Source organism: Enhydra lutris, unplaced genomic scaffold (genome assembly GCF_002288905.1).
Source record: "Enhydra lutris kenyoni isolate GAN:26980312 unplaced genomic scaffold, ASM228890v2 scaffoldscaffold2, whole genome shotgun sequence".
NCBI classification, from domain to species: Eukaryota; Metazoa; Chordata; class Mammalia; order Carnivora; family Mustelidae; genus Enhydra; species Enhydra lutris.
This window is the reverse complement of record NW_019154086.1, coordinates 5,314,904-5,372,339: the sequence shown is the minus strand read 5'-3', so window position 1 is coordinate 5,372,339 and position 57,436 is coordinate 5,314,904. Positions and strand designations below refer to the sequence as shown.

Here is a 57,436-nt window from a genome sequence, read left to right as displayed (position 1 = left end):
CTCCTCACCTTGGTGCACACCTCATCCCCTCCATGTTCCAAGACTTTGAAGCATCTCCACAACCACTCCCCTTCCGCCTGCCCCCAGCAGCATTGACTTTGGCAGATTTCTGGGGTACCAGTGATGTCCTAACCTGTTTGTTTTTCCAAAGCTGATGTTTGCAGGGGTTTACTTGGAACCAGAACAGAAATCATCCCACGTCCTTATGCAACTCCTCCAGCAGGCTCCGACAGATAAATAAAGCCCTCAGTGCTCCCCCGGCCTACTTTTTGGAGCAGAGCACCTAGGTTGGTTCCCGGAGCTTCGAGTCATCTGGCCAGCTGTTAGGGCCTCTCCAGAGCAGCCATGAGGACCCTCACCCTGCTCCTTTGCCTTGCTCAGCTCTGGGGCTGCCACTCTGTCCCCGCTGGGACAGCTCTGGCTTACAGAGAACCCGACTGTGATGACCCAGAAACAGAGCAAGCAGCCCTGGCAGCTGTGGACTATATCAACAACCGCGTGGTTCGAGGCTATAAGCACACCTTGAACCAGATTGACAAAGTCAGAGTGTGGCAACGGGTAAGTGACCATGTGTGGAGCTCTGCTGGGTACCTCCAAGGTCCCATCTCCCAGCACAAGGAGCCCGCAGAGGGGCAAACTCTCTGGTTTCTTCCCAGGAGTGAAGAAGGGAGCAAGGGGCTGGGGGAACAGAGAGGAGGCCTTCTGGGCTACAGTCATGGGTCTCAGGACGGTGCTAGACAGGGGTGAGGAGATGTGTGAGACAAGAAAAGGCTTCGAATGATATTTTGAACATCACAGGTAGAAAGCATGTCTTGACAGAAAAACCGTATGCACAAGATACAGGGTTCTAGCTGACAGGAACTCACTTCTCTTTCTTTGCTTCTGTTTCTCTGGATGAAGACTGAGAGGGAATGGAACTAACATTTGACAATCAACTGCTCCGTGCCAGGACCCTCCACACACACCATCTCCTGGACCCCTCCCATTCCCCAGTCCTGTATTGTATGCACCGTCCTTGTCTGACATGAGAGGAAACTGAGCCTCTGACATACTAGGGCATTTTGTTGTTGTTCTAGATCTATAATTTGGAGACATTGGGTTGGGATTTGATTCTAGATCCATGTTTCTTCCTCTACACAAGTTACCTCCCAAAGAAAGAGACCTTCATCCCAGAAAGAAATGTCAGCAGGAATGGGGTTTACCTCTTCACACACTACACAAGTAACCACTGCAATCTGAAGCCAATGATGATAAAGATTGAGCTGGAAAATATGCCTTGGAGGTCAGTTGAGAGATCTGGAGCAGTGAAGAAAAGGTGGATGTCTTCTGCCTGTTTTGAGATTCAATTTTATATCCCATGAGGGGTAACTCTTTCAGCAAACATTGGTTACAAGCCTTCCATGGGTAAGAACTGTGGCAGGTGCCATGAGAAATATTAAGCGGAACCATATGAAATTACTATTTTTGTGTATTCAAAGCAGTCAAATATTGCCATTTTAATGGTTCAACCTAATACAAAAGAGAGAAAGACATAGCACCCACAAGAAATTTACAATCCAGAGGGGAGAATCAGGTAAACATCGGGATGTCTAGACTAACACCTGATCTCACAATGGGACAAAATATTTGAAATCAGGATGGATTTTAGAAGTGCTGTAACCATACTGTTGGGCAGGGGGGTTTGGAGGAAACACCTATTAATTCAGTGGGGGAGGGGCACACAACATGCATATTCGAGGGAGAGTCATGAACGGACATTACAATTTTCACTCATGACAGAGCTTGAAAGGTACATTTCTTGAGAATCCCAGGAGTACCTGGCTCCTAGTCACTGCAGCTGTGTGTGTTTTCAGGGTTTAACTTGGGCACTTATGTGCAGACATCATAAAACACAGCTTCCTCCCGGAGAGGAGGTTCAGGTACTAGTGACACAGGCAGAACCTAAATGAAGGGCAAGCAGAGCTGAACTAAAAGGGAAAGGAAAAAAAACAAAAAAAGCATACTTGTACCTTCTGCATTTTCCAGGCTTTGGAGAAAGGATACAGAAACAGATGAACCGGCAAAAACACCTCCAAGGATTTACCAAACTCCCCTATCTCTGCCTTCCTGCTACTCCTTACCAACTAGTGACTTCAGTTTCAGCTCCGTCTCCGAGGGAGGCTCGCTCTGCCCACTCCTCCCCAGCAGGGGGCAGTAGAGAGCAGCAACTTTGCATCCAGGCATCTACAAGCCCAAAGACAAAAAGCCAAGGACAACTTTTCCCATAGGAAGGAAAAGAGAATGGGGAAGGAGGGAAAGTAGATGATGAGAAGGAAGACAGAAAAAGTAGAGGAAGGAGGAAGAAGAAGAGATACTAAGATATTATCCTATGGCACCCTACTTTGCCACTTGAATGAAAAAAAAAAAAAATCCAAAGCTGATTTTTGCAAAGCATTACTTGAAGGGTGAAATCTTAAAAATTAAGTGAGTATCAACACTCATTTTTAGCTTCCAAATAGAGCTCAGAGTGATGACCTGCCCAAGACCATGGCCCTTTCTTCCTTGCAAACAACCATCAAAAAGCTTGCCCAGCAAACAGGAAAAGACGAGAAAAGCCCTGGCTATCGCCCTGTCCATGGGCCAGGGCAGAGCTGGGGAGGTGCCCACTAACAGGAATGACTTTCCCTTCACCTTTCCAACAGGGCTAACTTCAAGCCCAAGGGCTCACACTTTGGCCCACTCTGCGGATCCGAGGAATAGGCTGCTCACTGCTTCATTCTGTGTCTCCACAGAGGCCAATGGGAGAGGTGTTTGAGCTTGAAATAGACACGCTGGAAACCACCTGCCACGTCCTGGACCCCACCCCCCTGGCCAACTGCACCGTGAGGCAGCCGATGCAGCACGTGAGTGCCCCTCCTCGGATGACCACAGGTGGTGCCGCCGGTTCCCTGCTGGTTCAGCAAAACGCAGGCCCATTTCACCCAGCTTGCCGGTCTCCCTTCATGGCTAGCTGGTGCGCAGTGGCTAAAATTGCCATTGGATGCTGCCTTTCCTGGGGCGGATTTTTACAACAGTTCAACTTTCTTATAGCCCTTTCTGAAACCAGAGAGCATCACGTTTCAATATCACTCGGGTGAAGGTGATTTCATGAGGCTCATCTCTGACAATATGCGTGAGGGACCACCCCACCCCCCACCCCCGGACTCCCCGTGATAAATGAAAGGCCAGTCCCCCCTGCCCCACCCCCACCCCACCCCCAGCCCTCACTGTGGGTTTATTTCACCAGGCCGTGGAAGGGGACTGTGATTTACGGGTGCTGAAACAGGATGGCCAGTTTTCCGTGTTGTTTGCAAAATGCGATTCCAGTCCAGGTAGAGATGATTATTATGATTCTTACTTTTCCCTTGCGGAGAGAGTGAGGAAGGGACCTGAATTGTTTTTCAGTGTAAACGGTTTTAGCCGCTTTGTTGGTGAGGAAAAGAAGGAGCCCAATTTCCTGGGACGCGCAACTGTAAAACGGTTTTTTTAAGGAGCTGTCCTCCTCGGAGGTGAAATTCCCCTTGATGAGAGGGGGTCCTTTAGAAATGTCGGCAGGACCGGAGCAGAGAAAGCAGCTGAAGCCACCTGGGGCATGTCCTAGGCCTTTCAAAATAAGCAGGACCAGGGTGAAGGCCGCGGAGAATTACAGCCCACCCTCGTTTCTTCCCGGCTCTCAGACTCCGCCGAGGACGTGCTCAGGCTGTGCCCAGACTGCCCCCTGCTGGCCCCGCTTAACGACACCAAGGTAGTGCACGCCGTGGACGTCGCGCTGACCGCCTTCAACGCTCAGAGTAATGGCTCCTATTTTCAGCTTGTGGAAATCTCCCGGGCTCAATTTGTGGTAAGACTGAGACCCCTGGACAGACCTTTGGGCAGTTTGGTGGCACTGCAGGAATGTAGGTGGTAGGACAGCTGTGGGGGACAGAGCAGGTGCAGGGGCAGCGACAGGAAGGCAGGGCGGGTGGTGGGAGAAAAAGGAAAGATAGGGTCCTTAGGGGTATGAGCGGTATGAGGACACCGAGTGTCCCAAAGATCCAGAGAGAGCCCTCAGCACCTCACCCATGCGGAGTCACCCTAACATAAAACAGCCAGCCGCTGCCTGTCCCAGGGTCCTCAACTCTAGGTACCACGGGGGCTTGCTGTGCCGCACGTGGGAGTTCCAGCATTATCCAGAAGCACGCGCTGTGAACTCACGGGTTTGCACGAGGTTGTCCCGCATCACCACTGACTGTGAGCACTTTCAAAATTGGTAATTATGAAGGTGTGAGCCTGCTTACACAGATGGGCGTGTGGTTGCAGGATCCGAAAGTGCCTTTTGAACCACTGGGCAAAAAATCCAGTTGTAGAGTGGATTACTTAGCACATTGATTGCAACAGAATTCTGGTATTTAAGAGAACGGGTCTCCTGGATACTAGCCACGGCATGCTTGGAAATGCATGCCAGATTGTAAGTGAGGATTCTGATGAACCAGAATGCGTGATTCTCAGAAACCCCCACCCCAGACGACGCCAAATAACAGATATTTTATTGTTGTAAGCATTCGGATACTATAAGAAAGGAAAGCACAAGCTTCTTCTCTACTTTTCTTTAGATTTTTTGTTTGATCCCGCTGTCTGTGATAGGATAGGTGGGAGAGGTATTAATCTCTTCACTTGCCCACCGCCATCTTGGAGTAACCTGAACCTTAGGACTCAAACTGCAGCCCCAAGAGGGAAGGCCATGAATCACTAGATTGTACACCTGAAATTAATATTACACTGTATGTTAAATAGAAGAAATTTTTAAAAAAATTTTTTTAAAAGTGGAAAGTTCAGGGGAGGGAGGGCCCTGGGTTCCCACTCAGGTCAGTTAAGGTGGGCACTCTCGAAACTCATCTCTGTCCTGAATGATGGGCAGTGATACCTTTACCTCCTTCCCTTCTGTATACAAGCACTTCAGAACACAGAGCCCCAATGACTGACCTGTGGCGGCCACTGGCACCATGTTTCCTGGCCCCTTGGTGTGTTCTAAGAGAATGGGGCTCCCCAGAGTGAGCAACCCCAGTGCCTTTGCTCCTCCCCTCCAGCCTCTCCTTCCCTGCCTTTCCAGATGAAGTCATGTTGCATCATGAGCATTTTCCTTTATCCTCCTCAGCCTCTTCCACAGTCTACGTATGTGGAGTTTGCTGTGGCTGCCACGGACTGTGCTGCTAAAGACGTCATGGATCCAGCAAAGTGTAACCTGCTGGCAGAGAAGGTGAGTAGGCCAGGCCGTGGGGACGGCAAAACTGGCCATAGAACAGAGCGCCCTTACGGCAAGTTAGTATTCTGGGGCTTCAGAGGAGAGAGAACAGTGAAAAATACCACTCCCCGTGGGGCTGGGTTATGCCAGACCTTCCTCTGTGGTGTCACCTCCACACTTAAGAGCTGTCACCAAGTCATCTCCCCACTGGAGGCCCTTGGAGTTCGGAGAAAGACAGAGGCTATTTCCTAATTAGTCCAAGTCATACATGGTTGCCAGGAGTGTGTTGTAGATTTTCTAGACACACTTCTAAGATGAAATCTTTGAAATCCTTGATACCTTAATGTCTACTTCTAGGAATCTAGTCTAAAGAGATAATCAGAGATGTTTGACAGAAATATATCTAATGAGATGATTTATCATGAAATCAAAATGACCCAAAAGAGAGGCCATTGAACTAAAATATGTACATCAATAAACAGAAAATCATACAGACCCTAAAAATTATGTTTTGAAAGAATAATGAGTGATATAAGAAAATGTTATAATATTATAGTGAGTGAAAAACACAGGGTATGAAATGGTATAGTCACAATGATCCCAATTTTTAAAATAATTTGTAATATGTTTAAAAATAAAAAAAATACATGTTAACAAGTTTTCCTGGATCACCACAATTTCTGGGATGAATGACAATCTTTTTTAATTAATTAATTTATTTTTTCAATCTGTCTCTTTTTTTAAAAAGATTTATTTATTTATTTTTAGAGAGAGGGAGAGAGCATGAACAGGAAGGGCAGGGGGAAGGAAAGAGAGAGAATCTCAAGCAGACTCTGCACTCAGCTTGGAGCCCAATGAGGGGCTCGATCCCATGACTCTGAGATCACAACCTGAGCCAAAACCAGGAGTCGGCCACTTACCCAACTGCGCTACCCAACACCCCTTATAGGTGATCTCTTACAGTCTCAAAGCATACCTGTAATTTCTGCCTTCTATTGAGAATTACATATTGTATATCTTCTATAAGCAGAAACTAGAAACTGTAGGAGAAAATTTTTTTAAGGAAATAAGAATTGAAGTTTTTCCCCTTGGACGTGGAGTATCAGTGAAACTGGGGGAGAAAATCCACTCTTTCAACCAGTTCAGATAACTCTTCTCTTTCTGTGGGCAGCAATATGGGTTCTGTAAGGCGACACTCACGGAGAAGGTTGGTGGGGAAGATGTGGCTGTGACCTGCACCATGTTCCAAACCCAGGTAAGAGCATGGTGGTTATACTTGCCCTCATCCTCAGAACACAGTAATCCTTGAACATGGACGCGGTGTTCGTAAGGACAGGGCATTTGTGCCCTGTCCTCCTGAGACCCATAGCCTAAATAGCTCTGGGCATATGGGATCATCAACAAATGAAAGGTTACTTCTGCCATGCCTTCCCCTCCCACGAACTAGTGGCTGCTGGACAGAGCCAATGCTCGTGTGAGGCCGACAAGTCCATCTTTCTATGCGCAAGGGTGGGGGGTGGGATTCTGAGTTGCATAGGTGGCCAGATCTGCCCAGCAGTCCCCCTGTGGCTATAGTAGAAGCTGTAAGGCAGGGTGCTTTTTCTTGTGGGATATATGTATAAGTCCACTGATCCCAAGACAGTTGGTGAGAAAGGGGCTACCACAGGGCAGTCCTGCTTCTGATGACAATCCTTTGCACCCAGGTAGTTCTTTTTTGCCAGATTTCTTGCTAGTAGAAATTATTACTGGAAGAGAATTTGGTGGGATTCCACCCAGAAGCATGAGTGACCTTGCTGGTGAGGAGAAAGGTAGCTAACCTGGACATGATCCTCTCTCCAGCCTTTGCCCCCACAGCCCCAACCAGGCGATGCAGTGGCAGACCCAGCCGTGCCTGCGCCTTCCCCGGCCAACCTGCCAGCAGACCCCCTGCTGGTGGGACCCGTGGTGGTGGCACTTCCTGAGGCACCCCTGCCAGGGCACCGGGCACACTACGACCTGCGGCATGCCTTCGCCGGTGTGGCCTCCGTGGAGTCCGCCTCAGGAGAAGCATTCCATGTGGAGAAAGCGCCCAAGGTGGTGCAGCCCAGCATTGCTGCTGCTGCTGGTCCGTTGGTCCGTCCTTGCCCGGGGAGAATCAGACACTTCAAGGTCTAGATGTAGGTCAGAGATGAAAGGGTTTGGCCCAGGAACAAAGAGCTGCCATTTTATCCAAGTCTGGGTATGGGGAGGGGGTTGTTTGCTATCAAAGCAGGTGCTACACCGGTCCAGATTGATATCAAGTCTTCAGTCCCAACTTTTTGTTCTTCGGGGATAGAAGCAGAGAGGCAATGTTAGGTCTCCCTGAAGGTACAAGGTTGGCAACTTGATGGTCATTGTTTTGATGCTAAGTCACCACCATTGTGCTCTCTGCCTTCTTTGACCCCACAAAAACACCTGGAATGGGACTTTGAAAGGTGCTCTTGCCAACATCATATATTCTGGTTAATAAAAGTGACTGAAGGACCTTCCTTAATAAAGAAGGTTCTAAGCTGAAATGTGGTTATGATTGTTGCTTCTTCCCTCCAAGCTCACATGTGATCTACCTTCAAAATAACCATATCACAAATATTCCTAAGCAAAATCTAAGTGAAAATAGAAATAAAATGGAACAAAAATCAGCTTGTATTGTTATGCACAGGAAAAAATGAGACCAGGATCTTCTCACAAGCCATGGAATGAGCTCATTTCTTTATGAGAAAATCATTCTTTTCATTTCATGAGAGTCAGAAAATACTGCTAAAGGAGGACACAGTGCCTGAACTTTGTATAAACCAACCATTGGTTTTCCCCAATATCCAGGTAAAGGGGCGTGGGGCTTGGTAATTAACACAGGAGCCTCACTTTAATGATATCTATTCATTACTTCTGTTTAAAATAACTGTTGATTGTACTGTATACATTTCCTCTCATGATAGAGGATTGGTCTTTCCACCCAATCCATTTTAACACCTCAAAGCTCTGGTTTTCTACTATGAATAGAGGAGGGATACTCGGATAGTTAAATCCAGTGGACATTTGTATGTACTATCCAAGTGCTCAGATAGCATGAAGGAATAAACAGTTCCTAGGATAGAATGATGTCCAGACAATTTCATTCCCTTGCCTCCTAGCATTAAGTTGTTCTGAGTAATCTAAAGGATAGGCCCTTTCAGACAGAATTTTGAAGAGGTGGGACTAACAACCAGTTGAGTGGGTTTGCTTGAACCAAGGAGACCAGATCAAGTGTTGATACTTTATTACTGTCACCTAGAGATTTTGCCAATATTCCAGTAACCAGAAGGAATGGCCAGGAAGGTAGGAAAACCACTAGGCATCTCAGAAGCCAGGGAAGACGAGGAAGGCATGGTCGGGTGGCCTAAATGCTGCAGAAGGAGCAAAGAGAAAGAGGAAAAATCCACAGGTTAGTTGACTGGTTTGGAGGTCATGGCAGATGCAGTTTCGCTGGGAGCATGAGTATAAAAGCTACTTGCAGGGGGTTAACTGGTGGTGGGTAATGAGGAAATGGAGGGGCTCATGTGTTCTCCTCTTTCAAGCAGTTTGATGTTGAGGAGTGGGAGAGATAGGATGTAATCCAAAAGGAAAACTGGGTCCAGGGAAGATTTCCTTTTCCAGAAAGAGGATTTTTAAGCATATTTAGGGCAAAAGATGGGAAGAGACGGAATAAGAAAGAGATGATGGGGCAGGATGCTGAGAGAGATCATTTAGTTGAGAGCTGGGAACGGGAGGGTTTGAGCACCTCTTGTCCTTCCTTAAGGAAGCTCGAAAGAGGATCCTGAAAAGGCAACTTTCACCTAGTACTGAAAGAGACCCTTTCCACCTTTGCTACATACATACAGGTGTTTCCATGAACACACGGAGTATCAGTCTGAGTGTTTTCGAGGGCGGGCGGTTAGATACCCAACCCAACATAAGTAAAAAGGGAATGTTACTGCTTTGTGTACTGGGAAGTCAAATGGATGAGTCCTACCTAAAGCACAGCTGGATCCAGGAGTTCAAAAGATATCGTCTCACACCCATCTCCATCTCTCAGCAAGGCCTGCCTTCAGTCTTAGCCAGGATGGCCACTGGCAACCTCATACCTATATCAGCATAGTGCCTAAGCCTGAAGAAGGAGAGAAGGGCCAATCCAGAAGAGCGAAAGGAGGAGCTATTCCAGGGGACCAGCAGGCACAAAGCCTGGAGACATGAGGTAGGTTGATGTGGCCAAGGATGAGAAAGGAAGCTGGGCCAAAGCAGGTAAGAGGAGAAGAAGGAGGGTTCTAGAAGATGAGGTTGAAGCAGTACATGGGGCCAGGTCATGAACAGCTTTGCAGTCCCCAGAAATAATTGGGGTGTTATTCTCAGTGAAATGGGAAACCACTAAAGGTTGTAAGCAGGTTGGTGACATAAGCTGATTTATGTTAAAAGATCAGCTTCTGTGGATCTCAACCTAGGAATGAGTGAGGTGGGGCTGAGCAGTATCACCTTTCCCCCAGAGGGACATTGGAAAGTCAGCAGAGGTGCTAACTTGGGGGACTACTGGACAGAGGCCAAGGATGCCACAAACTCTGAAATGGACAGGTCAGCCTCATAAGGAAACTCCAACAATTAATAATGATTAGCTAATGCCACAAATAGCATTCATCTGTTGTTTGTTGTAGGGAAAATGGGTGAAAGCTGGGATAGGAAGAAGAAAGAGCTTTCTAGGGGAGAGAGAAGGGTAAGGTGGTGGGCAGGAGACATGGTGAAGCCAGGATATAATTTTCAGGTGGAAATCCTAGGAGCTCCTGATGGGTTCGACGTGGAGGTGAAAAAGAAGGAAGTGAAAGTTAACTCCTGGATTTATGGTTTTGCAGATTGGGTAGATAGTGGTGCCATTCACGGAGGCAGAGGGCCTTGGTTCATTTCATTTGAGTTACCTCACCCTCCCTCCTCTCTGTCTTCAAATTGTGCATTTGATTTTTCTTTTCTTTTCTTTAAAGATTGATTTATTTATTTTAGAGAGAGAGAGATGGGCACGAGCGGGGGAGGGGTAGAAAGAGAGGAGAGAGAGAATCTCAAGCAGACTCCTCACTGAGCGTGGAACCTGACGTGGGACTCCATCCCAGGACACTGAGGCCATGACCTGAGGTGAAATCAAGAGTTGGCTGCTTAACTGACTGAGCCCCCCTAGGCACCCATGCAGTTGATTTTTCCGTCAGCCTTACCCATGCCTTGATCTCATGCCTCTCAAGTAAACAGTGAATCTGACAGACCTGAGTGACCTGGGCCAAGCTGCTTCACCTCTCACTTCTCGCTGCCCTCATTCTACAACCAGGCGCAGGGAGCAGTCTGGCAGGGCGACTGCAAGGATTCGATGAGATGCTAGAAATATAGGCTTGGAAACTTCTGGACACAGGTTCTGTAGGTTCTAGGTTCTCAGTAAGTGTCCTCCCTCTCTGCTTCCTGTCCTCCGACTTTGGTGGCTTCAGAGGATTGTATTCCTGACCTTCTCTTGAATGTGTACTTTCTCCTTAGCAGGTCTCATGATTTAAACTCTCAGTCTTGCACGAATAACATCCAACTTTACACCTCCAGTTTGGGCCCCTTTTTTGCATTCCAACATCGCATTTCCAAATGTCTCCAGGATTTCCTCACTTGAATTTATGTAGAACAATCTCCTATGTGATTTATTTTATCTAAGAGAGGCATACCTGAAGCCTCAGCATTGTTCAAAATGTGCATATTCTAGAAAAATGCCTTCACAAGAATAAACATAAATTAGAGAGGATGAGTTGTGGAGCTGTTAGGTCTCCTGCTCTTATAACACATTTTTTTTTTTTGCATTAATGCTGCTCTGTATTTTCTCAGCATATTCTTTTTTTTTTTTTTTTTTTTTTATTTATTTGACAGACAGAGATCACAAGTAGGCAGAGAGACAGGCAGAGAGAGAGGGAAGCAGGCTCCCTGCCGAGCAAAGAGCCCGATGTGGGGCTCGATCCCAGAACTCTGGGATCATGACCTGAGCCGAAGGCAGAGGCTTTAACCCACTGAGCCACCCAGGTGCCCCTTCTCAGCATATTCTTTAAAATTTTGCAGAATGCTTTCTCCTAAATTAATAGCATTGCAAGTGTCTCACTTACTTGCCTTCTTAGTGACTTTTTAATCACATCTAACTCATGTTCCAAGGTTGTTGAATTTCAGGTGTATTTTTTAGTACTTGTACCACCACCACAAATTAACAATGTTTGGTGACTCTTAGGGTGATTCTAGTATTTGCAACTATGATAACATTGAACATTAGAATAATTGAATAGCAGGGTCATAAAAATCAATCATCAGAATTTTGCTGCTCATGCAAAAAAGTGTGGTTCTCACGATATTGACAAAGGATTCTGGGTATTTCTCTTCCACGGGACAATCATGTGACAATGTCATAAGTAAGGCTTACAAAGTACTCACTTAAAAAATACTCAATCTTTGGCTATATTTTTTTAATCTTAAAAAAAATTTTTTTTGAGATAGAGTGTGTACATGTGTGAGCCAGGATGGGAGGGTAGAGAGGTGGCCAGAGGAAGAGGGAGAGACAGAATTTTAAGCAGGCTCCATGACAGCGCAGAGCCTGATGTGATGCTTGATTTCATGACCCTGAGATCATCACCTGAGCTAAAATCCAGACAATTAACAGACTGAGCCACACAGGTGTCCCAATCTTTGGCTAATTTTTAACATTTGTAGAATTCAAGTAGCTTCTGATTTTGTGTGTAGGGTGAGACTTTATTGCTATTTTAATATCCAACAATTTAAAATTTGCATCATGCAAAATCATGCCATGTCACTATCATAAGTTATAACTATCTGGTATGTGCAAACCACCTATGTTGTCTGTGCAACCACATATCTGGTATGTGCAAACTGACCCCCATCCTTGCATCTTTCCCATTTTGGTTCCTAATACCCAGTTGCCCAACAATTAACATTTTATTCATCACAAGGTAAATTCTATTCCTTTAGTCTTTAAGATTTAAAGCAAGAATATGTAACCTATATAATGTAGCACTCTTACAGGCGCCTGGGTGGCTCAGTCTTTAAGCGTCTGCCTTCGACTCAGGTCATGATCCTGGGGTCCTGGGATGGAGCCCCACATCGGGCTCCCTGATTGGCGGGAAGCCTGCTTCTCCCTCTTCCACTCCCCCTGCTTGTGTTTCCTCTCTCGTTGTGCCTTTCTCTGTCAAATAAATAAAATTTTTTTTTAAGATTTTATTTATTTATTTGACAGACAGAGATCACAAGTAGGCAGAGAGGCAGGCAGAGAGGGAGGAAGGGAAGCAGGCTCCCTGCCAAGCAGAGAGCCCGATGCGGGGCTCGATCCCAGGACCCTGGGATCATGACCTGAGCTGAAGGCAGAGGCTTTAACCCACTGAGCCACCCAGGTGCCCCTCAAATAAATAAAATTTTTTTAAAAAAATAGCACTCTTAACATTGTTTCCCAGTTAATTGCTTTCATAAAATATTGCTGGTGCTAACATATACTGCTCCTCCTGCCTCCAGCCCTTTTCCTACCCCCCCACCAAGGCCCTCACCACCCCAAGGATCACTAGGAATATGTGAAATACCATGTTGACTTACTAGCATTCTTCTCACTATGTATATATTTATATATGTTTTTATATATATGTATGTTTTTATATGTATATGTGTGTGCATATATATATATATATAGAGAGAGAGAGAGAAAGAGAGAGAGAGAGAGAAAACACAAGATGTCCATTCAGTATGTGGTCACTCTAACCCTCCTCTCTTTGGTCTTCTAGAGCTTCTAGAGCTGAGACTGTTCACAGTGTTTATTACAGCATTATTTAAAAGACCAAAAATTGTAAACATCATAAATTTCTGTAATGATGACTGACTAAATTTTGTTACATCTATTCCATTGAGACCACTACACAGAAATTTAAAATCATGTTACAAAAACATAACAATTCATATAGGAAAATATTCATATATTTCAAAATCACAAGGCAGGTTTTAGAATTATGATCCTAATTTTGTATATAGGCATACTCATATTGACACACACTCAGGCATGAAAACTGCAAGATAACAGAGAGAAAAAACACTAAAATATTAATAGTGATTATATCAAAGTTACGGAATAATGAGTTGTTTTTCTTTATTCTTTTCTGTGTTTTCTAAACTTTCTATAATGCTTGTGTACAATTTTATAAAAAGATTTTTATTTTTCTGCTTAGAATGGGGGTTAACAAACTTCTTCTATCAAGGGCCAGGTAGTAATATTTTAGGTTTCGTGGGCCATATGGTGTCTGTCTGTCTCAGCTACTTGACTCTTCTGTTGTAGAAATAGCCATCGAGGGGCGCCTGGGTTGCTCAGTGGATTAAAGCCTCTGCCTTCGGCTCGGGTCATGATCCCAGGGTCTTGGGATCGAGCCCCGCATCGGGCTCTCTGCTTGGCAGGGAGCCTGCTTCCTCCTCTCTCTCTCTCTGCCTGCCTCTCTGCCTACTTGTGATCTCTATCTGTCAAATAAAATAAATAAAATCTTAAAAAAAAAAAAGAAAAAAAAAGAAATAGCCATCGACAATACAGAAACATAGGGGCATGGCTACTCCCAATAAAACTTTATTTACACAGTTAACAGTGAGCTGCATCTGGCCGTCAGGTCGCAGTGTCCTAGAAAAGTAGAAATAGAGAGAAATGGAACTGGGAGGAAAATAGTGTTCCTAGAGCAGGGTGATTCCATGCGAAGTTGGGTGCTAGTCTCTAGAGTCAGAGTGGTCAAGTAGGAAAAAGCTAGACTGTTGCCAGGGGGATGATGAATTTATCTGAACAATAGCAGGATGAGGGTGGAAGGCAGCAGGATAAGCCAGGAGCTAAAGGCTTTACAGCAGAGAGGAAGTGACCAGAAGGTCAGAAGATGCCAGTGACCCGAAGCAGGAGGCTCATGCGGCCATGTGACGTGACTCTCAAAGAAACAGGGTTTACGCAAGCATAGAGGCTTAACCATCCTGGAAATAGCACTGGAAATGGGGAGGGTGCCAATGTTACCAGATGTCAGCCTCTATGCCACAGTGTTTATGGAGCAACTGTGCCTTCAGTTGAGCCCAGGAAGTGACGAGGTTAATGACATAGGTAGCTTTATTTACTAAGGAAAGGGAATTTCAGAACGCACAGTGGAAAGAAAGCTCTAGGCAGAAGAGGGGGGCCTGATGGCTTACCCGTTTGCAGGGGAGGACCCAGAGAGCACAAAGAAGATGACATTGCCCAGAGAGGACAGACAGCAAAAGGAGGCATGTGGGCCTCTCGAGGATTCGTGTTGGGAATGAGTAGGCAGTAATTTGGTGTTGCAGGAGCAGGCCATGAGATGAGTTCGTTTCCAGGCCTTGAATACAGGAAACAGCAGCAACTTCCGGAGGAGGTGAGGCCTTTCCCTCACTGGGTTACCTCTATGCCCTCCTCCCCTAGTCTCACCTTACCCAAAGTCCATTCATGACTCTTTGGCCTTTGGTCCCCACTGAGGCAAGCCCCAATGTAACTGGACTGGGCAATGATGTGCTCGTCATCTCTATCACTTCCTCCATTGTATCCCTCTTTATTTACTTCACCGCCTCTTTGGGCATTGCCTAGAGGAAGAACTCAATGAGTAAGTAAAAAAAGATCGACCTCCTAATGGATCTTGCCAGCTCCAGCCCGCCTCCTTCAGTGGTCTGATACTGGGCTTCCAGAAGCTCATGCACAAGGCTCTGGCACTACCCTGCAAAGGGAGGATTTGTATGATTGCAGGTTTCCAAAGTAAGGGGTGCAAACCCCCGGGAATGCACAAGATAAATCACTGGCTTGTGGGGGGTTTGTTTGTTTGTTTGTTTTTACTACTTTACTATATCTATTGGCTGTGTACATTAGGTCATATGAGAGTGACTTTTCCTTTTCAACAGTCTTTATTATTTGGAGCAGTTTTAGGGTCACAGCAAAATTGAGTAGAAAGTGCAGAGAATGCCCACATGCCCCTGTCCCCACACGGCCACAGCCTTCTCCACTCTCAACATCCCTGACTAGTGTTACATTTGTTGTCATCTATGAACCTATGTCAACATGTTATTTTCACAAGTCCCCAGTTCATATTAGGGTTGACTCTTGATGTCGCACATTCCATAGGCTTGGACGTGAGCATAATGGCCTGTGTCTACCATTATGGTACCACACATACATTTCACTGCCCTGAAAGTCCTCTCTCCCCTCCATCGTCCGGCAACCACTGATCTTTTTACTGTCTCTGCAGTTTCACACTTTCTGGAATGTCGTATAGTTGGAAAAATGGGTAGCCTTTTCATATTGGCTTTTTTAACTTAACAAGATGCATGTACAGTTCCTCCATGTGTTTTCATGGTTTGATGGCCCATTTCCTTTTAGCACTGAGTAATATTCCATTGCCTGGATGGACCAGAGTTAATCTGTGGAAGGACATGTTGGTTGCTTCCAAGTGTTAGAAATTAAGAATAAAGCTGCTGTAAACACCCATGTGCAGGTCTTTGTGTGGACGTGGTTTTTGTTTCATCTGGGTCAGTACCAAGGAACATGGCTGCTGGATTGTTTGTATGGTGAGAGTAGATTAGTGTTGTAAGAAACCACCAAACTGTCTTCCAAAGTGGCTGTACCACTTTGCATTCCCACCAGCAATGATGAGCATTCCTGTTGCTGCATACCCTCACCGGTATTTGGTGTGGTCAGTATTTTGGATTCTGGCATTCTAGAAGGTGTGTTGTGGTATCTCATGGTTGTGTTAGTTTGCATTCCCGGTTGACATCTGATGTGAAGCATCTTTTTATATGCTTATTTGCCATCTGTGTATCTTCTTTGTTGAGATTCATTTCTTTTGCCCTTTTTTATTCTTATTCATTTTTTTGATGATTTATTTATTTGAGAGAGAGAGAGAGAGGGTGCACATGTATACATGAGCAGGATGGGGAGGGGCAGGAGGAGAGGGAGAGAAGCAGACTCCCTGCTGAGCATGGGGCCGGATGCTGGGTGCTGCGATGCGAGGCTATATCTCACAGCCGAAATCAAGAGTCTGATCCTTGATGGACCAAGCCACCCAAGTACCCCTGCCATTGTTAAATCAGGTTGTTTATTTTACTGTTGAGTTTTAAGAGTTCTTTGAATGTTTTGGATAAAGACCTTTACTAGATTTATCTTTTGTAAATTATTTTCTCCCAGTCTGAGACTTGCTTTCTCATTCTCTTAAAGGAATCTGTTTTTACTTGTTTTAACTTACAAATAAAGAAATTAAGCTTTGCTAATATTTAATATATTAATTTTTGATGTAAACACATATAATAAATAGACATACATATATCAGGGATGCATATTCTAACATTCTATTACTAACAGGGTGCATGATTAAAAAAATTTAGAAACCCCAAATGTGTGGAATGAAGTCTAGATTCCTTACCTGGGCAATGAAGTCCTTACAAAATCGGCTCTTTCACCTTCTGTATCCTATTTCCTGTATATGCTGTGTTGTAACCAAATTCAGCTACTAGATCTCATCTGAACAGACCCTGTAGATGGTAGAGTTCCTCTACCATCTCATGCTGCTCCCTGTCTTCTCCCCAACGCCCCCAAACCATATGTCTGAGTGCTATTCCAAGACCCATCTCCAATACCCTCTTCTTCAAAAAGCCTTCCCTAAACCCCAGCTGAAAAACCACATCCCTTTCTGGACCCATCTTATGGCACAGAGCACTTTCTAGTCTATTTTGTGGCTATTTGTTTGCATGTCTCAGATTGCCTGGTGCATTTTAATTCACCCTCTTGTTCTTCAGCCTGCCTAGAACACTGCCTTGTCCTGAGAAAGGCTCAAATAAAATCTTTGTTGAGACGACACATGGTAAATGACACCACTTCCCTCCCACATCTTGACCCTCAACAGATTAAGATTCCTAGTTTCCAAATAAAATAATGTTCCCCAGTGAAAAATCCCTCCACTTCCCTCCAGTACATCTCCATGTCACCCGTTCTTACCTCTTGCTCAAAACAGATGCCTTTCCCAGCTCTCAAGCTACTCTCCCAACCCACAACCACAACCTCCCGCACCCCATCCCTGATTACTGTGTCCTTCCTGGTGTCTTTTCTCTCCTAAATCAGACTCACCCTTCCCTTGACCACAAATCCTTTCAGATAATCCCCATTCTAAAAACCCACTCCCCTCTCTCAAGCCACTCCCCATCCCTCCCTTTCCCTTTCCCACCAAACCTCTTTTTAAAAAAATGCTTACTTTGGTTTTTTTTAAGTGTTACATGTTCACTAAGGAAAATTCGGAACATACTGAAAACTGAAAGACTAAAAATAGGGATCTCCTATATATAGTCTTGTATCTCTGATGCAGGCACTAGTAACATTTTCCTGTATTATATTCATGCTACTCCCCTGCTCCCACCATAGAGATGCCTCATAAATGCCAAATGCCATATAATTACCCTGTAGTTTCAATGGACTATCCCACGTTGTGATTTAACATTATAACATAAATATCTTTCTATGTTATAGGCCTCCCAAATGTCATTTGTGATAACTAGTCAGGATTTCAGCAAATGAATATACCATAGTTTACTTAACTCCTCTCTTGTCGGACATTTAGGTGGTTCCCACGTTTTCATAGTTATAAGTAGCCTGATGATAAATATTATTTATCATATAAATAATATGACTGTGACCCTTTCACCACCCCCCCCTTTCTTTTCTGAATTCAATCTTCCCTCATCCAGGGAGTCTGGCTTTCTCCTCTGCAGCCTCTCAATCGCAGACTTTATTTTTTTAAGCTCACCTTCCGCTGCTTATCCCCTAAATGTTAGTTTTTCAGGAGTTCCACGTCAATTCTTCTTACCTTACCTGCCTTCCCAGAGGGAGCTCACCTGCTCCCATGGTGTACTGATCGTGGTCCAATTCAGCCCCCATAAGCTGTTGGTCCATGTATCCAACACTTATTACACTTAGAGATTTGTCAAGCCTCACACACAGGTTTCCAGCCCTCCCTACCTCCTGCCCCCATCCAAAAATCCCTCCACCCAGTCACCTCACCTGAAACCTCTGGGCTCATTCCTGACCCCTCTCTCCTCCTCACTGCCATATTTGCTAGGTCACTAAGTCTTGACTTCCTACCTTTCTAATATATCTCAGATCCATCCCTTCCTCTCTGTACGTACTGTCACTTCTGCCTCTGCAGCAACATCATCTCCAATAGGTCTTCTTAGTTCATGATCGTATCTGTCAGGGTTCAACCTGAGGAGCGGAACCAGTGGGAGGTATTACAGGGGACAGGCTTATGCAATGATGCCCCCCTCATTGAGGGGACTGAATAAACAGTCCCTGTAAAACTGTATTCATATCTGCTCCTGGAGCCTGAAGTCCATGGGGCAGGAATTCAAGAACAGAAGATCAATTGTGAAGTGGGGGGTGGGAAGCAGGCCAGAGCCCACAAACATGAGCTGGAACCCATTAGGATGGGTAAATACACAAGCCCATTCTTCTGCCTCTGACCTTGGTGACATGGGTATCCTGAAGAAGCTGGGCTTGAGTGATCTTTATGAGAACCAAGTCCTTAAAATGCTTTCACATTAAGAAATGCCTTCATCCAGTAATTCCATTTCTAACCATCTGTACTAAGAAAATAATTAAAGGTGTGAACGAAGACTTACCCACAAGAATGTTAATTGTAGCATGTTCATAACAGCAGAAAATTGGAAACACTCTGCATATCCATCAAAGAGAATTGGTTTGGAAGACTGAATCCACTGTCAATGGACCCACTGTGCAGTAATTAAAAATTAAGTTGTGCAAGCGGGTTTATTTATATATTAAGATGTTCATGATCTATTATTGGACTTTAAAGGCAAGTTATAATATAGTAACTCAGTATCATGTTATCTGTATATAACATGTATGTTATATGTGCGTAGAAGAAAGTCTAGAAAGATATCCATCCACTATTAATATGCAATGGAATATTGCCATCTTTTTCACTTTCTGTCTTTTTGATTTTTCTATAATGCACTTAAATTGCTTTGATCATATCCTTTTAATGAGAAAAAGTTTAAATAACTTGCAGTGAGTTCTCTAAGTCCTTCACCCAACACCATTAATAGGCATAAATACTTTTTAACCAAAAAGGAGGAGGAGGAGGAAAAAGAGGAGGAAAAGATTATTAAGACTTAAAATTGATGGAGCACGTGCATGATCTCATTTGAGTCCTAGAAAATAAACATGTCTCCATTTTTATTGAATAGAGAACTGAGTGTTGAGAAAATACATTGTGCCTGAAATCACACAGTTAGTGACAGATTCCATTCAACAGGCCTACCCAGTTAGGAGTGGTGGGCCTTTCTACTATCTAGCACAGCAGAGGCCCCAGTCGGAAGCACCCAACCCTGAGGCCAGTGCCTGCACTGAGAAGGGTTAAAGCAAATGAGTTCTGAAGCCACTGTCCATAAGCCATCAAAGGCGGGAGACCCTTGCATTAGTAGAAGCTGGATCAAAGCCATGGGGGTGTATATTGGTTTTTCCCCTGTAGTTAATGTATTATTAGTCTATCTCTCTGAGTATTTACCCAACCAGATCCATTCTGAAGGAGAACAACAAACACCACCCACTCACTAAGGAAAGCACTGGCATGGAGTGTTTGGGGTTCAATCCCTGGCTGGATGCATGGTCTTGGGCAGGTCATCGAATTTCTCAGGATTGTGGTAGTTAAAGAACTAACAGTGTGGATTAAATACAATGTTTTTAAACAGAAACACATAAAATGAAAATATATATTATTTTTTTTTAAAGATTTTATTTATTTATTTGACAGAGAGAAATCACAAGTAAGAAGAGAGGCAGGCAGAGAGAGAGGAGGAAGCAGGCTCCCTGCTGAGCAGAAAGCCCGATGTGGGGCTCGAACCCAGGACCTGGGATCATGACCTGAGCCGAAGGCAGCGGCTTAACCCACTGAGCCACCCAGGCGCCCCGAAAATATATATTATTGATCAGTTGATGAAAATGTTGTGACCAGAGGTTTATTGGCCACACACACACACACACACACACATACATACGGCAAGGTATTGTATTTGCTCCTTACAAATAGCTCCTCTCCTCCAGGCTCAGAGTGCTTTATGAGTCATGACTCGGTCTTATTCACATCTCAACCTCCCCGGGTAGGCTATGTAGTACCCGGTACACATAGGTCCTTGGGAGGAGTTTGATGAATGAAGCACAAATGACCATCTTCTAACCCTTCTGCTTGAACCACACTGGAAAATCCTCAGTTTGTCAGACACTTCCCACAGGCCTGAATCCCCATGGGGGCTGTTCCTCTGTTTTCCCAAGGTCATTGGTGTGGGAGGTGTCCAGATAGAGTCACCTGTAGTAGCACCAACTGAATAAAGCAAATGCCCTCACTGGATGGTGTTCTATGCTTGGGCAGAGCAAATCCACGTGATCACGACATTAGGAATGTTCCCAGGGGCTAATGCTGCTACCTGGTCCTACCTGAATATTGGAGCAGGGAAAATGCTCATGCATTTTCTAGATTATTCCAGCCTCAAAGGCAGAGGGGCCAGTTGGATGTTCAAACTTTATTTTATCTATACACTAAGTGCTTTTGTATTTTCTTGGCAAGAATGCTTCCCACCTCTATTTGACCAGAGCGAGGATTGGGTGGCATGGGGCGGAAGGCGGGATGTAAGACCACCTGTTTCAAGAGCCTCTGCAACTAGCTGACTCCCCTTTGGGGTGTGTCCTTGGGTGGGTGGTCCCATTTCATTTCTTTTAAATATTCCACTTGCTTCCCTTGTCCCACCTCATCCCCGTGCCTGGGACAACCATGTTTCTGAGGAGAGAAGAGGTGAGGCATCCAGAAGTAGAAGACTGGGGAGCTTGCGGGCTTTAAAATGAGATGTGCTCCATATGGGTGTTTTCTCAACGTGATTAGTGTGGAACGTGTCAAGATGAAGTCATCTGTAACAATACTGACTGAATAAAACCAATGTCAGCTTTATTGCTTTAATTTTATTCCCCACGCACTGTCATAACACATAATAATTATAATATGAGAAAACCTTTCTTCTTTTGGGTTTACCGACCCTGGGAGAGTAAATACTGCCTATATAGGTAGGTGGATGGATAGATAGGTAGATAGATAGATATGTCAATAGATGTGCAGACAGATAGATATGTAGATATTAGATAGACATGTGGATAGATATGTAGCTAGATAGATATGTAGATAGATGGTAGATATGTAGCTAGATAGATATGTAGATATATAGATAGATATGTACACAGATGGATAGATATGTAGAGAGATAGACAGACAGACACATATGATGGGATGGCATCTTATAAAGAATGGGTCCATCTTATAAAAGAATGAGTCTTTTTCTTTAGAAAATTACAGAAATATGTAGAACTCTGACCCACAGTCTATAAAATCCTGATGGAAGTAGTACGAAAATTCTGTCCTTGACTCCTGCCCTAATCTCAGCCCTGGTGGACTTACCAATCCTTGGGGCTTCCACTATCCCCTCTGAGGGCTTATCTTGTAGCCCTCCCACTTGGTCTGCAAACACTGAGCAGCTTCTGGCTGTAAACATCACCCGGATATCCTGTCACAATATTTAACCCTAACTTATTCCAAAATTCAGCTCCCCATGGCTTTCCTATCTTTCCCCCAAAGCTGTTCTCCCCTCTGGTACATCTTTTCCATGGTACTCCTTCCCCACGCTCTCCTCAGATCACATGTGGCCATCTCTGGCCCTTCTCCAGTCCCCTATCAGCTGCCTGCTGAGGCCCCTCACAGAGGCCACATGTGGGATGAATGAACAAACTAAGGAGATCAGTGACTCGGTCCTGGGTTCAAACTGTTGAGACCTTTCCTCTTTTATGGGTGAAGCAGAGATGAGTGGATGTAATGGTAAAGAGGAAGGCTCAGGGCTGAAGGCTGGGTCAGCACAAGCAGCATCCAGCTTCTCACCCAGGGCTCCAGAGGTGGTGTGGGATCCCTTGCGTGGTGAGTCCCTTTGTAGAAAAATGAATGCGTGCACACATACAGTGTTGCTGGGAGGGGGGATTGGGCACTTTGGGAATCCATGTGTAATGCTGTTGGAAGTGTTGTCTCAACATATAAGCAAGGAATAAGACCATAGCTTCCCATTGGGAGAGCAACTGATTTTCTTGTTATTTGGTGCTTGGTCAGCTAGGGTGGCTGGAAAGAATCTCACAGACTGAGTGGTTTAAACAGCAGGAATTTATTCCTCACAGTTCTGCATGCTAGACATCCAAGATCAGGGTGCCAACCGGCTTGGATTCCGCACCCCGCCCCCTTGGATTCTTGATGAGGGCTCTCTTGGGCTTGTCACCTCATTGTTGCACCCTCCCATACCGGAGAGAGTGAGAGAGCTCTGGGCTCTTAATCCTTTTAAAGGGCACTAATCCCATCTTGAGGGTTCCACCCCATGATGTCATCCAAACCCAATCATCTCCACAGTTCCCGCCTCCAGATACCATCACACGGGATGAGGGTCTCAGTATATGGATTTTGAAGGGACACACACCTTCAGTCCACAGCATTTGGGCATTTATGGTAAACAATGACTTTAATAAATTTCCTGCTTCCTAATTATTACTTGGTATTTATGTAACTAGCAAATTTCAATTTTGAATAGTATTTCTTTTTATTTTGATTATCTTCAAAAGTGCCGAAGAATTACAAAGTACCCTTGGTCCAGATTCACCAACTATTGATATTTTTTTACTTTGCTATTTTTTTATTTCCCTCTCTCTCTCTCTCTCTTTCCTTCCCTACTTACAGACTCCCAATCTAAAAACTTCATGTCTGTTTCATAAGAACAAGCACATTTTCTTACATAATCACATTATGGTTCTCAAATTCAGAAAACTTAACACATACTATTATATAATTTATATTCCATATGCAAAATTTGCTAACTGTCTCAATGGAGTTCTTTAAAGCAATCTTTCCTCCTCAGCCCAAGATTCAGTCTAGGGTCACATTGGAATCACACATTGCACTTAGTTATAAATTCCTTTTATTATTATTATTTATTATTAAGTAATCTCTGTGCCTAACATGAGGCTCAAACTCATGACCCCAAGATCAAGAGTTCCATGCTCTGCCAACTGAGCTAGCCAGGTGCCCCAGTTATACATTCTTTTTAATATCCTTTAGTCTAAAACAGTTCTTAAGGTTAAGGCCATTTTGGAAGAGATAAGCTAGTTGTTCTGTAGAATGCCCTTCAAATTGGGGTTTGTCTAATCTTTAGAGTTAGTTTATGCTTTTCCCCTTCCCCCAGGAATACCATGGAAGAGATGTTGTGTCCTCAGTGTACCCCATCAGGAAGCAGATGGTATCTCTTTGTCCTGTTATTGGAGATGTGAATTCTGATACCTGGGTTAAGGTGGTGTCTTCCAGGTTCTCTGCTTTTTAATTATAATTTCCCCCTGATAATGAATAAGTAGTTAATGATTAATTCATTGCAATTAATTAATTATTAAGTAGTCTGTAGAGAGATGCTTTAAGAGTATGTAGATAACTTATTCTGTATAAAATTTTCCCTCTACTATTTAACATACATTGATGGTCTTGCCTTGGTTCAGAATTACAACAATGGTGACAATGTTGATTTTCTGACTGTATCATTTTATCAATATTTCTAGTCATTGGCGTTTTATTGTGAGAAAAGTCTTGCCTTTTTCCTTCTTTAGTTAGTGCTAGTATGGGATCTCTATTTTATCCAACAGATTGTAATTTGTTACTCTCATTGTTTGTTGTAATGCCCAGGTTGTACCAGATTTCTAAGTGGCTCCTTTTTGCAGATCCTCATCATTCTTCGAGTGCTTTCTTACTTTCTGGCACAAGCTCATTTTCTACTTCCCTTTCCCCAGGATCAACCATTTCTTCCAGGAGCTTTGGCTGCTCCTAGTGGGGAATACTACTTAGAAAGCAAGACCTGGGCACTAGATGGGCTGAGTACTCTTGCTTCTAGGCCTCCACAGTGGACAAAATTGGAAGGAATGGTCATTTCATACAGTCTAGGTCTCATTCATGCTATTCATGTAAAATTCTGAATTTGTACTGCTCCCCCTAGCACCAATCCAAACTCAGAATTTTCCTTGTCTTTCTCTGTCCCCACTCTCCTCCTTTGTGAGAACCTTGGTTCCCAAATGACAAAACAAGAGTATCATTTGCTCAATATTGCAACACACAAAATAGTTTCAGGAATTGCTACCTCCATTCCACTATGAAAAACAAACCTACAAAGCAGAGTTCGACATTTGTTTGTGTTTTCCTTTTTCTTTAGACTGATGATACATGATCAAAACATTATGTTCTAAAGTTACTTGGATTGGTCCACTTTTCCCCATTTCACTGTGTCTGGTATTCATCTGAAACACAGGCTCATTTGTTCCTGTACATAATTATTTTCACTTTTTTCCCTCAGCTTTGTCGAATTAATTTTATTGTTTTGAATAATTAAAATATTAGCATGGTTCCAAAAGTCAAAACTCTACAAAAAGGAATATTTAGAAAATAGTACTAGCAATTTTGAGTAATTTATTTTCTGTCTCTTATTTATATTTAAAATTCTCTTTTAATTATTACCAGTTATGCCTCCCTTCAATAGGATTTGGTGAGATTCCTCCTGGAACACGCCTCCTCCTTGCTCCACTCAAACTTGGCCGTCCCGTATCCTTTTTCTTTCCAGCTTTATGGAGGTATAATAGACACGTAACATTATATAAGTTTAAGGTTTACAACATGATGAGTTGGTATAGGTCTATATTTAGAAATGATTACCGCAATAAAGTTAGTGAATGCTTCCATCACCTCACATACTTACCATTGTTTCCTTTGGGGGGGGATGGGCACTGTGCTGGTGAGATCAGTCAAAGTCTCCTGTCTTAACTTGCAAGTGAACAATACAGCATTGTTGACTGTAGCCACCATGCTGCACATTAGATCCTCAGACTTTATTCATCTTATAGCTGCAAGTCTGTACCCTGTGACCACCTTCACCCATTTGGCCCACCCTCAAGCCCATATTCTTTTATTTCTTCATCAAAATCTCCTTATCCTCCAGCATTCAAGCCAAATCAGGAAGAGAGGTAACTGAATCATAGCTGAGCTTCCACTGAAAGCGAATGTTCCAGAACTGCCACACCTCCAGGGGAATGTGTCCTGCCCCCGAGTTCTGGTTCTGTGACTCTGGTAGATGTTACCACACATGGGGTATTGGAAAGGGCATAGGCCTTGGGGTGATGCAGTCAACAGATGGAGATAAAAACACTTTCCAACAAAGGCTGAGGCTTGAGTGTAAGACCTCCCACTCAGCAGTGCTCATTCCCCTTTCCTTCTTCGGTCAGTGTATGGGCAGCACCGGTTAGGATGGGATACTGCAATAAGGCCAACCCTGGGTCTCACTTCCAGAGAGCCATTTCTAGAGCCGCCGCACCCTCCAGGTTGGCTTGTACAGGTGTTGGTGAGGTAATTTGGGAAGTCCCAGGTCCGAGGAAGGTGCCGGGCGGCTCCTCAGAAAGCAACTGCACCTAATTTAAAGATTAGCCTTCTGCTCCCCCTACCCCCAGCTCTAATTCGGGAACCAGTAGTAGCTGGCTAATGAAGGCTGCAGCTCAGCCAAGTGCATTGTGGCCTGGCGTTCTGAAGTGATAACGCAGTCTGTCTGCAGGTATGAAAGGGGCATCAGAGGGCAAGAATTTGTCAGTGTTTATCCAGCCTGCTGGGGAGATGCCGGAGAGGCATCCTTCTTCCATGTAAATTAACCACAGGATTCTGGTTTATACATCAGTTGCTTGTGAGTCAGCTCCCAGGTCTCAGGGATTCCTTAGGAAATTCCCAAGGACTATTTCCTTAGGAAATAGGAAATAGGAAATTCCCAAGGACTATTTCCTTAGGAAATAGTCCTTAGGAAAGCCTGCATTGTGACCTACACAGCTGACACATGCTAGACTTCTCTTCCTAAAACAGCACTACTCCCTCCAACCTCATTCACGACAGTGAATAGGAGATGTACATTTGGAGATACTACCCCTTTTCCCTTAGGGCGCTCTCTCTTAGAAACTCTTTGGTGAAGTATTTTTTTTAAAGACTTGTTTATTTATTTGACACACACACACACACACACACACACACACACAGAGCACAAGCAGGAAGAGTACAGAGAGAGAAGCAGGCTCCCCAATGAACAGGGAGTCAGGCATGGGGCTCCCTCCCAAGACCCTAGGATCATGACCATGGCCAAAGGCAGATGCTTAACTGACTGAGCCACCCAGGTGCCCCTCTTTAGTGAGGTATTGAGAAAAACTGTGTGCCAGGTGTTTTATTTGTGTGTGGGAACACACCTAACCTTCACATCTGTCCTGTGGATTAACCGTGACCTCAATTTATCAGTGAGGAAGCTGAGATTCAGAGACGGTGAGGGACCCATCTTTGGTGACACAGCTGATGAGTGGTAGAGCTGGGATTCCAATTCAGGCTCATTCAAGCCCAGAGTCTGTCCTCTTGGCTACAACACCATAACAGGTTCTTAGAAGAAATCCCACTCATGATACTGCAAGGCAGGTTTGCCCTAAGAATCTTTTGATACTGAAAAATATGCCCTAAACTTTCTGAATTTTCTCAAACATTGCCTAAATATGATTGATAAAAGTTAGGGAGAGAAAGAAGTTCTAGATGTAGGGTACTTTAGGAGACAAATTGCCAAAAGGTAACGGAGGCCACTGGGCGGGCTGGGAGGACGAATACCATTCAGTTTATAGAGCAGACAGATGGAAGGACATGGAAGATAAACTACGTAATTCACATTTTAAAATTTTTACTGATTCCTGATCCTGCTTCCTTGGGTTCCTTTCCTACCGGGAATACATTTACTCATCCTTCAAGCCCCAGACAGAATGTCCCCTCCTCCAAGATGCCTTTCTTGACTTCCACAGCAGAGCTAGTTTGTCCTTGGGTTCTTTCCTGGTACCCACTCAAGAGGACCTTCCTTTCTGAAGCCATATAGGCCAGATGCAACCTCTAGCTGTAAGACTTTGGGCAAACTCTTCACCTCTCTGTTCCTCAGTTTCCCCTTTCTGAACAATGAGAATAATGGCAACACTTCCAGCCCTGGGTTGGTTGTGGGCTTGAAATGAGAGAAGGCGCACACAATGTTTAGCACAAGGCTGGACACATACTGAGAACTCATTAGTGTTGTTTATTATTTATAATGCTGGGCGTTGGCAGCTTATGGAATAAATGTTCATTCAGTATGTGTGGAAGGAAGAAGAGAAACAGGGAAAGAGAGGAGAGAGAAGAGGCCAAGCGGCCCCAGAGACCATCTTCAGCCAGGGCAGTCCCAGCCTGGCACTTGGAGCCCCGGGGTGCTGCCTGGTTCCCCTCTCTACACACCCTTCCCTCTCAGGGCAAGACTTGGTGCCTGAATTTCTAACTCCCCAGAGACCCAATCCCATGCACTGTGCCTCTCCCAGCTCAGCAGCAAACAAGGCCTCACCTATCTACCTCTTCCTACTCTAGAACGATCACAAATCACACCTGTGTCAGGGTGTGGGCATACCGGGAGTTCTGGTACCTGCCCCCTCCTGCCTCAAGGAAAACCAGCCCTGTTTCTCCTAACCTGGCCTGCCTGGTGGTGACTCCGTTCAGGTGGACCCAGACAAGGCAGCCAGCAGAGCAACGCGGGATCTGCAATGTGTGTGACAAGGTGAGGAGCCCCGGGAACATCACAGCCCTGGGAGCATACATGGTCTCTGGGCTTCCTAGGGCCCTGGGTGGCACCCAGCACCCTGCATGCACCAGTTCTGCGTCCGATCCTGACCACAGCCTCAGGAAGGGGGTCTCCTGCCACCTGCCTTGGATGGGGAGCAGCCTGGACGAACCTAATCAGGTGGCCGCAACTGACCACTGAGCCCCTCAACTCAGGTCTGCTGCAGTGTGAAATAGTGGCCACTGGCTCATTCCCAGTTTTTATATTTGTTATAAAATTCGTTTATGTTTTATATTCGTTAGATGGAAATGATGGTGTTTTGAATACACTGGGTGGAGCAAAACACTAAAGTGAATTGTGTCTATTTCTTCTTATTTTTTAAGTGTGGCTACTAGAAAATGTAAACTTAAACATGGGAGTGGAAGCTGACTTCCCTAATGACCCTAAGCCAGAGCCAAGATGCAGACCCAGGTCGAACGTCTCCACGGCCTCGCTCTTCACTCTGATGCTGAAACCAAACTATGCTGACGCTCAAATCGTCCCTACACACATGGGGGCCAAAAAAGTGTTACCTGGGGTGTGGTTCCTGGGGACAGGAAATATGATCCCGTCTTTCTCCAAGCGGGTGCAAGTGTGTGTGTGTGTGTGTTTATGGAGAAAAAAACTAGAGGTTAGGACACAGACACAACATCTGAGGCCTTCCGCCATGCAAATGGCAGAAGTGGAACTTGAACCCAGGTCTGTCTGCCCCCAAAGTCTGGCCTCTTCCCCACGGCATCTCCCAGGGCTCTGGTACTCCACAGTCTAGAAAGAGGCTGGGCCCATGTTGTTGGAAATGAAGCTGAAACCCAGATCCCATGGAAATGGAATGATGTCGGGTAAAGAGAAAGGCAGGAAGGCCTTCCTGCAGCTGGAAGGGCTCTAGGTGATCACATGGCCCCAAACCCAGTTTCACAGATGGGGACACTGGGCCTCAGAAGGCTGTGCACCTCCCTCTTGGTCACACAGCTAAGGGCTGAACTAGGACATCTGAGTCAGAGTCTAACTTACTCTCTGGTCAGTACGTCATGGGATTTTAATCTGGTTTTTGGAGCCCTGCCTTTCATTCCGGTTGCAGTAACGGCCTTCAGCTGTGCACATCTGACGCGTTTCTTCACGCCTCAGACAGCCTCTGCCTGTCCTGTGTCCTCTGTCCTTCCTGACCTCTTTCCACACAGGGTTCAGGCCCTGTGAATGTTTGTACACTCGCTGGCTGGAAATCTTTGTTGGACCCCAGAACTTGAGTACCTGGTTTCCATGCCCATTTTCTGGCTTCTGTACCCATTTTCCTAGTGTTAATGCCGAATGCCCAGCTCTAAGGAACTGGGATCTTTAGATTTGGGTCTGTACATCAAGCCTCTAAAACTGTTTACTTGCTTGCAGGAATCAGCAAGGGGCTGTATTTTATTAATCCAATTAGTCCGATTAACTCCTGATTCCAGAGAGCCTCCCATGTTAGCTATAGGTTTTTCATATATGGTCTTTGTTATGTTGAGGTATGTTCCCTCTAAACCTACTTTGTTGAGGGTTTTTGTTTTTTTTTTAATCATGAGTGAATGTTGTACTTGGCCAAATGCTTTTTCTGCATCTATCAAAATGATCATATGGTTCTTATCCTTTCTCTTATTGATGTGATGTATCACATTGATAAGGGAATACTAAACCACCCTTGCATCCCAGAAATAAACTCCACTTAATTGTGGTGAATGATTTTTTTTTTTTAATGTTGAATTCAGTTTGCTAGCATTTTCTTGAGTATTTTTGCAACGACTTCCGTCAGGGATATTGGCTGTGGTCTTTTTTTTTTTTTCTTTTCTTTCTTTTCTTTTTTTTTTTTTTTCTTTTCTTTTCTTTTTTTCTTTCTTTTCTTTTCTTTTTTGTTTTTGTTTTTGGTGTCTTTATCTAGTTTCAGTATTGGGGTAATGTTGGCCTCATAGAATAGATTTGGAAGTTTTCCTCCCTTTTCTATTTTTTGGAATAGTTTGGGAAGAATACATATTAACTCTTCTTTAAATGTTAGAATGTGCCTGTGAGGCCATCTGGTCCTGGACTTGTGTTTGTTGAGAATTTTTTGTTTACTGATTCAATTTCTTTGTTAGTAATTTGTCTATTTTCTATTTCTTCTGATGTCAGTTTTGGTAGTTTATGCGTTTCTAGGAATTTATCCATTTCTTCCAGGTTGTCCAATATGTTGGCATACAGTTTTTCATAATATTCTCTTATAATTGTTTGTATTTCTATGGTGTTTGTTGTTATTTTCTCACTCTCATTTGTGGCTTTATTTTTTAGGTCCCTTCTTTTTTCTTTTTGATAAGCCTGGTTAGGGGTTTATCAATTTTATTAATTTTTTCAAAGAACCAGTTTCTGGTTCCATTGATCAGTTCTATTGTTTTATTAGTTTCTATATCACAAATTTCTGCTCTAATCTCTATTATTTCCTTCCTTCTGCTGGGCTTAGGTTCCATTTGTTGTTCTTTTTTAACTCTTTTAGGTGTAAGGTTAGGTTGTTTAGGTTGTTTATTTGATATTTTTCTTGCTTCTTGAGGTAGGCCTGTATTCCTATGAACTTTCCTCTTAGGACCACTTTTGCTGCATCCCAGAGGTTTTGGACCATTGTGTTTTCATTTTTATTTGTTTCCATGTAACTTTATACTTCTTCTTTGATTTCTTGGATGACCTGTTCATTTTTTAGTAGCATGCTGTTGAACCTCTATGTATTTGTGGTCTTTTCAGATTTTTTCTTGATTTCTAGTTTCATAGCTTTGTGGTCAGAAAATATGCATGGTATGATTTCGATCTTCTTGAATTCATTGGGGTTTGTTTTGTGCACTAATGATCTATTCTGGAGAACATCCCATGTGCACTTTAAAAGAATGTGTATTGTGCTGTTTTAGGCTAGAATATTCTGAATATATCCATCTGATCCAGTGTGTCATTCAAAATGATTGTTTCTTTGTTGATTTTTCTGTTTAGATGATATGTCCATTGATGTAAGTAGGGTGTTAGGGTCCTCTACTATTATTGAACTATTATTGGTTAGTTCCTTTCTGTTTGTTATTAACTGTTTTACAATTTGGGGTGTTCCTATGTTGGATGCATAAATATTTACAGTTGTGTCTTCTTGTTGGATTGTCCCCTTTATTATTATATAGTGTTCTTTTTTGTCTCTTGTTAGTCTTTGTTTTAAAGTCTATTTTGTCTGATGTAAGTATTCTCCAGCTTTCTTTCCACAGACATCTATTTGCATAATGAATGTTTCTCCATCCCTTCAACCTGCACATGTCTTTAGGTCTAAAATGAGTCTCTTTCAGGCAGCATATAGATGGGTCTTGTTTTTTTTATCCACTCTGTCACCCCATTTCTTTTTTTTTTTTTTAAGATTTTATCTATTTATTTGACAGACAGAGACCACAAGTAAGCAGGGAGGCAGGCAGAGAGAGAGAGGAGGAAGCAGGCTCCCCACTGAGCAGAGAGCCCCATGCGGGGCTCCATCCCAGGACTCCAGGATCATGACCCGAACCGAAGGCAGAGGCCCTAACCCACTGAGCCACCCAGGCGCCCCACCCCATTTCTTTTGATTGGAGTGTTTAGTACATTTACATTCAAAATTATTGATAGGGACGCCTGGGTGGTTTAGTCAGTTAAGCTTCTGCCTTCAGCTCTGGTCATGATCCCAGGGTTCTGAGATCAAGTCCTGCATTGGGCTCCCTGCTCAGCAGAGAGTCTGCTTCTCCCTCTGCCTGCTGGTTCCCCTGCTCTCTCTCTCTCTGACAAATAAATAAAGTCTTTTAAGAAAACCAAAAAACAAAATTATTATTGATAGATATATATTCATTGCCATTTTATTACTTGTTTTCTGGTTGTTTCTGAAGATTTTCTCTAATTCTTTCTTGTCTTTCTCGCATGTCTTGCTGATTTTCTTTAGTGATATATTTGGATTTCATTCTCTTTATTCTTTGCATGTTTATTAGTGGTTTTAGATATACAGTTACCATTAGGTTATATATAACCTCTTCTTCAAATAGCAGTGTATATTAAGTTGATGGTTGTTCATGTTTGAACCCCTTCTTTTCTCCTCTCCTCCCCTCCCCACATTTTAGGTATATGTTATTATAGTTCATATCCTTTTTTTCACCCAAAGGTTTTATTTATTTGAGAGAGATAGACAGCATCAGCAGGGGGGAGGGTTAGAGGGAGAGGGAGAAGCAGACTCCCTACTGAGCAGGGAGCCTGACACCCGGCTCAGTGCCAGGACCCCAGGATCATGACCTGTGTCAGAGGTAGACACTTAACTGACTGAGCCACTCAGGTACCCCTATATTTTATATTCTTTTTCTCATGTGAGTTTCTTGACTGATATTTTTTTTTACAGAAATACTCTTTTCTACTACTTTTGTGTTTGCTACCTTCATGCTGTCATTTTTGGTCTCTCCTTCACATTCAAAGAGTCCCCTTTAATATTTCTTGCAGGGCTGGTTCAATGGGCATGAACTCCTTCAGTGTTTGAGAAGCTCTTTATCTCTCCTTCTATTCTGAATGATTAGTTATCTCTTCTTAAGCATAGTGTTTAACGAGTTTGCTTCCATACAGTCCACAGAAAGAGAAGTAGACTTGGAGTATGATGTAAGAACTATTGATGAATCATTCACTTCTTTTTTCTTTAAATGAAGTCTTTGTTCTAAAAAATTCAAATAAGGCCAAGTAGACCACTTTCTAGCCACGTCCCAAAGTGCATTAAGGATGTCGCAGTTACTTTCTGTAGGGGATGTGAGGTTAGAGCCCTTTTCCTGATCTAATAAGAGGTAAACATGGAAGTCAGGCAGGAAATTTGAACTCACTGAACACCACTGGGACCGAACCCCAGGTTCCACGCCTGGGATAACTATTAGTGTGGCCCAGGACATCGGCTGGAGGGCAGGTGCCAGGAGAGAAGGAGAAAGGTGACAGCCCACATATTCTGATTCAGGTAGAGCCCTGGACACAAACCAGAATCCAGTCATGACCTCTTAGGAGCCTTGACCTGAGTGTTCATTATGGTTTCTTCGGAAAAGGTTAGGAAACAAATTTGTTTACATGACACTGTGAATATGAGATTGCTGCAGGGCCCAAGGTTAGAAACATTGGCAAATCCCATCCAAAGTACTGACTCAGGGAAATCCACATTTAGAGTTCAAGGAGATAAATGGGACATTGGGTCTCAAAACCTGGTTATAGGTTCAGATTGCAATTACAAAACCATGCAAATTAGCTTTATAGAGAGAGCGCTGCGAGCAGCCCAATCCCTGTAACTCTATAACCTGACTTACCCTGGACCTTGTTCCCTACAGAATGGGTCTGCTCCTACCCTTGTTGCTCTGCACATTGGCTGCATGCTGCAGGGCTAGATCTGTACCCGGGAAACCACCCCCCTTAGGTGTGCTCTCCCGTGGCTGCAATGACTCAGATGTTCTGACAGTCGCAGGCTTTGCCCTTCAGGACATCAACAGGGACCGAAAAGATGGCTACGTGCTGAGCCTCAACCGAGTGAGCGATGTCCGTGAACACAGACAGGCAAGTGATGGTCCCCTATCATGAGCAGGTGCTTACACAAGCTGAGGAGGCCAACCGGGGGGTTGGGACCCCAGAGACACGTGTTGGAAGATGCTTTCCAAATTGGAAATCCTGCTAAGAACGTTCCTCTCTTCTCTGCCAGGGTGTGCTACATGCTCTTGTTCTTGGGCTAATAGTTATCCTACTCTGAAGCTTGTCTAGTGTCCCACAGGTTACCCATGATCTTCACAAACATCAAAGACTTTGGCTCTGCCATAAAACAGAGACTTTTTGGCCAGTCTTTAGGGGTTTCTGCTTCATGTGGGATGCAGTGCATTTCTCAACCCCCTCTTACAGGACCCAGGATCTGTGTTCTATCTCACACTGGACGTATTAGAAACGGACTGCCATGTACTCACCAGGAAGGTGTGGAAGGACTGTGGTGTAAGGTACATTCATAGATCGGTAAGTGCTTGTGTCCAGGCATGCTGCAGAAGCTAGGTGTTCTCTGACCTGGGTGAAGATTGCTCAATGTGTCCATCTCTTGAATGTCCTTCATTATCAACTCTAGGGCAGAGCACCCATGTGGTTATTCCAATGCTGTAGATCAAACAGCTTAAAGGAGTTTCTGAGCATCCCACTGGGAGTCATGACCCCAGAATTGAAAAGTTGCCCCCAAATGGTTTCCTACCTTCAAGAACTTCCTATAGATTTCGAGCTAGTGTTTGGATTGTGAGAATAAAGATTTGAGAGGTAATGCTTTGGATACATGTCTAAGGAAGACTATAGAAGTATTGGAGAGAGAGTTTCTTTCCTGGTTTTATTTTGCTTTGTTTTGGTGAACACTAATATGAAATGTGAGGCTGGGGAGAGGGAAGGATTACAGTATGGGAGCTGCCAGAGGTGCTATGGAAGGATTTCCTGAAATCATAGAACCTAAAAGGCCTCAGAAGTCAACCTTTTAAAGGGGACTCATGAAGAAGCTTGAAAATAACATAGCTTTCTTGTGATTCTCAGTTATCCTAAGGTTATGTCCATTAATTGACATGAAACTTTATATCTGGAGTGCAGAACTGTGTTTAGAAGTAAACTATTTACTCAAGATTTCTAATCATTTAACCAAATCTGTCAAATTACACCTATCTGAAGTGGAGATGCACTGTGGGGGGTTAGGGGCGTAGGAGAAGAATAAATGAAACAAGATGGGATCGGGAGGGAGACAAACCATAAGTGACTTAATCTCACAAAACAAAGTGAAGGTTGCTGAGGGGAGGGGTGTCGGGAGATGGGGGTGGGGTTATGGACATTGGGGAGGGTGTGTGCTATGGTGAGTGCTATGAAGTGTGTAAACCTGGCAATTCACAGACCTGTACCCCTGGGGATAAAAATACATTATATGTTTATAAAAAAAAAATAAAAAAATAAAGATGAAAAAGAAAATTACACCTATCTGGTTTTAAAGAGCAAAAAGTGTTCTTACCCTGTTGTGAATTATATTTAAGGTGGCACTATGTGCTCGCTTCGGCAGCACATATATATTTAAGGTGGCACTAGCGGCTCTAATATATACCCTAAAAATTGTATACTGATTCCAATATGATAGAAGTTTATTTCTCACTCATGTAAAGGTCAAAATAGAAATTCCTGATCAAGAGGGAGCTTTCTTTCAGAGGTGCCTTGGAGCCCCATGTTCCCTCCACATTGTGGATCTAGACTGCCACCTTCAACTGGTGGTTTCTATGACTGCCAAGCTTCTCTGCATCAGACTATAGAAAAAGAAAGAGTATGGTGGATAAATCACATGGGAAAAAACTTCATGGGACACCTGGAAATGGTTACAGTCACTTCTGCTCACCTTCCTGTGGCTGCAGCTCAATTATACATAGTCACAGTTACTCTGGAAGGAAGCTGGGAAATATAGACCAGCTGTGTCTCAGAAGAAGGTTGAATGATTTGTTGATTGGCTGGTAGTTTCTCACACCCCAAACTCCCAAAATTGACCTTAGTTTTTCATTATTTAAAAAGAAAATGTCCAGTGGAACTGGGGTGACACAGTCCATTAAGCGTCCAACTCTTGGTTTCGGCTCAGGTTGGTGGTCTCAGGGTCCTGAGATCCAGCCCCATGTTAGGCTCTGTGTTCAGTGTGGAGTCTGCTTGAAATTCTCTCTCCCTCTCCTTCTGCCTCTCTCAAACAAACAAATCTTCCAAAATAAAATGTCCAATCTAATTTTGGATTTTTTAAAAGTTGGGGTTTGTTCCACCATCTCATAACATGTGTGTGTTTGTTCCAGGTTTATGGTCAGTGCAAAGCAATATATTATGTTAACAGGCCAGAAAGGATTCTCTACTTAGCTGCTTATAACTGTACTCTTCGCCCAGGTAAGAGAGCACTCTGATTTTACTCATTTTAATAAAATATGGAAAAGAGCATTAAATAGAGCTATGCCTAGAGAACACAGGGTTCTCCCATTCTTACTTCCTATTCATACAAAGGCCACATTCTTATATCCAGTTTTTGCCTCTCCTGTGAAGTTCATCTTGTACCACTCCTTTTCCCACAAAGAATCTTCTTAAATACACCGCTTAAATCCTTTATTATAGACAGTTGCATTAAATCCTACATTTTCAGTCTGATGTAAATGGCTTAATCTCTGCTCTGGTCCCCAGGCTCCCTTTCTAGCTCTCCTGACGTTATTTCCTTGACTACACCAACTTTGCACTTCTGAAACTGAATGGATGCTTCACTATTTTCCAAACACACATTGCACTTTCCAGTCTCCGCATGTACTGTTTGCTTCCTCCTCCAATGAGGATGCCCTCACCTGACACCCTCTGCCCTTAGAACTTACATTGTTTGAGGGCCCCTGCCGATGCTGCTTCTTCCACCATGTTCTCGACTCCAGAAAGGAAAGGTGCTCACCTGTTGTCATTCCTATACAATGTTAGCTACCACTCCTCATGGAATGGAGAGTGGGCTGCCTTGACTTGGGTCTCCTATCTTCTTCCATCAAGCCGAGCATGTCTTCCTACTTCCTGCCTGCCAAAGCTCTCCCTCCATTCGTATTAAGTGTAAGGAGTCCATAGTATTGTTGAATGAACTAAGAATGAGGCTGAAACTAATGACATTTCAAATATGCACGTGCATTTGTTCTGGATCCTTCTTTGGAAAAAAAGCATCCAAGTCCTGGGCAAATAGGATGTGGTTACTTGGCAGACTATTGTGTGAATATGACTCCCCTGGTGGATCTTTGTTCAAGTGCAGATTATGATTCTAGAGGTGTGGGGCATGGCCTGAAAGTCTGCATTTCTAATAAGTTCCAGGAGATAACAATGTTGCTGGTTCCTTTGGGAGATAAAGCAACAGATCAAATATTTTATTGGCCATGTTTTAAGCTTCATGGTTGCCAAGAGGAGTTTTATATAAATAAACCAGAGTAGAACCAACAAGGCAGACTGGGATTTAAATGGAAGTCATAGGTGCCAGAGGTATGGGAGGTTAGGAAGTGACCCATGAGGATGATGGTGCCAGGAGTGACAAGCTATGGAAACTGCCTCCCAGGATGCCCAAATACATGCAAATCAGCATGCAATTGATCAAAACAAAGTGTTTGCGCTACAGAAATAACTTCCAGAAAACTACCCTGGCCTGACTTCCATGAGAGTTTTGCCACCTCCAGCTCTTTCCAGTCAGAAACGCTCGCTACACCTTTAGCAGGATTATTCTATCCAGTCACACAGTGATTTGACCGATGTGTGTTTTCTGGCTTGCTTATATTTTCTAACTGGGGAGGGTGTGCTTACCTTCTATGTGTCACTCAACATCACTTGCTAAGCACTTACAATGCATTAGATGTTATGTTAGGTGCTGGGGACTAAAAGGTGAATAAGACAGGACACTCATGAAATCCCAACATTTTAAGACACTCAGTCTGCCTGACAGAGGCAGTGATGGTGGAAGATATCTTCACTGAGCTAACTGGGGGCAAGTTTTTGTATCAATATAACATACATGCATTTCTGAACACAATTCTTCAGGTAAATACCTTTGTGTGAAGCGAAAAAATCTTGCTTTGATTTTTTTTTTTTTTAATTATGAAAGTAGTACACAGTCATTGCAGGAAACTCTCTGCCGACTGCTTTCTTTCTAGACCATGCCTTTTCCACTCCCTCCTTGCTGAAATGATTTCTTTTCTTTTTTTTTTTTTTTAATCTCTGCCTCTGTTGTAGCCATGATTTATGGGATTAAAAATCATTAAGGAGTTTCATTTTAAAACTTCTCTCTTTGGCATCAACAGTTTCTCGAAGAAGAATTCACACAATGTGCCCTGACTGCCCCTTCCCCACCAACTTGTCAGATCCTGAGTATCTGGAAGCTGCCCTTGAGTCTCTTGCAAAATACAACAGTGAGAGCCCCTCAAAGCAGTATTCTCTTGTCCAAGTCACCCAGGCTTCTAGACAGGTGAGGTTGAAGTGCCATTACACCAACAATGTCTCTCCTAACTGTTACTCTCAGTTCCTAAGCTGAGGTGAATATCAAGGCACTCCTTTTAATTTGACGTGAAAAGCCTTTTCTTTATTCTCTCCTTGGGTGGACCTGATGTACATTCAGTCATGTTTCTGTGTCTGAGTTATGCCATGGGATTTCCACCAGAGTTGTGGGACTCTGTTTTACTGCATTGACCTTAAGGTGAGAAGGGAAATAGACTCATGGTCTCCTTGGTTATTCTACTTAGGTTCACTATTTGCTGCTACACTTTTATATTTAACTGATGATGGACCATTTAGCAAGTCGGTTTCTGCTTCATCTTAAGGCCTGGAATAGATTATGAGTTTTACAGATTAGGGAAAGTGGAGGCTCATTTGCATTTGGATGATGTTAAATCTATTATATAGAGAAAATCTAATCTAAAAACAAATCTACAGGAGGAAAAATCCGCTCAATCGAGGAAGGTTTTTAGAGCCCTTTCAAATCCTTAAGAAGGGAAGAAAAGTATGGTGATTATGATTTTTTAAATGACAGAATCACAATACATGATTTGATCTTGGTGGGGAGTACAGGGACAGCAGCAGACCTGGGCTGACAATGACTTTGAGGATGTTTGGTTCTCCTAAATAAAATGCTGCCAAACCTGAATCATTTCTCCACTTGGTAAGATTTGATTTTTTCTTTCTCATCTCTTGTCTCATACCAGTGGGTGGTTGGCCCTGCCTACTTTGTGGAATATTTAATCAAAGAGTCACCATGTACCAAATCCCAAGCCAGCAACTGTGCACTTCAGCCACCTGACTCTGAAGTAAGTATTCCTGAATGTCTTCATAATTTAGGATTTGTGTTCACAAGTCACCTATATGTACTTTCTGAGCATAAATTATTACATGAGGTATTGTAATGCACGAGATGCATTGTTCCCCTTAAGGAACAATGGACTAAGTAGAGATTGTGCACGTTCAGGTGCAAAAATAAAGATTTTATTTTATCATAATTGCAATTTTCATCAGCAATATGATGACTTGGCAAAAAAAAAGATCATAGACACTGTAAAACATGGGCAGATCTTCTCAGTGGTTTGTGATGGTCCTGCTTCTATCCGAACAAATCCCGTTACATTTGGAATACACCATGGTATTCTGTTCCTCGGACCGCTCTTATGAAGGACAAAGAAGTCAAACAGGCCTTCTTTCAAAGAATGTGTCCATGATGGGCAGAGAACCTTGAAACCATTGGAAACACAACTGGTGAGAAATATCAATTGACACAATGTATTGTGTAGCACAATCAGGCAAAATGAGTCAAAAGACTTTTTTCTCCTTACTTATACTAACAGCTTTATTAAGATAATTCACACATCATAAAATTCACCCTTTAAGATATACAATCCAGTGGGTTTTTTAGTATATTCACAGAGCTGTGCACCATCACTACTATCTAACTTTTGAATATCTTCATCAGCCCAAAAGAAACCCCTTACCCATTAGCAGTTGTCCCCCTTACTCCTCACCCAAGTCCCTGGAGCCCGCTAGTCTACTCATCGTCTCTATGACTTTGTCTTCTTCCAGACATTTCATGTAACAGAATCATGGTGTGTAGGTCCTTTTGTGTCTGCCTTTTTTCACTTAACATAATGTTTTCAAGGTTTATCTGTGTTGTAGCATGTATCGGTGCCTCATTCCTTTCTATGGCCAAATAATAGTTCATTTGCATGGATGCACCAAGTACTGCTTTCCATCTAATAGTCAGTGGCTGTTTGGGTTGCTTCCCTGTTGGAGCTATGATAAATGATAGTGCTAGGAGCATTTGTATAAAAGTTTTTATACCTAACTGTGTTTTCTTTTCTCCTGTGTGTATGGTCTGAAGTGGGATTGCTGAGTCACACTTCACGTTTAACCTTTTGATGAACTGCCGAACTGTTTTCCAAAGTGACTGCACCAGTTTTATGATCTTATCTGCGATGTATGTGGGTTTTAATTTCTCCACATTTTTGCTCACACTTCTTATCATAATTATCTGTCTTTTTTTTTTAATTATAGCTATCTTATTGAGTATGGAGTGGCATCTCATTTTGGTTGTTACTTGCATTTTCTTCCTGGCTAATGATGTTAAACATTTTTAATGTACTCATTGGCCCTTATCATATATATATTCTTTGGAGAAATGTCTATTCAAATCCTTTGCTCATTTTAAAATTGGATTACTCGTTTTCTATTGTTGAATTGTAGGAGCTCTTTGCATATTCTGGGTAACAATCCCTTAATCACATATATGATTATAAAGATTTTCTCTCATTTTCTGGGTTGTCTATTCATTTTCTTAATGATGTTCTTTGAAGTATAAAAGGTTTTTTTAATTTCCATGAAGTCCCTCTTATTTATTTGGGTCATGACCGAATGTGTGTTTGGAGTCATCTCTAAGAAATCATTGCCTAATCCAAAATCACTAAGACTTACTCCTATGTATTCTTTGAAGAGTTTTCTAGCTTTAACTCTTAGGTTTAAGTTTGTGACCTGTAATAAGTTAATTTTTTTTATATTGTGTGAGGTAGGAGGTTCAACTTCATTCTTCTGCTTCTGGATGTCCATTTGTCCTAGAATTATTTGTTGAAAAAAAAAATCATTTTTCCCACTTAAGTGTCTTGGAATACTTCATGAAGATCGCTTGGCTATAAATGTCAAGGTTTATTTCTGCACTCTCAATTTTATTCCATGGATCTATATAGCTATCCCTATGCCACTATTTCACTATCATGAATACTATAGCTTTGTAGTAAATTTTGAAATTGGGAAGTGTGAGTGCTCCTATTTTGTTCTCTTTATTCAAGATTATTTGGGTATTCTGGATCCGTTGCATTTTCATAACAATTTTCTATTTTTAAAAAAGAAGTTAGAAATGTGATAAGAATTGCACTGAATCTGTAGGTCAATGTGGGACATACTGTCATATTAACAACAATAAGTCTTTCAGTCCATTAATATGAATTGTCTTTCCTTTTGTTTGACTCAATTTCCTTCAACAATGTTTTATAATTTTCAATGTTCAATACTCACTTACCTGTATATCTAAATATTTTATTCTCTTTGATGCTAAAATAATGTATTTGTTTCCTTTATTTTATTTTTGAATTGTTTCCTATAAGTGTATAGGAATACAATTGATTTTTGCATACTGATCTTGTATCCTGGAACCTTGCTGGACTCATTTACTAGTTCTAATAGTTTTCTAGTAGATTTCTTAGGATTTTCTACATACAAGGTCATGTCATCTGCAATTAGAGATAGCTTTACTTCTTCCTTTCCAATCTGCATGCCTTTTAATTCTTTTTCTTGCCTAATTTCCCTGGCTAGACCTTTCAGTATAATATTGAACAGAGGTGGGAAGAGTAGACATCCTTATTGTATTCCTGGGGAAAACACTGAGTATTTCATCATTGAATATGATGTTAACTATAAGTTTTTCATGGATGCCCTCTTTTAAGTTGAAAAAGTTCTATTCTTATTTTCTGAAAAATTTTTAAATGAAAAAACAGTATTACAGTTTATCAAATGCTTTTTCTGAGTTAAGGAGGTAGCCATGATTTTCTTCTCCTTTAATCTGTCATTGTATTAACAATGATTGACTCTTGTATGTTAAAATAAGCTTGCACTTTGGGAATGACTCCCAATTGATCATGGTATATAATCCTTTTTACGTGTTGCTGAATTCAGTTTGCCAGTATTTTTTTATAAGATTTTCCATTTTCATATTCATAAGAGATATTAATCTATAGTTTTCTTGTATTTTCTCTGCCTGATTTCCGTATGAGTTTAATATTGGCCTCACAGAATGAGTTGGGAAAATTTCCCTCCTCTTCTATTTTATTTTGGAAGAGTTTAAGGATTGGTGTTCATTCTTCTTTAAATGTTTTGTAGAATTCAACAGTGGGCTTGAACTTGTCTTTATGAGAAGTTTGGGGTTTTTAGAAAAGATTATTATTTATATATATATATAATATTATCAAATTATTATTAATAATTTGATTTCTTCACTTGTTACAGTTCTATTTAGATTTTCTGTTTCTTAAGTTTTGGTAGTTCGTGTCTTCCTAGGAATTTGTTCATTTCATTGAAGTTACTTAATTTCTTAGCATACAAGAAGATGTTCATAGTATTCCCTTCTTATTTCTGAAAGGCTAAAATTTAATTCCAATTTTAATATATGAGACATTTTTTTCTTGGTCAGCCCAGCTAAAGTTTTGTCAATTTTGTTGATCTTTTCAAATAATCAACTTTCAGTTTCATTTTCTGTTTTTGTAATCACCTAGTTAATTTTTTCCTCTCTGCTCTTTATTATGGCCTTCTTTTTGTTTGCTTTGGGATGAGTTTGTTTTTGTTTTTGTTTTGTTTTGTTTTTCTGCTTTTTCTGTTTCTTAAGGTAGAAGGTTACATAAATGATTTGTTATTGTTTTTTTTTTCTTAGCAATAGCAGTTACATCTACAGATTTCCTTCTCAGCAATGCTTTAGCTGAATCTCATAAGTTGTGTGTATTTTGTTTTGGTTTCTATTCATCTCAAAGTATTTTCTAATTTTCTTTGTGATTATTTCATTGACCAATTGGTTATGTAGGAGTATGTCATCTAATATTTGCAAAATTCCCCAATATTTTGTTATCCATTTCCAATCTCATTCCATTGTAGTTGGAGAACATGTGCCATATGATCTCAATTCTTTTAAATTAATTGAAGTTTGTTTTAAAATTTAACATAAGGTATATCCTGGAAAATGTTCCATGTACACTTGAGAAGGGTGTATATTGTACTGTTGTTAGGTGGAGCATTCTGTAATGATTGGTTTATAGTGTTGTTTAAGTCTTCTCTTTCCTTGCTGATGTCCTGCATAGTTGTTCTATCCGTTACTGAAAGTGAGATTTCCAACTATTACTGTTGACTTGTCTTTATCTCCTTTGAATTCTGTCAGTTTGGCTTATGTTCTTTGGGGCTCTGTTGTTAGGTACATATATATTTATACTTATTGTGTCTTCTTAATAAGGTGGCCTTTTTATCATTATAAAGTGTTTTTCTTTGTCTCTACCAACAATTTTTATCTTTAAGTCAATTTTGTCTGACATTTGTATAGCCATTCCAGCTCTCTTTTTGTTATTGTTTGCATTTATATTTTTTCCATCTTTTTACTTTCAACCTACATGTGTCTTTGAATCTAAAATGTGTGTCTCAGGGCACCTGGGTGGTTCAGTGGGTTAAAGCCTCTGCCTTCAGCTCAGGTCATGATCTCAGGGTCCTGGGATTGAGCCCTGCATCGGGCTCTCTGCTAGGCAGGGAGCCTGCTTCCTCCTCTCTCTCTCTCTCTGCCTGCTTCTCTGTCTACTTGTGATCTCTCTCTCTGTCAAATAAATAAAATAAAATAAAAAAATCTTTAAAATGTGTGTCTCAAAAGACTTGTATAATTATTCAAGTGAATTTTCTCAAGGAATAATTGGGAAAACATTTTTACCCTATTCTGTAAGATCTCTTCTTCTCACTTGTCAATAACATCTTGGGCAGATCCCATAGCATTCTGGTCATTATCAATAATAAGTACAATTTCACTTAGGTAATTAAGGTTCACTTACAAGTCTGAAAAAAAATCTGTTCAGTCAATTCTGAATCAAAACTTCTATCTTATATCCAATGCAGAGCTTTTCTCTTTTTTCATAGCTTCATCCTGACTCAGAGCTTAGGACCTGCTGTGAGAAAGGGAGTCAAGGTCTATTCTTTCACTCTTTCTTCCCTCTCTGTAATCTTTTGCTTAATTATTGCTCTTCCAAGTTCCAAGAAGAATGAAAGAGGAGAAGAGAGAAGAGCCCAAAGTCTTTTTTATATAACTGCGGTTTTGGTTTTCTCTTGGTCTACACTGGCCCTCCATAAGCCAGGTTCCAGTGCTGGTTCTCTCAAGTGGTACAGGTGTGGTTTCATCCAGATGTTCTTTCCTGGCAGGATGATGTATTCTCTAGCTGACTTCTTGGAACCACCCCTTCTCAGATTCAGACCCCACAGATTTTTACTATCACTTTAGTGTGATAGTAAACAAGTGATTTACTCTCACCTATTATTATCCCTTCTCTGGAAGATTGTCCCTTGGGAAGGTACTTTAAAAAAAGCCCTACCTATGGCATTTGCTTGCCTCAAGGAATTCACACATTTTTACTATTCCGAACAGTGGAGATAGTGTTCCCTTTCCCACCCTTTTTCCTTACCCTACCATAGTAGGCTGCTTTAGCCAAGATCCTGCCTTCAGAATGCTCTGAGAGAGAAGCAGATACCAATCTTCATAGCCCATATGTCCCAAAACTCTAGGGTTCCCATGTTAAGCATGTCCACAAACTCCCTTTTTGTGGTTCTCTCTAGATTCAGCATGAATTAGAGTAGCTCAGCAAATTCTAGTCAGAGTGGGAGTCGCTAGGCTCTACTTGGTACAGGTAACTGCAGTCTCTCCAGAAGCTTCTCTTAGTGTTCCCTATATGATTTGGTGAAGAATTGGAGAAGGAAGAGGCTGAAGCACCATTCTCTAAGGACTTTCTACACTCATGGATTTTCCCATCATAAGGAACTTCAAATCTTCTCTTTACATAGTCTTCACATGGGTGATAGGATAATATTCAGGCAATCCATTTAGATACAGTTTAGTATATTCCATTTGAATATTCTTTCTTAAGAGTTCTTCTTTAGAAATTGAGGCAACATTTTATTATAATATTCTATTTGACCTTGAATATATGTGTACTCTATGTCTCTAAAATTCCTCTTCTAGGAATTTACCCTAAGAAGTAACTAAGAACTTCTTAAATAATCAGAAGAATATTAGTTAATGATTATAAAAAAGATCACAGAACACTATTTAATGCCATTAAAGGATTTTCACAATATATTATTAAGTGATGAGAAGAGTTATAAAATATGTAATGTAATCCTATTTATCTAGAATAAAAATATATATGCACAGGAAAAAAGGTTAGAAGAAAAGAAATAGTTACCTTTCATGCAATTATGGGTCTTTTTAACTTTTTGTTTATCCATATTCTAAATAACTATTTATTATATTTGTATAAAGAAAACAAAATTATTTTATTTCTAAATAAAGAGAAGTTGAAGGAGCTTAGAGGAATTTTGTCTGAGAAGAGAAAGCTCTGGGTGGAACGTACATAAAAGGCCACTACTATGTGCAAAATGAGAGCAGGTGTTCAAAATGACCCAAGGGTAGAAGTAAGACCAAGACATAGATGTTCTATAGACACAGATTTCTGCTCAATACCAAGACTTTTCTAATGGCTTGTTCCTCAAGAAATCCTGAGTTTAGGGACCCCTGGGTGGCTGAGTCGGTTAAGCATCCAACTCTTGATCTCAGCTCAGGTCTGGATCTCATGGTCATGAGTTCAAGCCTGGCATTGGGCTCAGCACTGGGCATGGAGCCTACTTTAAAAAGTACATCCTGAGTTCCACATAACTGGAGGAAATTTAGCTTAGTTTGGGTGATTAGCTAAAATGATGTAGAGAGAATTGCCTCAGGGCCTGCCCATAACATTGTAGGTGCATAAAATGTTGATTAGCTGTGGGTCTATACAAGCAGAAAACAAGTTGATTTCCATTTCTAATCACTAATAATCATAATACTCACAGAATGTTGTATTTTCTCTGTCTGTAGCCTGTTGGTCTTTGCACAGGTTCCGTGACTCAAACACCAATGGAAAAGTTTGTCTCCGTGTCTTGTAACTTCTTTGAACAACAGGTATTTTTCAATCTAATTATTTGCCTTCTCATTGAATGAGAGAGCAGATAATTGAAATCCTAACTGACCTCTCCTTTTGATTTCCTAAAATCCATGATCACCACTTTATTCAGGCTGCCCCAAGGTCACACCCACAGGGTGGCTGGTTAAAGACCAGTCATACTTTTTTTTTTTTCCAGTCACAATGTGGTCCTACAGAATAAATAAGACTTCTTCAGAAATAGAGATATCCTAGCTCAGATGGCTGAGGCCTCTGAAACATTAAATCCAGTGTCCCAAAGACCCTCACCCTTTCCCAAAGTATTTGTCGAGTGTTCACTACAGGGCAGCCAGCTATCATTGAGAGGGTGATTGAAACAGGCCACCTTGTCCCAGTACTGCTCTGCCACCAAGAGGTGTGTGTGACTCTGGACAACTTCTTACCTCTCTGAGTCTTGGTTTTCTTGTCTGTAGAATGGGGTTGCAATAACCACCGTGTGCAGATCCCTGTGGGAAGCAATGAGAGGAACTAGAGGAAGGGCCCTGTGTGGCGCATGGCATTGAATAAGCCATGAGTAAAGGGAGTTTGGCTGCACTACTGGGATGGTGTGACAGCACCCCAGTGTACTTGGAAGAAGCCATTCAACCCCTCCAAACCATTGTTCAGCTCGGAGTTTGTGAGACCTGCAGTCTCACATACTCTGTTGTCTGCTTTTGCTTCTTTTAACCCTTTAACCCTTTAAGCAGAGTTAAATCATCCCTCTAGCTGGTCTCCCTTTGAAACATGCCATCAGAAGTCCCAGAACAGGCTTAGCTTGGTACTAGCCATGGTAGAAGTTTTTCCCGGAAATGTTCCCTTATTTGAAAATGTTCTTATTTCAGAGCCCTGCCCCTGGAGGGGAAGCCGATGCTGCTAACCAGGGACCTGCACATCTCCCTGGGGTGGGAGAGTCCCAGCAGAAAGTTGTCGTAGATCCTACTCCCGGCTTGCTCCTCAAAGCTGTGCCTAAAGGATCTGTCCAACACCTCCCTGACTTGGATGATGAGAAGAAGCCCGAGGATGCTGAGGAAAACCAACATGCTGAGGCCTTCCCTGTGAAGCTGGATCTCACCACAAATCCTTGGGGAGAAACATTGGATGTGTCCTTCCTTTTCATGGGGCCTGCGGAGCAGAAGCTGCTTGTCCTGCCTTTCCCCAAGGATGAACGACGCTCTGCTGAGTGCCCAGGACCAGCCCAGCAGAATAACCCTCTTATCCTCCCACCATGAGAACCACAGAGAGAATTCCATGGAGGGTATAGTGCCCTGCAGGAGAAGAGAGGTGCTGGGGAAGGGAGAGAGAGAGGCAGTTCAAACATAGAGAGTGACTAATAAAGTACAAATCTGACTCTCTTGGTCTCATCATGTTCTCTGGAAGTATAAGATTACACTGTGTACTTGTACGTGAGGCTTCATCTCTTCTGAACCATCCAGGGTCTCATACCATGGACACTCTCTGCCTCCCCTGTCTTCAGCCTCTCCCTCTGTAATCTTACTGACTTTCAGCTAAGTCTCTGTTATAGGGTCTGCCATACTTAGAAATGCCCTCTTCTTTCTGGGCAGGAGCACACTGTGATTCTTTTGATCAAAAGGAGATGAAAATTGAAGGGTATCAAGAGACAGATTCATCAGGGTGTCATTCTCCCTTTATTCCATAATTACTGCAATGCCAAGTATCAGTCAGATACTGTCTGCACAACCTTCAACCTGAGGGTGGAATTTTGTGGCTTTTTTTCTGACCTGTCTGAGTAATCTCTGAGTCCCAGAACTTGATAAACTCACCTATTGATAGGAGTAGTTAGAAGAGACAGTTGCCTATGGCCTGTGGTTGAGCCTGGGGAGAACCCAACATTGCTTCAAGTTGGGGAGCTTTCTGGCTCCTAGAATAGTTTTGCTCAGAGTAGATAATCAGGACCTGATAACATTCATTATCACTTAAAAAATAACAGATATGGGGGCGCCTGGGTGGCTCAGTGGGTTAAGCCTCTACCTTCGGCTCAGGTCATGATCCCGGGGTCCTGGGATCGAGCCCCACATCGGGCTCTCTGCTCTGCAGGGAGCCTGCTTCCTCCTCTATCTCTCTGCCTGCCTCTCTGCCTACTTGTGATCTCTGTCTGTCAAATAAATAAATAAAATCTAAAAAAAAAATAATAACAGATATGTATATACTATATATTGTACACATGTATGTGTATATATATATATATTTACACAAATATATGCATATACATACACATATCTTTTGAAATTTGACAGGTGTTATGGGTTGTATTGTTTTCCCAAAATTCATATACTGAAGTTATAACCCCCCAGTACCTCAGAATGTGGTTGTATTTGTATATAGGTCTTTAAAAATGTAATTAACCTAGAATGAAATCATTAATGTGGGCCCTAATACAATATGGGCCCAGATGAGCCCAGGAACACAGATGAGCACAGAAGCAAGACCATACAGGGACACAGAGAGAAGGTGGCCAAGGAGAGAGGCCTCTAAAGAAAGTAACCTGCTGACAACTTGACCTTAGACTTCTAGCCTCCAAGATTGTGAGGAAATTAATTGCTGTCATTTCAACCACTCAGTTTCTAATACTTTCTTATGGCAGCCCTAGCAAGCTAGTACAACAGGGAATTTGCAGGTGTAACTACTGTATTCTGGCCTGGCACTGGTTCTTAGAAGAGGCACATAGGCCTTGACAGCATTCATTTAAGAGCAGCAGACAATATTCACACGCTGTTAGTCTTAGCTGCTTCCTATAGGAAGGAAAAATGATGGAGGAGAGGCATCATGCCGAGTGTTAGAACCTGTCTCACTCAAGAGTCTAACAAGAAACACAATGCATCACAAGCACTGTATTGACCTTGAAGGTTCAGCGAAGGAAGGGGAAGAGAATGCATGGCTCGAGAGAGCACACCTAAATCTCGGCGAAACTGGAGGAAAAGCTTATCTTCATCCCGGGAGTCCTTCCCTCCCCTGCCTTTCCCTCCACCCGCATTCAGCTCCCCTACAGGCCCTCTGTGTTGGGTTGGCCAAGACAGCAAGAATAGAAGGCTTAATGGAGGAGCTCAGCTCATCAAAACGTACAGGTTTTTGTGTTCATCTATAGCCATCTCCCTGTCCCACCCCGGTTCAAGTTCCCATAGTAGAACCTTGGCCAGATTCCATACCATTCCCGTCATTCTAAAATTCACTGAAGAGGTTCTCTTTCGGCATTCAAAAGCTAGTGTCACTGATACTAAAAGCTCAATATCAAGCACAATTGAAAACATGTGTCTTCCATGGTTAGCCCTTGCTAGGCCAACCTGTGACTCTGGGAAGTGAGGCCTGATTTTTACTTACCCTCCCCTTTCCTTCCCTCTTCCAATTCTTTTCCTCCCTTCAGGGTCTGTTTAGAGTCCGGTGGCTCTTGACTGTGAATATATATTGGAATCACCTGGAAGTTTTTGAAGTACCCACACCTGGGTCCACCCCCCAGAGATCATGATTTAATTGCTCTGGGGATAGGCCTAGACATAAGAGTTTTAAAAGCCCCTCAGGTTGTAAGGGCCTATTCGGCCAGAGCGCCCTACCCTGGTTGAACTGCCATTTTGTTGTTTATGCAGTAAAACTTAAATTGACCCTGCCCCCGCCCCAGGGGAACTTACTTAAAAGCAAGTCTGGGAAACCAGTCCCAGGTAACAAAGCCCAGATACAAGGGTGGGTCAGGTCAGGTGGAGATAACAGCTGGAATGCAGGGATGAGTCGGGTCAGGTGGAGACATCCAATCAGTAAAGCGAGCATACTGTCTCCCTAGCTACCAAGGAGTATGGGCCCCGCCCTTTGGGTGCTCTTTGGGTGCCAATTCTGACCAAGGTGATAGGCTGGTTCAAATATCTACTAGGGTAAATTGTAATTCAATTGGTCACCTAGCATGACTGTGCAGCTTTCTCTGTGTGTTACAATTTCATTGGCCACCTGTGCATGGCCAGGCCCAACCGCATGGCCTTTGCCCTTGAAAGCTAGTCTGTGGGGGTGCCTGGGTGGCTGAGTGGGTTAAGCCTCTGCCTTTGGCTCAGGTCATGATCTCAGGGTCCTGGGATTGAGCCCCGCATCACACTCTCTGCTCAGCAGGGGGCCTGCCTCTTTGCCTACTTGTGATCTCTGTCTGTCAAATAAATAAATAAAATCTTAAAAAAAAAAAAGCTAGTCTGTGAAGCAGAGAGGGGTCACCCTCTCTGTAAGAGGCATGGCCCCGAATGTTCAGTTTGATTTTTGATGCTTGGAGCAAAATAAAGCTTTGCTTGACCTTCTCTTTGTATCAGTCTCGCTCCTTTAATCACGGACCCATTATTGGGGGACCCAACATTGGTTACCCAACATTGGGGGCTCATCCGGGATTAAAGGACGAGAACTGAGCCAGCATCAGAATTTCTGAGAAAAGCCTCCAGAGGTAAGTTCTCCAGATTTTATTCTGTGGGATCCAGTTTGTCTGTCTGGTTGCAGAGCTCCAGGTATGGCCCACCAGGGAGAAGCTGGACACAGCCATGTTCCCCAGAGCTGGAATGGTAGGCTGGAGTGGATGCGGGGAGCCCCATCCCTCTTCTGGTAGATTGTCTAGGGGTCCGAGTCCCCCTAGGCGGTCAGGAGGCCGAGAAAACCCCCACCAGCGGGTGTTTGCAGGAGACCGAGAAAATCTCCCCCGGCCGCTGGGTCCGGTTGTCTTTGTCTTGTCTTCTTGTTGCCTGTTGTGTTGCTCGTTCCTAGGGGACCAAGAAAATCCCCACTGGCGAGCATCTCTAGGGGGTCAAGAAAACTCCCACCAGCGGCAGGCTCTGGGTGAGGGCTGCTGGGTCTGCGGTTGTTTTTGTCTTGTTCTTTTTGTTGCCTGTTGTGTTGTTTGTTGTGTTTAAAGGAATGGGGCAAGCAAAGAGTAAGGGGACTCTGACTTTTGTCTCTCCATTCCTCCTAATAGATGTGGGGCTTCTCCCTCACTCATTTCATGTGTTAAGGGCTATAAATGGAGCCAACTGGGGTTAGTCTAACTCAAGACAGAGACTTTAAGGAATATTCCCAAGCAACTGTCGAAACTACCTTTTTTTTGGAGACATTCCTTGCCCTCTGTGGCCTGATGGGGACTGCCTACCCTCCCCTCCCCCTTGCTGGCAGGAAAGCATGGCATCTGCTCCTCTTTTGGAGCTGATGAGCCCTAGAACTGGGAACCCTTTCTCTGCCTTCTGGTGGCACCTTGTTCTGTTCTTCACTGTCAGTAAACAAGAAGAGCGACCCCTGGACCTAACACCCCAACTCCGGATCTTCCCACCCGGGTCTCAGGTAAACATTCAAAGCGGAGTGGGCCCAGGTGGAACGTAAATCAGTATTTGAATTAAGTTAAGTTTGTTGGGTTAATTAGGATGAACATGTCTTTTGAGTTAACAGTAGTAAATGTGAAACTTGAGAGTTTTTACTTAAGGTCAAATAAGCTCATGTTATTTGTTAAAATCTGTTAACAAAGAGATGACCAAACTGATTGTTAATTGTCTGTCTCAAAGGTTTAATGGGTAATTGTTAAAGTAGCTTTCAAAGTTTTTGGTAACCTGAAACTTTAAACCAAATGGGATAAAATGCTAAAGCATTGAGTACTGGATGTAGGTTTGTGCTTTTGACTTCTTACTGCAAAGAAACTAATCTGTTGGTAAACATGTTTTACCTCATTGATAAATTTGCCATCTAAAGAATTCTGTTGTGATAGTTCACAATTGGTTTATATTTAGTCTTCAGGAGAGGTTAAGGTATTTCTAAGAGTACAAAATTCTGCTAAGTGTAACTAAGACTGATGGAAAAAAGGAAAGACACTGGTATAAAAAAGCTGGTTTTCTCTCTGTTTAAAAGGGCAAAGTTTTCTTAGGTTAATTGATCTGTTAAAAAATGTAAATGGTTTTCTCTTTGCCTGCCCAGAGTTGTAAATGAAATCTCTTTGACTCATAAGGCTTTTCCTTGATATGTTAAGTTACTAAGGGAGTACTCCTAAACCAATGATAAACCTTGGGTTACATTTGGGTAAATGTGGTAACTACTCTAGAGGTTTCTATACATTTCCTAAATTTTTAATGTTTTAATAAGGGTTATCACTTGATATTTAACCATATCTGTTCTGAGTTTTTTTCATTTGTAATTGTTTTAATTCTCTTGTAATATGAATTCGGCCCTAAAGGAAATTCATATGGGAGACTTTCAGGACAAATACAGGTCTATGGTATGTTAAAATCCTGGGAACTGAAATGGGTAAGAATTTACAGAAGTAAGACCTGCATTCAGACTAAACCAGAATTAGTAACATGGGACTAAATGAACTGAAAGGTTGAAATGTTGTGTCTCTTAATGTTTTGTCTTATTTTAAACGTGATTGATTCTGTAATGTTTGCTCTTCCAGACTAGGGAAATTTTTCTTTTCTTTTTTTTTTTTTTTTGGGAAACTTTTTCTTAAGTTATCTGTAACCTATAGAGATGTGAAAGTGCTCATTTGTAAACGAATCAAGGCATTCAACTTTTCTCTCTATCTGAACCCTCCAAAAGGTCTCAGCAAGTATTCTTTCTTCCATGGCAATCAGTCATTTGCATAAATTCAATAAGAATCTGTTCTTGTAACAGGACACCATTGGAAACACTGGTTATTTTACCAAGGCTTTGATTGGAATGTCGTATTTGAAAAGACTCAGATATGACCGGACAGTTTAAATGAACTAAGGTTGACTTTATAAAACCTGGAGCCGTAAAGCCCTTTGGAACTGTTGGCCTGATACCTTGCTTACAGAGTTCTCAGCAGCCTTACCAGGCGAGTAAAGAATGTCACTCCCTGGCAGGGGCAGGACCTCAGGAAGAGGAATTCACCCAAATTGACAGGTATTGCAGGCATGTCTGATGGCAACTACGTGGCTTGGCTTCTGGCCTGGAGAGGCTACTAAAAGTTCAACCTAGAGATTCCTTATAAGAAGTTCCAGCAAAGCAGATTCTAAAAGATCTATATGAACTCTCATTGTTCTTGCTGAGTTTATGTAAATAATTAGGCCAAGTTTGTTAAAACCAGACTTGTTTTCCAAAAGAATTAGTCCTGATTTGACTATCTCTGGGAATAAGGGTTATTTTAGAGAGAAAAATTAGTTTTAATAACACACCTCTATGGATGTTAAATTCTAGATTTGGTTGTCTTTAAATGTTTGTTTACCTAAGCTAGATAACTTGAGGTAAACTTCAGAGAAGTTTCATGATAGCTCGTTTAAACAATCTTGCCTTTGCCAATCAGTCAGCCCCAGATATAAAGAGGAAACTTCAGAAAATTGAAGGATTTGAAAGGAAGAATCTGACTGAGTTAGTGGGAATAATGGAAATAGCCGCTGAGGACTATGGGTCATGCTTGCAGGGGACGAGAGCTCTCTTACAGACTCTGCAGGAAAAAGGGTATCAGGTGTCAGCAGTGAAAGCACAGCTTTGTCAGAGCCACGCCACTTATTTAGGCTTTGATCTCCATGGGGGATTGCTTTCTCTGTCTGAGTCCAGGAAGCAGGTGATTACCTGATACCCCTGCCCCACCACGCCCTGAAAAGGGATGGAGTTCCTTGGGATGGTGGGCTACTGCAGGCCGTGGATACCATGGTTTGCAGAGAAGGCCTGACCTCTCTATGAACTGACTAAGGGAGGACTCACCATGGTAGAGCGGACAGCTGAGGCAGAAAGAACATTTCGGGAATTACAAACAGCCTTACTGAGTGCCCCAGCATTGGCCATCCCAGATGTGACCGAGCCCTTCCACTTGTATGTGGATGGAAAGGCAGGGGTGGCCAAGGGAGTTTTGACTCAGACTCTGGGGCCTTGGCAAAGGCCAGTAGCCTATCTTAGCAAGATACTAGATCCAGTAGCAGCTGGGCCCCCCCCCCCCCGCCTTGCCTCCGCATAATTGCTGCCACGGCCCTCCTGGTCAAGGATGCAAGTAAATTGACTTTGGGTCAAAATCTCATCTTGACCACCACCCACGCTATCGAGGGCCTTCTCTGGACCCCACTAGACCGGTGGATGACAAACGCCCGAGTGACAGGGTATCAAGCCCTCCTCCTCAATGAACCGAAAGTGACCTTCCAGCCTCTGTCGGTGCTAAATCCAGCCACGTTGCTACCAGAGGTGCTGGCTGAGCACCCTCATGACTGCGGGGAGGTCCTAACCCAGGTCGCAGGAATAAGGCTGGATCTTAGAGACACTCCCCTCCCAGATGCAGAGATGACTCTGTTCACAGATGGGAGTAGCTATGATGAGGGAGCAGGAGGCTGGCTGAAAACAAAGCAAAAGCTGGCACCTTGCACCCCCTCTCCACCCGCTCCCCTCGGTAATATGTGTCACATTCCTCAGGCACCCCTGACTGCCATAAACGAGAAATAGTTAACTTGCAGAGATCACAATCCGGCAAGACAGAGTCTCCCTTGGTTTACAAATGTACTTGAGATTTACAACAAAGAAGTTACCTTATCAATAACCCAATTTCCAGAGGCACATAACTCAGTTCCTTAAGCCCTAATGTCACCCTCCCCTCCATAAAAACTGAAGGAGGCTGAGGTAGAAGGAAAAGTAAATAAAGTTAAATTTCTTTTAAACCTAAATCTCACTAACAAGGACTCTTGATAGCAGGAATGTGACATTCCACCAGGAGACTCCCAATTGTCTTTATATTAGTGCCTCATTAGAGGGAAAGCGGCCTTGGCTTGATAGTAACCAGGCCTTCAATATCCTGACAGTCTTCTTTACCCCCAGTAGCCCTTCTGAACACCTCTTTGTCCTCACCTACCTGACTCCTGTGTATATAACCAGCCACTCCTCACATCCCCGGGGCAGCATCTCTGTCTGCCCACGGGTCCTGTCCCCGTGCTCTAATAAACCACATTTTTGCACCAAAGACGTCTTAAGAATTCTTTCTTAGCCGTCGGCTCCGAACCTCACCCCACCGAACCTCACCTAGGTTCAAGAACTTCATCAGCTACATGGTCAATGGAAAGAGGTACGCGGGGGCTGCGGTGGTTTCTCTGAGTAGGAACTCTGGACAATAGCCCTGCCACACGGAACCTCGGTGGAAAAAGCGGAGCTGATTGCACTCACCAAGGCGCTACAGATGGCCAAGAGTAAGACCGCCCACACCTATACGGAGGGTAGGCTGGGTAGAAGCTTTTTTTCTGCCAAACCTGAGATGGCAGGAGTGGTAGCCAAAAAGCTACTAGAGGTTTGGGTTGCCTCTCGTGATTGGGTCAGACGACGGCCCTGCATGTGTGAGTTCAGTCTCATAAGCATTGGCCAAGGCCGTGGGCACTAATTGGAAACTACATTGTGCCTACCGGCCCCAGAGCTCTGGGCAAGGAGAGAGAATGAATCAGACTCTCAAAGAGACCTTGGCAGAGCTAATTCTGGAGGCTGGCGATGGATGGGTGGATCTCCTTCCTTTTGCCCTCCTCAGGGCGCGAGGTACACCCTGCTTAAACAAGGTGACCCCGTTTGAAATAATGTTCAGGAGACAACTCCCCCGCCCCCCGCTCTGCCCTCGGCTACAAGAGGTTGTCCTAGCAGAAATGACTGATCAGTCTGTACCCCAGTCACTGCAGGCATTGCAGCCTGTCTTGGAAGGAGCCTTCACAGGGATCCGAACTGCCCACACTGGGATGAAGACGGAGGTGGAGCCACATCCTCGCCAACCCAGGGACTTGGTTTGGATGCGCTGCCACCAAGTGGGAGGCTTGGAGCCTCACTGGAAGGGACCATTTGTTGTCATCCCGACCACCCCCACGGCAATAAAAGTAGACGGCGTGGATTCGCGCAGGTCACGTCAAATGAGCCAAGGATGAGGACGCCCCCCAGAGATGGATGCTGCTGCTGATGGACCCCCCGATTGTGGACTAAAGCTAAGACTTGGAAACAATGAGTTCATTGAGTTCATTGTTGCTCCTATTGTTAAAAAATATAGGTGGGAAATATAGACAATAAGGGCTTGACATAATATTTCTAGGAAAAGGGGGGCTCTGCATAGCCCTAGGAGAGGAATGCTGTTTCTGGGTAAACCACTCTGGAATCATTAAAACAGTTGGGCAGCCATTAAAAAGGGGGCATAGAACTGGCTAAAAGTCAAAGATTTGACTAATCTCCAAAGGAAATGGGGGAATGTAAGGGCCTATTCAGCCAGAGCAGCCCTACCCCGGTTGAACTGCCATTTTGTTGTTTATGCAGTAAAACTTAAATTGACCCTGCCCCCGCCCCAGGGGAACTTACTTAAAAGCAAGTCTGGGAAACCAGTCCCAGGTAACAAAGCCCAGATACAAGGGTGGGTCAGGTCAGGTGGAGATAACAGCTGGAATGCAGGGATGAGTCGGGTCAGGTGGAGACATCCAATCAGTAAAGCGAGCATACTGTCTCCCTAGCTACCAAGGAGTATGGGCCCCGCCCTTTGGGTGCCCTTTGGGTGCCAATTCTGACCAAGGTGATAGGCTGGTTCAAATATCTACTAGGGTAAATTGTAATTCAATTGGTCACCTAGCATGACTGTGCAGCTTTCTCTGTGTGTTACAATTTCATTGGCCACCTGTGCATGGCCAGGCCCAACCGCATGGCCTTTGCCCTTAAAAGCTAGTCTGTGAAGCAGAGAGGGGTCACCCTGTCTGTAAGAGGCGCGGCCCTGAACGTTCAGTTTGATTCTTGATGCTTGGCATGAAATAAAGCTTTGCTTGACCTTCGTTTTGTATCAGTCTCGCTCCTTTAATCACGGACCCATTATTGGGGGACCCAACATTGGGGACCCAACAAGGTGATTCCCAGTAGTATGAGAACCACTGCTTTGGCCTTTAGAAACAACTCACTGCAGAGAGAGAGCAGGAAGAGGGGAGCTGCTGTTAAAGGGACTGGTCATGGGAGGGAATCTGGGATGATTCCCTCCGGTCCTGTCTGATGCTGGCTGCCGCTGGTGGGAAGAGTGTGTACAGGTATATTGTTTCTCTAAGGGGGGGGGGGGGGGGTATCAATTTAACCCGAGGTCTGCCTCCCATGCTGAGCCCCTCCTCGGGGGGGTTAGTCCTCCCAACCCCTTTTCTGGGAGGGACATCAAATTGCTTGACTCCTACCCTTACCACCATTCTCTTCCGCATAAACCAATTCTCTTTAGCATACTTTAGGGGCCACAGAGAACTGAAATGACATGGGGTGTCCCCAATTCTTCTCAGATACCGTAGTGATCACAATGATAACAAGACTGCACATCCCTTAGTCAACACCTGAATCCATGCTGAGCATTGCGCTAGTTACTTTCTATGTGTTTTCTTATTTAAGCATCACCCAATCCTGCCAAGAGTTGTGAATCTCCATTTTGTAAATGAGAAAATTAAGAATGAGAGAAGTTTTGTAGTTTACCCAGCATCACACAGTAGGAGAACAGGGCAGTTTTGAAATTCAGATCCGACTTCAAAGTCACAGGCTTTTAATCCTTCTATTTTACTCAGAACTCAGTTCCTTTTATGGTGCTAACCATTTAATGTGTTTCCTCCCTTCGGCAATGCAGCTACATCCTACT

At 43.2% G+C, this 57,436-nt stretch overlaps 2 protein-coding genes across 4 annotated transcripts; both read left to right on the top strand.

Annotated features, from left to right (window-relative positions):
* The first annotated feature begins 262 nt into the window (after positions 1 to 262).
* Positions 263 to 8,140, top strand: LOC111147689 (alpha 2-HS glycoprotein). 2 transcript variants are annotated; one of them, XM_022503926.1, is made up of 7 exons: positions 263 to 558; positions 2,772 to 2,882; positions 3,266 to 3,350; positions 3,696 to 3,859; positions 5,153 to 5,254; positions 6,411 to 6,494; positions 7,094 to 8,140. In XM_022503926.1, the coding sequence occupies exons 1-7, from the start codon at positions 346 to 348 to the stop codon at positions 7,391 to 7,393; spliced, it is 1,059 nt and encodes a 352-aa protein (XP_022359634.1). In that variant the 5' UTR covers positions 263 to 345; the 3' UTR covers positions 7,394 to 8,140. The 2 variants fall into 2 exon arrangements, with proteins under 2 accessions (XP_022359634.1, XP_022359625.1); XM_022503917.1 differs by having other exon boundaries at positions 7,079 to 8,140.
* A 25,260-nt stretch (positions 8,141 to 33,400) lies between these two features.
* Positions 33,401 to 47,102, top strand: LOC111151449 (fetuin B). 2 transcript variants are annotated; one of them, XM_022509454.1, is made up of 6 exons: positions 33,401 to 33,622; positions 35,893 to 35,980; positions 37,897 to 38,060; positions 38,794 to 38,895; positions 45,771 to 45,854; positions 46,716 to 47,102. In XM_022509454.1, the coding sequence occupies exons 1-6, from the start codon at positions 33,401 to 33,403 to the stop codon at positions 47,100 to 47,102; spliced, it is 1,047 nt and encodes a 348-aa protein (XP_022365162.1). The 2 variants fall into 2 exon arrangements, with proteins under 2 accessions (XP_022365162.1, XP_022365169.1); XM_022509461.1 differs by lacking the exon at positions 35,893 to 35,980 and having other exon boundaries at positions 33,401 to 33,626.
* Positions 47,103 to 57,436: the final 10,334 nt, after the last annotated feature.

What these genes read in the sequence shown, in the direction of transcription:
- LOC111147689 (XM_022503917.1), top strand. Translation starts at nt 346, where the DNA reads ATGAGGACCCTCACCCTGCTCCTTTGCCTTGCTCAGCTCTGGGGCTGC. An exon ending in AAAATGCGATTCCAGTCCAG is followed by an intron (nt 3,351 to 3,695) that starts GTAGAGATGATT and finishes CCCGGCTCTCAG; the next exon opens with ACTCCGCCGAGGACGTGCTC. An exon ending in GCACCATGTTCCAAACCCAG is followed by an intron (nt 6,495 to 7,078) that starts GTAAGAGCATGG and finishes TCCTCTCTCCAG; the next exon opens with CCTTTGCCCCCACAGCCCCA.
- LOC111151449 (XM_022509454.1), top strand. Translation starts at nt 33,401, where the DNA reads ATGGGTCTGCTCCTACCCTTGTTGCTCTGCACATTGGCTGCATGCTGC. An exon ending in TCACCCAGGCTTCTAGACAG is followed by an intron (nt 38,061 to 38,793) that starts GTGAGGTTGAAG and finishes GTCTCATACCAG; the next exon opens with TGGGTGGTTGGCCCTGCCTA. An exon ending in GTAACTTCTTTGAACAACAG is followed by an intron (nt 45,855 to 46,715) that starts GTATTTTTCAAT and finishes TTCTTATTTCAG; the next exon opens with AGCCCTGCCCCTGGAGGGGA.